At 45.6% G+C, this 71,812-nt stretch overlaps 2 long non-coding RNA genes across 3 annotated transcripts in view; both read right to left on the bottom strand.

Moving 5' to 3' along the window:
* The window catches only part of LOC311599225, a 17,070-nt gene extending 2,400 nt beyond the window's left edge, over positions 1-14,670 (bottom strand). Inside the window, exons 1-3 of one of the 2 annotated variants that reach the window (XR_014779822.1) lie at positions 11,810-14,670; positions 11,271-11,371; positions 622-1,371 (exon numbers count right to left, since the gene is read on the bottom strand). This is a non-coding gene — a long non-coding RNA (uncharacterized lncRNA). Of the gene's footprint in view, positions 1-621; positions 1,372-11,270; positions 11,440-11,809 lie in introns of those variants that run through there. The other variant, XR_014779821.1, reaches the window with a different exon arrangement.
* A 31,902-nt stretch (positions 14,671-46,572) lies between these two features.
* On the bottom strand, positions 46,573-55,765 carry LOC311600779. Its single transcript, XR_014780358.1, has 3 exons — positions 55,428-55,765; positions 50,890-50,990; positions 46,573-47,639 (listed from the first exon to the last, which is right to left on the bottom strand). It is a non-coding gene; the product is annotated as an uncharacterized lncRNA (long non-coding RNA).
* Positions 55,766-71,812: the final 16,047 nt, after the last annotated feature.

Raw genomic sequence — 71,812 nt, 5'->3', positions numbered from 1 at the left:
AAGTTCAACTTGGAGATGTTACTGCATGTGTTTTAAGTTTGGCTTAAAGGTGTCTCTGAATGCAGCGAAATGTGCCCTAACTTGAGGTATATATACACAGATCATATCCTAACCTGAAACTATACCCTCACAGCTGCCTACTGGAACAGCAGAATCCCCTGCCAATCAGAGCAAGGCAAATTCCAACACCAGCCAACTGGATCGGGTTCTTTTGCACATCACCGACACACCTATGGGTGCCAAGTAGCCTGCCACGAGCTTGGGTGGAGCACTCCAGCTACACCCTCAGTACCCAGTGCTGTCAGATTCATGAATTGTTTCCTTTTCTCAAATGAACCTGCTAAATAAAAATTTAAAAGCAATGGCTGGGGCTGGGGAGATTGCTCAGCAGCTAAGAGCACTGACTGCTCTTCTAAAGGACCCAGTTTCTATTCCCAGCCCCTACAAAGCTCACTTCCAACTATCTGTAACTCCAGTCCCAGGAAATCTGATGGTCTCTTCTGGCTTCTTCAGGTACTGCATGTACACGGTGCATAAAGATGGGTGCAAGGGAAGCACACATATACATAAGAGTTAATTTTAAAATTACATTTATTTATTTATCTACTTATGCATGTCTGTGTATGTCATAGCTTATATGTGAAGGTTCAAAGATGCTTCTGGAAGCTGGTTCTCGCTTTCTACCATGTGGGTTTTGGGTATCTGAACTCAGGTTATCAGACTTGGCATTAAGCATTTTTATTCAGCGAACCATCTGGGTGGTCCTCTGCTAAATGTAGTTTTTCCAAAGAGTTTCTTTTAATGTAACTATGACATTGAACAATTGTAGGAAACCCAGGGAAATGACTGTATATAAGGGCAGTTAAAGGGCCAGGAAGAAGTCCTGAGCTGACCCTTGTGAGATTCCTGTAGATGGACAGATAAGGGGAAACAAGACATTATTATTACTGGGCAGCCCTTCTGCAGTGTGATCTCATCTCAAGGGAACAGAGAATGCTGATTTAGTTTAATTTGTAAATCCTGCATAAAATGTTTGGACCAATTCAGATGTAAGGGAATGTTATAAGTGAATTCTGGGAAATGTAGTTCTAGCTTGTTGACTCTGATACATAGAGCCACACTAAGGCTACTGAAAACAGCATGGAGCTTCGGCAGATCTGGGGTCACGCAGGGGTGGAGGGACAAAAGAAGACACAAGGCACATGCGCAATACTGCAGTGGCCACTGCTGAGGTAGGAGACACAGCAGTGCCTTCCTGGTCCTTTTTCTAGTCGTGACACGAGGCAGCCAATGGGCAGCCTTCCTACGCCCCTCTCTCCTCCAGAATGGGCCATCTCGAGAATTGTTTGGGAAGGAGAAAACCACGATTTTCTGGAAATAAAGAAACTTTAGACTTATTAAGTAAAATATCTGTCCCTAGACAGCCTTTGCCTAGAAGACACAGGACAGAAAAAAAAAAAAAAACAAAAACCCAACAACAACAACAACAAAAACAAGATGCATTTCATATGCATATGAATAGATACACGCTTTCACAAAGGCTCCTGCAAGCGTTGCCACTTGTGCTGTGTGGTAAGCAACCCTATGGTTTGTTTCTTCTCCTTGGCTCAGCTCCAGCCTGTGCCTCCTTGGTTCTTCTTATCAGACACCCTGCTCTACATCCTCAAGGTGGCCAGGGTTTTAGTTCAACACTGTATGTGGGGATAGCAAGACTGCTTAATGGGAAAGGCATTGGCCATCAAGATCAAGCCCCTTTACCCGAACCCACATGGAAGGGGGAAAGAACTCACTCTGCAACTTGGCCTTTGACCTACACACACACACACACACACACACACACACACACACACACACACACACACACACCCCATGACATACTTGCTCCCCCCCATATACATAAATAAATGATTTTTAAAAAAATCAACAGCCTGTGCACCCAATGCAACAGAAGCTCATGTTGCTAGGATTGGCAGCTGACTGAATGCATTGACTTTTGTCCAGATGATGAGCAAACAAGATGACGGTCAGGAGGGAACACTGCTCCCAGTCATGTAGTATAAGTCACTCACATAGGGGCGGGTTCTTGGCAAATAGCATCTGATTGTGTTGATAACGCTTTTTCGCCTGCTAGCCTCCCAGAGCTGCATGAACAGGGTCCTTCGGTTCTCTGAGAGTTCACTAGTGTACCGGCTCCATCCATGTCCATCAGTAGTATCTTCTCTGACTTTCCCCAAAACTTTCCCCTTGTGTGTCTTGCAGAGAAACGTCTCTTGTTGGAGCTCTTTGCTATTATCTTGTTTTCCAGAGGTTACTATAACAAAGTACCACAAGCCTTAAGTGTCTTAAGACTGCATAGCTGTAGCCTCTGCCGTATCTAGAAGTGAGATGCTGCAAGCTGAGTGCCAGCAGGGCTGTGTTCCTTAGGAAGCGTTGGGAAGAATGCTCCTCTGCTCCCTCTAGCTTCTGGTCCACCCAGCAAGCCGAAGCATTGCTCTAACCTTGGCCTCCATGGTCACATAGCATCCTCATGGCTCATTGTCTCCTCTTACGCAGCCTCTTCCCCATGCTAGCAAGCACTCTAGCACAGTGTCATGGCTTCTTGCAGCACTCAGTTGGGTATAGGTAATGCGTTTTCATTATCCACTCAGCATCTGAGGGGCAGATAGGCTGTTCCCATGTCCTGGCTATTGTGAATAGAGCTGTGATTGACATGAACGAGCTTGTCTTTGCAGCAGGATGTAGTCCTTTGCGTACACGCCCAGGAGTGGCATAGCTGGGTCGTAGGGGAGATGCATTTCCAGCGTTCTGAGGAACTGCCTCACTCATTTTCATAGTGGTCCTTCTCCCAGTCTGCACTACCACCAACAGCGGGTGAGGGTTTCTCCTTTCTTACACAACCACCGGTATTTGCGAGGCTTTGTTTTCTTAGTCTTAGCCATTCTGATTGGAGTAAGATGAAATCTCAAAGCAATTTTAATTTGATTTCCCTGATGGCTAGTGTCCTAGTTTGCTCTTCGTTTCGGTGATAAACACCATGACCAAAAGCAACTTGAGGGGGGAAGATTAATTTTAGCTTAGGGGTCACCGCCCATCGTTGAGTGAGGTCAAGACATTCAAGGCAGGAGCTGGAAGCAGAAAGCAAGGGAGAAATGATGCTAACTAAGTAGGCTTGCTTGCTCTACCTTTTGCATTCCCCTGAGGATGGCACCACTCCGTGGACTGGGCCCTCCCATGCCAATGAGCAATTAAGGACATGACACAGGCCAATCTGATGAAGAAAATTCTTCAGATTGAGAGTTCCCTTTCCCAGGTGTGCCAAGTTGATCCCCAAGATCATTTATTACGGATAAAGAGAAAGAACACTTGGAATATTCTCAGCCATTTGCATCTCTTCTTCCGAGAACTTTCTGTTTAGTTCCATAGCCCATTTTAATTGGGTTGTCGTGTTTGTGTTTAGTTTTTTTTGAGTTCTTTGTGTATTCTATACATGAGTTCTCTGTCAGTTGTGTAGCTAGCAAAGGGCAGAGTGGTTTGTGATTTATAATGTGTGGTCCCTTGTCAGCTGTAGCAGTGACTGTGGGCTTCTGGACTGCAAGGCCTCTGTGACAATGCCACCATGTCTCCACTCGGCTCTGACATTGCTGGACACAGTGTCTTATAATGGAGAGGAAGCTCTTCCATTTTCATTCTATTAATCTGAGCATCAGTCACTCAGTAGGTATGGCGTTAGGCTCTAAAGGTGTGCTGGTGGGTGGGCAGCTCCTGACCTTGGCCTGAGGCTCATGGCACATAATGGACACACAGACTCAACAAGAAAGAAGCCCTGGTATTTCCGGAAGCCCCTGGTTTGGCTGGGCTTCTTAAAGATTGGGCTCTGTCCTTCCTTCGTTCCTTTCTTCTTTCTTTCTTTTACAACTAAGCTCACTCACCATTGAATTTAAATATATCCTATGGATAAACTTGGCTTCTGCCTTTTATGCAAGAGCCACTCCACTTTTATTAGCCTGGTCCATGTGGGAAGCAGATAGGAAGGCTGCGGGGCTCCTGTCTGGAAGGCACATGCTAAAGGTTAAAGTGGCAGGAGAGGAGAGGACTCAGCCTGATTAGGCATGGGGACATGGATAGAGATGCCCAGAACTCTTGGTATATGTGTGGGCATGTGTGTGTATGTGTGCATGCATGTGCATGCGTGTGCATGCATGTGTATGTGTGTGTACTCGAGCATGGGTGTGCATGTGTGCACACGTGCATGTGTATGTGTGTCGCATGCATGCATGTGTGTATGTGTGTGTGCATGTGTGTATTTGTGTGTGAGCGCATGCATGCATGCATGTACATGTGTGTGTGTGTCGGGGGAGGGGGGGCAGAAGACCCAGAAGCAGAATAGCCAGCAGAACAAGCTGTTGCTAGGGGGTCCAAAGTCCAGACCTCACCTTTCCTAGATATTTTTTTTTTGATTGAGGCTTATTTGTGTTGTTTTTAAGGTCTTACTTCTCCAGTGAGGTTCATCTTCCACAAAATATTTGCCCACAACAAAAGACAGGACACTTACTATGATCTGGAATGACATTTTCTATTGCTAGAACATTCTTTCTTCTCCCCCCTTCCTATATCCATTCTCCAAGATACAGTCCCTGTCCTGAACTAGAACAGAAAACGAGAGCAAGTTCCCTTCTTAAGGAGCACATTGGTTCTGGGCATCTCACGTAAAGGAATGGATGTTGGCAGTGCAATAGGTACATGGTGGTGCCCTGTGCTCACCTGCCAGACCACAGCTCACTCAGCAGCCCCTTAGACGTGGTCCTGAGCTGAGTCTTGAAGAATTCATAGTTGTCTGGACAGGGAAATGACAGAGCATCTGAAGATGCACGGGGCAGAAAACACTAAGATGTGTCCCACCTACCCTCAGCCTGGGTGAAACCATGGGCTCAGCAGGGAAGTCTCCCAGCTCCTCATCCCCGATCCCCGACTTCTCCCAGCTGTTCATCAACTGATCAGACACAACATGGGCTTTAGTGAGCTGAAATGGGAGGTCACTGTGTATTGAAAGTCTATCCTCAGGAGTGGGGTTCTTCCTCAGCGCTCTGCAGGCAGGAGCAGCAGGGAGGCCAGGGCCAGCTATAGTGAGAAGTCCCATGCTCCCTCTCTTTCCTCTCAAGTCCTAGTACCCTCATCCCTGGTCTCTTGTCTCACGTGGCTGCTTGGCTGGTACTGTGAGCCTAATATTTGAATTTTGGAGTAGAGTTTTCAAGAAAAATCCTGCTTGTAGATTTGGGGGTCCACATGCACTTAATATAATCTTTGATTTTTTTCCTGGGTAAGCAATATTGGATCCCTTAGTCTAATAAACCCCACTTACTCTGTGACTTCTTGGTGCCGCCATATTGCCGAGGGCCTGGGTGTCCAGCCACCGCCAGACAGCCTTTCTTCCCCACCTCCCTCTTGCCCAGCTGGATCGTTAGGCTGTTCCCCTCCCTCAAGCCAACCTCCCGTAGCCTTCATTTCTTCCTCTCCATGTTTCACACCTCCTCGTGTGCAGACTACCCTAAAGCCTACAGAAACACACATGCCATTTTATTCCGTGTGTGAGCGTGTGTGCGTGCGTATGTGTATATGTGTGTGTGTGTGTGTGTGTGTGTGTGTGTGTATATATATATATATATATATATATATATATATATATATATATATATATATATATGTTATCTACATATCTAATAGACTTGAATGTTTGCATGTTTAAGGCGTTCCATCCATGTGGTGCTACTACCCTGGCAACACAGTGTTTTCTTTTGTATATTCCCAAGAGCAGAGCAGGAGAGGAACTTTAGAAACATTTATCACATGCAACTTTTCTTAGCAGTGAAGACCGTGATTGGTGTTGTTTGCTGTGGGCTTTGGGATAATGGTTTGGTCACTGACAGCAATCTCTTGGGCTGGGGGCTAGGGAAGCAGCCTGTCCTCGCCAACCTCACAGCCTCATTGAATTCTCAATGGGATCCTTGGGGTTTGGTCTCCCTAACTGGGACCTAACCGAAGAGGAAACAGAGCCTTTGGATTCAGTGCCATTGTGACTGCCAGTGAGAGTGTCAGGACATGACATGGGTGTTTGTTTGTGTGTGTGTGTGTGTGTGTGTGTGTGTGTGTGTGATTGTGTGTCCTGTCCTTGTGAGTACTTCCCTAGGTTAGCTTTCTTAGCTATGTTGCACCAGAGACAACATGTGTCACCTGCTTGTCATTGGTCCATTCCTCCACACTCTATGGGTCCTGCATGTGTAAGACCTGGTGAGAGGTAGTTGTAGGCAGAAGTCTGGAAAGTTACAAGTGTTTTGCCTCCTCTCTTAAATGACCCATCTTGAAGGGTGTGGTGGTCTTTCCATGGTCATAACTGGAGGGTCCCTCCCTTTTTAAATAATCCACACCAAGAGACTTGTGATTACTGATATACCAGCCATTTCCCCATTACCCTAGCCTTGTCTTCTGAGTAGGATTTGGACAAAATGCTACACACTGTTTCTAGAGCCTTCTCCATGGAAGCATCCCTCATCATCAGGCATCTAGGGGCAGAAGGGTGCCACTCCGGCCCTTGCCTTGCCACCAGATCATTTGAGTAGTTACTTCATCCTACATAGTTTCCTAATGCCAGATGTGTCCTGGATGTCATGGGAATGAAGAGGCTCTGCCCTCCAAGAAGTATTCTGGATTGCGAGTCTAATGGGACAGGCAAACCTTCCTACTGAGGAACACGTAGGGTTTTACCAAACGAGGGAGGAAAGGCTGTTCAGGGAGGGGCCGTAGCAAGGACAAGGGTTTGGAGGGTTGGAAGAGCAGCAGAGAGTTCTGGGAAGGGATGGGTGAGGTCTGGGTGGAGGGATATTTGCTCAGAGGGACTGAGGGCTGCAAGGTAGTGAGGAGCCTCTTAGGGAGGGACTGGATGAGGACAGATTTGTCTCATCCTTTAGGCTCTGCAGGAGACACCGAAAGGTCACAGACTCATGTCAGTTACCTCATCAGGGCTCAGAGGGAAGGGACTGGATCCTCAGAGGCGGTTAGGGCAAGAGCAGCCGCTTTGTTCTCAGCCCCGCTTTCTCACACCCCCTCCCCGCTGTAAAGCATTGTTTATTATTGTTGTTGTTGCTGCTGTTGCCTGAGATATGTCTCTACTGAGCACACGCCCAGGTACTTGGGATGAAGAAGATGTAACCATTAAGAAACAGGAGCTCACGCTGCAACCCCCAACTTTGCTTCCTCAAAGAGAAGCATCTCTTGAAACATTTGCAAAGTCCTGCTGCTAATCTGCTCCGCTTTCCGGATAGACGCCAATATCAGGAAGAACTGCACAGAAGCTAGAGCAGCTGCTCCCCGGACTGTTAGCAGTCAGCTTTACGGTGCTGCAATAAAATACCCCGGACAGTCAACTTAAAAAGAGGAGAGGCTTATTTTGGCTCAACGTTTTGGGGATTCTAGTCTGTGGTGGGTTGCCCCACTGAGTCCAGGCCTATGGAAATGTGGTGTGTGATGGTGGGAGTATGTGGCAGAGAAAGAGGCCCACACCGTGGCAGGTAGGGCATGAAAGAAAGATGTGGGAGGAAGAAAGAGGGTCCCAATATCCCCTTCCAGAACATTCTCTCAACCACCTAGCTTCCCCTCATGAGACCCTACTTCCTGAAGGTGCCAGAACCTCCCCAAAGCAGCCTGGGTTGATGGTCAAGGCTTTAATATAGAGATATTCTAGATCTGAACAGTAGCACTGAGTAATCATTATATCTGAAATCCCGTGATAAAAGCTGTAAGGGGTCTTATAGCCTCCTGGTAGCAGATGTGTTCTTATACAGATGGGAAGACTACAGCAGCAGCCTAGGACACCCCAGGCTGGGGAGCCACGGAGTCTGTGTTTAACCTCAATCCATCCCACCCTTGTCCTAACTCCCAGCATGCCAGTCTCTGCAGATGGCTAAAATGGGTTCTGTGAAAGCAAGGAGAAAAAAATATTCACAAGTTTCAAAATACAAATACATATCTTTTAAGTATGATTATCATGAACAAAAGTTAGATTTCTAGTGAAAGAAGTGTTAATGAGTTAATCCAGCTTTGTTTTTCATAACTACACATCTCTATACGAGTTGTTTTACTTACAAGATGCCCAAGCCATAGATTCCTTATACTTTATAGCACTGAAAAATAAAGCCTAGCCGGGCGTGGTGGCAAATGCTTGTAATTCCAGCACTTGGGGAGGCAGAGGCAGGCAGATCTCTGTGAGTTCAAGGCCAGCCTGGTCTACAAAGGGAATTCTAGTATAGCAAGGGCTACACAGAGAAACCCTGTTTCAAAAAAAAAAAACCCAAAAAAGCAAAACAAAACAAACAAACAAACAAGCCCCCCAATACAAAATAAAAATTGAAGGTAAAGTCAAGACTTGGGCATGTTGCTCATTCCTAGAGCACTTTGCTTAGGATGCTCAAAGCCTAAGAGCCACGACACTGCCAAAATTAAAAAAAAAAATCATTTAACAGTTGGCTGGACATGGTGGCACATACCTATGAGGCCATCATTTGGGAGGTAGAGACAGAAGGATCAGGACTTCAGGGCAGTCCCTATTAAGGCCAGGAGGTCTAGATTCAGAACAGACAAACAACAGATAAAGCAAAGACAGTCTGGAAAGGAAGTAATAATTTAGCAGCCGATCTAAAAAACACAGTGCAGTATACTTGTGGATTGCAGAGTTCTAATCTGTTCACTTGATTCCTGAGACAGAAAGCGCCTCCATGTCTAGGAGGTCCTGATGGCTCACTGTCACTCAGGAAAGTGTCCAGATTGGCATTTTCTACCATATCCAGTTACTTCCAGGAGTGGTCACCTGGCAGCGACCAACAACTTCTTCTTAAAAGCAGGTTGCAAAGTGCAGCAGTAGCTTTTTTGGTATAGCCAGGCGGGGATGCTGACGGGCAGGAGGGGTGTGGCGGCATGCCCTGTTCCCTCTCAGGATGCCGTTCCTGGACATCAGGAGGGTGGAAAACGGCCCGTCTGGGAATCCACGTGGCCTGGGTATACTCTGAATTTTTCACTTTAGAAGAACTCAAAATAAGTGAGCCCTTTAGAGACACTTCTCAGCTGCCCTGGGAGGAAGGAGAGACCTCTCCTTCATGGTTTCCTGGTCTAGTCTCCCTCGGCAGCAAGGCTCATAACTCCCTCACCTTCCATATTGTCTACCCCTCCCACCCCTCCTCAAACCCAACACTCATTCCCTATCCTGAACAATCCCACGGGGCCAAGTGAGCCTCTGTACTTTAGTCTCTCTGGAAAAAAACTGTCATTCAGCAATTTGACAAGGAAGAAGCTAGAGTTGAGCGAAACACTCAGTTCTATGTGAGGTCACAGCGCAGTGCATTCAGGAGCATGCTCAGTTCTACGTGAGGTCACAGCGCAGTGCGTTCAGGAGCATGCTCAGTTCTACGTGAGGTCACAGTGCAGTGCGTTCAGGAGCATGCTCAGTTCTACGTGAGGTCACAGCGCAGTGCATTCAGGAGCATGCTCAGTTCTACGTGAGGTCACAGTGCAGTGCGTTCAGGAGCATGCTCGGTTCTACGTGAGGTCACAGTGCAGTGCGTTCAGGAGCATGCTCAGTTCTATGTGAGGTCACAGTGCAGTGCGTTCAGGAGCATGCTCAGTTCTACGTGAGGTCACAGTGCAGTGCGTTCAGGAGCATGCTCGGTTCTACGTGAGGTCACAGTGCAGTGCGTTCAGGAGCATGCTCGGTTCTATGTGAGGTCACAGCACAGTGTGTTCAGGAGCATGCTCAGTTCTACGTGAGGTCACAGTGCAGTGCGTTCAGGAGCATGCTCAGTTCTACGTGAGGTCACAGTGCAGTGCGTTCAGGAGCATGCTCAGTTCTACGTGAGGTCACAGTGCAGTGCGTTCAGGAGCATGCTCAGTTCTACGTGAGGTCACAGCGCAGTGCGTTCAGGAGCATGCTCAGTTCTACGTGAGGTCACAGTGCAGTGCGTTCAGGAGCATGCTCGGTTCTACGTGAGGTCACAGTGCAGTGCGTTCAGGAGCATGCTCAGTTCTATGTGAGGTCACAGTGCAGTGCGTTCAGGAGCATGCTCAGTTCTACGTGAGGTCACAGTGCAGTGCGTTCAGGAGCATGCTCAGTTCTACGTGAGGTCACAGTGCAGTGCGTTCAGGAGCATGCTCGGTTCTATGTGAGGTCACAGCACAGTGTGTTCAGGAGCATGCTCAGTTCTACGTGAGGTCACAGTGCAGTGCGTTCAGGAGCATGCTCAGTTCTACGTGAGGTCACAGTGCAGTGCGTTCAGGAGCATGCTCAGTTCTACGTGAGGTCACAGTGCAGTGCGTTCAGGAGCATGCTCAGTTCTACGTGAGGTCCCAGGGCAGTACATTCAGGAGCATGCTCAGTTCTATGTGAGGTCACAGTGCAGTGCGTTCAGGAGCATGCTCAGTTCTACGTGAGGTCACAGTGCAGTGCGTTCAGGAGCATGCTCAGTTCTACGTGAGGTCCCAGGGCAGTGCATTCAGGAGCATGCTCAAAGGCTTCCTCAAGAGGCCAGAGGGCTCCCATCCTGCCTGGCCTCTTCCTCTCCGGGGAATTTCTTATTTCACTTTGCCTTCATGTCACCCATGCAAAGAAGACTTCTCTCTTATTAACCTTTCCACGAAAGCAAGAGGCAGAGATTTAAAATGAGAAGCATTCATTTCTTCTCGAGAAGGATATGTCCGTGTGGATTCAAGTTCTGAGGGTGGGAAGCTGGGCAGAGAGGGCTTTGGCTGGGTGGGTCTGGCCAGGATCTCTCAAGAGACTACAGCCCTCTGTGATTGGCCTGATCACCTCCAAGCTAGAATTCCACCAGAAGGCTGAAGTTGGGGTGACCTTGCGTGGGCCTCATCACGGGGCTGCTCATGGCTTAGGTGACTGGGTGAATGTGACACAGGGTACATGGTCGGAGAATGCCTTACATAACAGCATGGAAGCCAGGACATAGCCTTCCAGTGGCTGGCTTAGAGGTTGGTTACCATAATTATGTGGATAGTAAACCACAGCCATGGCATTTTGTATGTGTGTAAAGCATGCCAACCACAGAGATGCAAACATGAACACATGCCCTGGCTGGCCATGTGCTCACTAGGCAGTGGATGAATCGAGACAAGACTAATTTACCTAAAATATTCTGATTATATTCATTGCTATTTAAACCGTTAGAAACTCTCATGAATTAAATACAAATCTATGGCCTAGACATTCACACTCTTACCCAGTGTGGCGCTTGCCTCCAGTTTCCAGACTCAGGCCTTTGCTTGTGTCAGAGTTTCTGCTGAGACCACTGCAGGTTGTGGCCCCTCAGCGTCCCTTGACCTTTCAGAGAAGCACACAACCGTCATCTGTGCCCATCTCCTCTCTCTCTCAGCAGGTTACAGCTGCTCCTGCAGACATCCCAGAGGCCCTTGCTGAGCACATGGTTGGTGCCACACCAACCCAAGGGTTTCTCAGGAGCCCCAGTGAACGGGCAAAGGGAATGCATGTTCTCTGTCCTTGCTCAGTCAGGGGCCTACTTGGCAGGGTCTGGTCTGGGCTTGGGTCGGGGTCTCAAAGGAAATAAGGTTTTGGTTCCTGGGTATCTGGCCTTTTGCCCTCTGAAGGACCGTGGATGTCAGTCCTAAGGCCGTTGTGGTTTGAGGGATCCTGCGTTCTCTTTGGCAACATTATCTGATTTACATTCCTACTGATTTTTGCCTCCCCCCCCCCCACCCCTGCAAACAGTATATAAGATGCTGTGCTTCTTAATAAACTTACTTGGCCTTATTCATGAGCTTTCTGCGAGGTCCTCCTGGTCCCAGCTGTTGCCTTTGCAGTCTTTCTTTCTCTCATTCCTGCTCCGCCCCACTCAACACTTCCCTGTTTGGGACCCTTATTCCTGCGGGTTTGGGTCAAGCAACTGGGGCTGAACAGAAATGTCTCTGCAAGACTGGCAAATGTGTTGCTGACTCTGTCCTACGCGCTTTGGGTCCAATATGACCTTTTGTGTCTTTCAAGAGGACAAAGGCCATTTTAATATTTTCAACACTTTCAATTAAGCACTTGGCACAGAGCGATGATTGTCCACTCCCCGGGAGGAAGATAAACACAAACTCCTCTCCCATGGCTTCATGGGTGGCATGCCAGGTAGCCTGTTCAGAAGCAGGCTCCATACACTGGTAGAATCATGCTCGTGACCCTACAGGTGGATTATAAACTTCATAGCTGAAGGCTTTTTACATTCCATATAGAACCTGAGAATCCAGCCTGTACGACAACCAGTAAGATGCTCTATTCAGAGGCTTTTAGGAGGCATGCATTCTATGACACAACAGTAGGAGCAGGCGGATCCTCGTTACAGAAAACTGCGAAACGTTTCCCAACTCGGAAAGTTCTAGACTTGGATTTGGAATGTCTCGCCTTTGAGCTTGCCTCTCTGGTTAAACAACTCATTATTAGTTTGCCCAAGTAAACAGTGGGAAATGCCAGTTCAGAAACTGCATGTCATAGGAACTCGACTTTAATGTATGCTAAATGCAGGAGTCATGTTGACTGCTAAGCCTCAGTTTGCCCGTTGGTACGGTGGAGATTGCACCCTCTCCTCATCTGCTCTTCGGGGCCCTGAGACTGAGCAAGCGCTGCTGATTTCTGAGACACTGTTCTTGGTGAAAATGGCCACCACTGATGAGTTAGCTAATCACGGCCAGCAAGTGGGGGAACAACACAGGCTGGAAGTCATAGATTTGCATGCAGGTTCTGCCAGTGACTGATCATCGGAGAAATTAGCTATGTCCAGAATATCTTTGGCCTGAGTTTTCCTCCTGTAATGGGGCTCTCTCCACTGCAGGCTACTGTGAGGATGGAATGGGACCCTGTCTGGATGTGAAGCTGGCACGTGACAGCATCGTTCCCTCACCACCTGCCTTTAGCTGTTTGAGGCTATAGGAGTGGATTTTTCCCTGGAGGTAGGCACAGCAGTTGTTTTTATTCATGTGACCAGTTTTCAGGGGTCTACCTGAACAATGTGCCAGACACTTGAAGGGAGTGGGCGGGGAGAGGGGTCTGGACACTTAGATACTTATCTCTCTGATAGGACGAGGTTGTTAAGAACCACCCTTGTTCTTGATTCTCTTGGAGTTCAAGAGCCTAAAACTTTCTTCCTGGCTGCCACTCTCAATCCAGATTGCAACAGTGAGGTCTTTTTCTGGTTTTCCTCTTACTGGAGTTGTGCCCAGGGACCCACTTCACAGTTCACTGCTTTTTCGCATCTTCACACCTTGGCTTTGGCTGCAGTGAGCCAGCGGCATCTCTCTCATACAGCTAAGACCACCATTCTAAAGCAACTCTGTTCCAAGGAAGGACTCGGTCACCAGCCGCCAGGCACTGATGATCACCTGCTACCTACCAAGTGCTGCTTGGGCAGTTTGAAAAGAAGCCATCATGGTTTTGGCATGTGGTAGTAGGAGGAGGCTTGGTTCTAGTGCTTAGGCATTGGGGTTCATCTTCTCGCCTTTGACCTCGGTTTGTGTAAGGCCTCTGAATCTGGCAAGTGATGAGCTTCTGCCTGTTAGGATTGTTTGAACCATGGGTTGTGTTGGCTCAAAATCCTAATGTAGACCTGGAACAGAATCCCATTGTGTCATGCGGCCATGGCTAAGTCGTTTTCTTTCTTTGGGCCTCATTTCCCTCAACTGAACAATGGAAGTAATAAGGCACACCTTGGAAGGCTGTGGAGATGGTTTAGAGCTATCTGTGGCAAATAGAAACAAGGCAGGGAAAGAGTTATTCTAGGCCAGCCTGGAACCCATCATGAATTTCCAAGGTCTTCTGGAGACTGATCCTTCCACTCATTTCCTGCTTGGACCTCTCTGAAGCAGGCTGCGAGAAGACTAAGGCCTTGGCATTGTTTCTTTCCATCACACTGGGTAACAGGACACTAACGGCTGAAACTCACATGGAAACAAATCACAGTGACGTCTGCAGCCTGATGGTGCTTGTCTCAGGTCCACTTTCTGCCTGGTGGTGACCCCGATATGTTGGTGTGGTAGATCTCCAGACCTCACAGCCTCTCATCCCTCAGATACCGTTATCAGGTCCTTGTGGTGGAAGTCTGCCTGTCATGGGCGTTCCCTGCATATGGGGCCAGAGTCTCCATTCTTTGCTCATCCTGCATTTGCAGCCGAATCCTGGCATCCTAAACTGTGGGCAGCTGGGGTCCAGCAGCCTCCCTGGGCAGGGCACCATGAGTCAAGTGGAAATTTAGAGTAGCTAGTATCCAGGATCTAAGTGTCCCCATCCTTCCACCCTTAGGGACGAGGCCCCTCTAAGGCTCTGCAAAGAGTTTTCCGTAAGGCAGGATACAGCGAGGCACTCCAACAGAGTCCAGACTTGCCCTGGAGCCCTCTGGAGGCAGAGCCAGCGGCATGTGAAAAGGAGTTCATAGGCCCTTTCCAAAGAGTAAAACAAGGAAGAAGGAGTCAGCAAATGGCCGAGGAATGCACAGAGTCCACAGACCCTGGGGAGGGTGAAGAGAGGGCCTAGCCACCATATTCCCTGCCATGTCTGGGGTGCTTAGACATGACAGGTAGACATTAGGTATTTGTAAAATACCTAATGGGACTTGACTAGCTGATGCAATAGACAGGGTCCTCGTTAGAGTTTGAGCATGGAACACCCCTACGGGGCTCTAGTGCTGAATGCTTAGTCCCAGCTGGCAGCGTGATTTTTAGGAGGTTCTGGAAACTTCAGGGGATGGAGCCTAACTGGAGAGGGAAGGTCACTCAGGGCCTCAGTTGGAAGGTTGTCCCTGGTCTTCGGTCCTTCTTTGGATTTTGCTTCTTGTCTACCATGGTAAAGAGGATTTCCTCTCCCAGGCTCCTGCTCCCCTGATAATCTGCCCAAGTACATGGGGCCAAGAAACGATGGCGCGATCCGTCTAGAACCGTGAGTCAAAATAACACTTCCTCTCTTTAAGCCGGTCTCCTAGGTATTTTGTTGAGTTCATAGAATCATAGAGTTTTGGATCTTGGAAGTGGTTTTGGGGTCGGGTGGACTTTGGATTTCTCGATTCTTAAATCTTTGTCGTTTAAAGGACCTTCTGGGACTGCGGCCTCTCTCCATCTTCCATGCCTGGGTTCCTCCCACTAGGGCTTGGATCAAAAGAAGGCAAGAAAGGTGATGGGTTTTTAAGGCCTCCAGAGGGAGGGCTTCCTTTTACACCCAGGTCCTTTGCTTACTTCATTCTCATACCAGCTTCTGGTTGCTTCTCAAATAGGCTGTGCCCTCTCTCCCACCTCACAGCCTCGACCCTTGCAGTCCCTTTCAGCTGGAATGTTCTGGCCCCAAGAGTTGTGAGGCTTCCTTCCACACTGCCACATGTCGGGGTGCTAAGGTCACTGCTAAGGATTTCCTTGAGGTAGGCGACTGTGCTCTACGTTTATATGTCCTCACCCAGCTTTATCTTTCACCACCGCACTCAGGAATTCCCAGAATGTTTGTTTACTTTGGGGCTCAGTCCTCCATGCAGGGGTGAAAAGACAGACCTGCTAGGCGGAGGCATGTCGACTCTCCACAAACATTTGCTGAATGATGACTGAAGCGATGAGTGAGAGACCCCTTTCCCTGTGCCTACTCCAGGGTCTTCGCTTCTAGTCCATGTGGCCATCTGACCATAGCGTTGACGTCACTGTCTCCGTGGTAACCTCCCCAGCTTGATGCACCTTGGCTTATCAAGTTCATTTTGCACACCTAGATAAAGCCATCCATTGCACCTGACCTTTTGCGTCAGAAACATTCCGGCCGTGTGCGGCCACGGAAGCGGTTGCTCTTCCTGGTTTACACACCTGCCAAAACAGCAGTGAAATGGTTCTAAGTGGTGGCCAACCTTCTGCTAGAGGAAGTGGACCTTTTTGTCCCCTCTCCTCACCCTTAGGGAGGTGGCACAATAGGCAGCTCCTTCTCATCCTCCTCCATCATAGGTGCTGTGGCCTGCGGACCAAGCTCTGACTCCTTAGCCGGCATCTGCAGCCCAGCCGTGTCTGGCCCCACCTGCTTTCCAGGCCGTTCTTCCTCTCTCTAAGAAACCTTACCAGCTGCCAGACTTGACTCCTCATTACCCTTCCATTCTCACTGTCTGTAGCTCTCCCACTCAGGAAACTCACTGTTCCCACAGCCCTCACGCCATGGAATCTTTGTTTCTCCTCAGCTTCCGTTCTCACTTCAAGTGCCCATTGGCGTCCTTTTCAGAGAGCCCTGCAGACGACTCCATTCAGCGCAGTGAAAGCGAGTAGGGCTCCCCCTTACCTTCCTCGCCCTACCCCCTTTGCTATCATCGCCGGCAAACCCCCAGGCTGAAATCTCGTGGGGTCTGATGAGCTCCCTTTTATGCGCAGCCACCGCTAGCGAGTCAGTGCTTTCTATCAGCTTGCCCTCTTGACGACGTCGGCATCCGTCCATCCATCACAGATCCACTGAGTGTCAAATGGCTCTCATCACACTACCTACAACCTCCAAAACAAGGCTGAGCGAATGTCACTTAGGCCACAGATAAAGCTGGTGCCACCAAGAGACTCAGGGTGTTCCATGGCTCCAATAAGCCAGATATTTTTCCTCCTCTTACTCAGTAGCCCAAGAGTGAGTGGTCCAGAGTGGGCAGGACTTCCGCGTTCTAACGGAACATCCCGGACCACAGACTGGCAGGCCAGACTCATCTGCGCGCAAGGCAGCTCAACAACTCCAGCTGTTTCCATTTTGTAACCTGAAGTGGGGCAGGGGGGGGGCGTGGGGTGGGGAGGGGCGCAGGGAAGGAGCTATGGGCATGGTAAATATTGTGCCTGCCTTTAAGTTGTGGCCTGAAAGTTGACACATCCCTCACGTCCTGAACCAAACTTAGTCATGCAGCCATATTTAGCTGCAAATAAAGCAGAGACTCCTGTGGCAGCCCTGTCATAAAAAGGAGAGAAAGAAAATGAATACTGGGGAGTTGGGCTAGCTTCAATTAAAAGCTGAAGAAACCGGGGAGCCGAAAGCTGACAGGACTTGTCCCTGGTTCAAGGCCCTTGTGGATTAGTGCATAGATCTGCTTCTCTGGAAAATTCCCGGTTACCCTGTGGGGCCGCTTGATAAACAGTGCAGTTGTGACTAGAAATAAGTTGTGTCCGAATGAAGACACAGATTACTGTGGAAGGCCAGGTATAGGGAAAGAGAGAGTTGCAAGACATGAGCAGAGTCCAGCTAGAGACAACTCAGTGTTTGTGTGTGACGGGCAAGCTCAGCTCAGCTCCCTCCCTCCGCTCAGCTGCAGGTCCCTGTCACCCGGCGCCACCTCAGCCACAGCTGCCTTTCATCGGACCCACCTCCTCGGTCACTGAACTGGCCATGGCTAGCTAGGGTCACTCAGGCCTGGACAGGATTAGAACAGTCTGTCCCACCAATGCCCAGGGAACAGCTGCTTGTAGTTCACAGCAAGTTGGGTGGTCTCTCCTGCAGCAGGACTCCTGACCCCATCCCTCCCCTCAATGGTCCACTGCTCTTTGGTACCCTTGGGCACAGCATCTTCCTACCATAGAACTTGGTAAATTATGACACAGGAGATACTCATAAGCCTGGCTCCTTTGCTGGGATACGCATGCCGCAGAGGTCCACAGCTCTCTCATCGTGGTGTTTCTAGCACGTAAAACACAAGACGTGGTGGTGGGGGAAGTCTCAATTTTCCTTGAAACCAGAAACTCTCTGAGTGTGGTGATGGTTTTATGTGCCAGTTCTTTCATTAATGGATGCAAAAACTTCTTTCATACAGAGATCAATGTCTGCTCATATCAGTCAACATGTCAGCAGGGTTGGTTACAGCTGAGGTAGTGTGTGAGTTCAAAACAGACATTCCCCTGACCCAGGTCTGGAGACCAGAAATCCAGGATGGAGGGGTGAGTTGGCTGCCTCTCTTGCTGGCTTGCGGATGCCCTCCTCCTCCTCCTCCTCATGCCCTCTCAGTCTTCCCTTTATGTGCGACCCTCTCAATCTTCTCTTCGGAAGATAGTTGATGTTGGGTTGAATCCAAACCTCTTGACCCCTTGGACCTTAATTAGCTCTTTCAAAGCTGTCTTTGAATGTGGTTACACTCTGCAGTGTTTGGGGCCAGGAGCTGGACTAATGAATTATGAACAACCAAAGAGTCAGTATAAGATGAGTGTTTTCTTAAAAATCTTCCTTGCCTGCTGAGGAGTCGTTTCTTAGGCAACATGGAAGAGCCTCCCTGTGGCTGTGTTAGCAACCATATTTCCTTCTACTTCAATATCTTCCTCCTCCTCCTCCTCCTCCTCCTCCTCCTCTTCCTCCTCCTCTGCCTATATAGTGATCCCAGAAAGCAACACTTCCAGAATCCTGAGACTGATTCTCCATGTTGGACTTTGAGAGAGATGCTGTGTGGACAAAGCTAAGAACTAGCACCGATCGGTAGCTACCAGAAGCAGGTCTTCATCTCCAAGGGAACAGGAACACGCTCTGAAAATGACAGCAAGCCTGTGTAGCCACTGGAAAGAAAACAGCAAGGAAGCAAGTGAACACAGCTTCTCCCACACGTTAAAGAAACAGGAACCTGGAAATTTGCTACTGCGATGCAAAGGGGGGCTGTGTGGCGAGGAGTCTATTTTTACTTCATATCTCTCTGCTTTTCAATACATGGAAAGAGAATCTGGAGGGGACACAATTCAATGATAACACTGGGATAAATCACTGTAGTGAAGAGAAGAGAGAGCGGTGGGCTCTGTCTGGCAATGGCAAGATGCTTTGACGAGGAGCATTTGTGCTGTTAGGAACAGACGCTCCTTTGTTCAAGGAAAGTTTGGAGTAGCTCCCCTCTGTACCCCTCAATTCTAAAGCAGAGTACAGTTTGCAGACAACACTCACATGACACCCATGGACCAAAGCAGCGATCAATGTACGGAGCAGCACTTGGTTCAAAATTAAGTGCTGCTTCCTGGCTGGCACAGCAGCAGCGCAGCACCAATTTGTTTTCAGGCTCTCTTCCTCCCTCCGGGGTCAGAGAGCAAGGCGCGATGTTCCTCATTTGCTTCCAATAACGACCATCAGAATCAAAACTTTCCCACCCAATTAAACATTTGGGTGGTTGGGACTTGCCCAAGGAAAATAAGTGTGTGCTCACTCAAATCTTTTATTTGGAAAATGTTTTCAGCAGAGAGACCCAGCCTCCTTGTCAGTGCCTGGCTCTGGGATCCTGCTGTTAAAAACCAGAGCAGAGATTTGGGAAAATAGAACAACTTGGATTTCAACATGACAATCTCTCAAGTCTGTTAAGTTCTTTACAGCTTTAGCAGAACGCCTTCACCCCATGTGCTTTGATTTGCCTCTCACAGAATCTCTGTGAAGCTGGTTAATAGAGAAAATAGACCTTTACATCCACAGCTGGCATCTGATGTTGGTACTTCCACTCTTGGCTAAACTGCCTTCTTTATAGCCAGATTGGCTCTTTTATGCAACATGACTCTCCCAGGCTTGTATCAGAGTGCCTTGATATGAGGTATCTTTAAAAAAAACATTTCATTTGGTTTACTTTGAGGCAGAGTTTCTCCGTGTAGTCCTGGGTGTGGTGCAACTGGCTCTGTAGAGCAAGTGGCTTCAAACTCAGAGATCTGCCTGCCTCTTCCTCCTAAGTACTGGCACTGAAGGTGTGTGCCACCACTGCCTGGCTGAAGCATATGACAACATTTAAACCAGGGTCAGCGAGAACTCTCAGTGGGCAAAGGTGCTTAGCTGTCTGACCCCTGGAACTCACATGGTGAACTGACTCCTCTAAGTTCACTTAAACCAAAATTTGATTACTTGTCTTTATTTGGGTGTCCCTTTACTTTCATAACCTGATGGAATGAAAGCCCCCCTCCTGCCCCCACACTCTCCCCCTCGCCCCCCGGGCCCCGTGTCCTAAATATAAAATGAATTCTCAGTTAAGGTTTGCTAGAGTAATTTTTAGATTCTGATGCTTTTTTAAAAAGCAAGACACGTATTAGCTTCCTTGTGAATGTTTTAAACTTTCAATTACCTTTGACTTTCAAAATCCTCTGCTGACTTCCAAGCGCAGGAGAAAGCAAGAGCTACGTGGGAACACTACATCAGACTGTTGGGAAGCGCCAGGCCGAGGCTGTTTTGGACATTGGCTTGTCAAGTAGGGCCCGCTCCTTCTCCTGGCCCAGGCCCTCATCTGCAGTGAGCACGCTGGACCAGTCTAATGCTCCTTGGGGGCCTCTAGGCATCTATATGGGCTCTCCACAAATCTTTTCCCGGACTCCAGTAAAATGCCTCGACGCTTAAAAGGGGAAATTTAATCAGATTTTTTCTGATCCACATGCACTTAGCTAAACAAAACCCACTTTCTAAGAGCTCTTTGATGTTCATGCTGCCTTAAGGAGCCCTCTTTTTAAGGAGCATTTAAAAGGCCTTTTTCTTAGAAACAGGAAATCAGGTTTTGGCAAGAAGGAAAGAAACCCCAACACACCAAGCCTTGGGGGGCAGTTGGTTTGTTTTCAGTCAGCAGGGTACCTGAGGGTCCCAAGATTGGCAAGGGGTAACCCAGGCCACCCTGACTGAGCCTGCTCGCTCTGGAGGTGCTGATGGCTGGGAGAGGGGAGGGAGGTGGGCCTGAAACATTTCCCTGGCCTTGTAGGACCTTCCAAGTTTTCTTTTCGCCCTCAGTCTCACGTCTTTTCTTCTTTTGCAGTATTTGGCAATCCACATTGCCAAATGCCTTAAGTGATCTCTAAGGAAAATATTTTTCACTAGATGATCAGTTTTCCTTCCAGAAAAAAAAAACACAGATGAATACACAAATGAGTGCATGTGGCAGAGAGAGTTCCAGTTCTCTCCCTGGAAAATTCCCGAATGTTCTGCAAAGCCAAGTGTCTTAAGCAGGGTTCTCTAGAGGAATAGAATTGATAAAAAATGTGTGTGTGTGTGTGTGTGTGTGTGTGTGTTTGTGTATGTGTGTAGAATATAAACATATTTAATATGTTATAAAAGAGTATTACAACCGATAGTGACTGGGTTGTCCACAATGTTCATCTACACCTTGCAAAGGCTGAGAACCTGGTGGCTGCTCCATCTGGGGAGCAGTCCCAATCCATCACAGTGCTTACAGCTTGGAAACTCTCTGGAGAGTCACTGTGTTCAGTACCTGCTGGAAGCCACAGAAGTTGGAGGCTGGGAGGAAACAAGGTGGGCACGTGACATGGCTGTTTCCTTGGAGATCTCTCTTTCTTTAAGAGGTTTAAAAAATACATTTAAATTTATCTTGTGTGCATATATCTATTGAGAGGTCAGAGGACATTTTGGGGTGGGTGTCACTTCTTTTCTTCTCCCATGTGTCCCCAGGGTTCTTAGACATAAGAACACTTACCCACGGAGCCTTCTCTCTACTCTTTATATATGTAGCACCCATTGGAAGTTGCCAGCTACTTTAAGGATGAGTCTCTGGAAATGTCCTTCTAGCCATGCCCAGTGGGGAATCTCTCAGGTGATCAGAAGTCCTGTCAAGTTCACAGTCAAGAACAATCATCACCCAAATTGACTTTATAAAGTTAAGAGGTCGTCAGACAGACAATCACAGTATGGAGGGAGGTCTCAACTTTGGTTCCCAGCAGCTGAAGGACTTGGCACTAGTCCTTCCACCCTCTGAGCTCTGGTGTCTGATGCTTCAGAGAGAGAGAAATGAGGGCTGGCTCCAGCGTTGCTGGTAGAAGCATGAAATAATATAGACTTGGATGCCCAACAAGTGCCCACCTATTGGCTGGGTTGACTTCCCCAGATGGGCTGAGCCATTACTAATGGACCACTTCATCCTTTGTCCATTTGCAAGACTCAAATGAATGCTGCAGGCATCTAGAAGGGCTATACTGTGGAAACTAGAGTGTGGGTCAAAGTCAAGTGGCTTAGCTACTGGTATCCCTCCTCTTCTTCTTCCACCTTTCTCTTCCTCTTCCCCGTTTCCTTAGTCTCTGCTGTGGTTTTTAAGCCACATCATGAAGTTTTCAGGTGTGCAGTTAAGCTGTGCTGGATCTACTCCCATTGTTACTGAACAGTTCTCTGTTGTGTTGTCCTTTTTCAAAACCAGAACTTTGTACCTGTTGAACAACAACTTTTCATTTGCACTTTTTTATCTCAAGCACCACAGCCTACCTTATGTTCCCATGATTTTGACTGCTATAGACACCTCAGATGTGTACCACCTTACAATATTTGCCCATTTGCTACTGGCTTATTTCACTCAGCCATGATGTCCTCAAGATTCATGTGTGTTGTAGCATGGGCCAGGATTTCCATCATTTCTAAGGTTAAATAATTTTCCATTGGATATATATTTCACATTTCCTGAGATGTTTGTCTGTATGTAGAGGATTGCTTGAACTTTTGGCCTTTGTAAATAATGCTTTAAAGATATGAGCTAGGCACAACCCAGTACTTAGGCTGATACAGAAAGATTCTGAGTTCTCACAAACAAGACCGACCAATCAGTCAACTAACCAACCAAACCAAACCAAAATAAAATCTCTGGCCATACAAACATTTCTTTGATATGCTGCTGCTTTCAGTTCTGCTACTTATATACTTGGAAAGGGAATTGATGGATCATATGGTAATACTCTATATATTTTAAAGGAAATTTCATATTGTTTTCCAAAGTAGCTATAGCAATCTCTTCCCATCATTATTATTCTTACTTTTGTTGTTTTATTTACTTTTCTTTGTTTTGTTTTTGATATTGGCCATCCTAATGGATTTTAGGTCACTGTGGTTTTGACTTGCAGGTGACCTGGCTTCTGATGTGCTGCTGCAATGTATTTTTCTTGATGTTCCTGTGACATCGATGTCATGTGTAATCCACGTATATTAGGGTTATCTAGAGAAACAAAATGTACAGAATGAGTCTATCTATCTATCTATCTATCTATCTATCTATCTATCTATCTAATCTATCTGTCTATCTATCTATCTTCTATTGATCTATCTATCTATCCAATTGATCTAAAGGGGTTACATTAGAAGGATTAACAGACTATGGCCCAACAGAAGGTCCAAGAATCCAGTAGTTGTTTAGTCCATGCAGCTGGATGTCTTTTGTTTGTTTCTTTTTGTGGTTTTTAGAGACAGTGTCTCTCTGTGTAGCCTTGGCTGTCCTGGACTCACTTTGTAGATCAGGCTGGCCTCGAACTCACAGCAATCTGCCTGCCTCTGCCTCTGGAATGCTGGGATTAAAGGCAGGCGCCATCATGGACAGCTGCAGCTAGATGTCTTTACTGGTCTTCAGTACATACTGGGATCCTAAAGAAGTAGGCTTTAATGTCAGTTAAGGAATGGACTTGCCAGAGAGATGGAGAGCAACCAGCAAAGAAAGCAAGCTTCCTTCTTCCGTCTTCCTTTTTTATTATGTGGGCTGCTAGCAGAGGTGTGGTCCAGTTAAAGGTGGGTCTTCCACCTCAAAAGACATGGATAGAAGATGTATCTTCCCACATCAAAAGATCTGGATTTAAAGTTAATCTTTCCAGTTCAAATGCTTTAATTAAGAAAAAAAAGTCTTTTGCAAGTGTACCCAGCTTCTTGGGTATTAGATAATTCCAAATGTGGTTAAGTTGACAACCAAGATAAGCCAGTACCCCACATGTTTTAAGGAAGCCAGTAGCAGACTCATCTAGGGTGGTGACTAGGATTTAAGCCATAAACGGGCAGGTGCCCATTTACATAGGTTCTTGGCCTTCTGTAGTAAAGTATCAGTGCTGGTGACTTGAGGCTGTAAGAATTTGTTGTCTTATGGTTCTGGCGGTTAGACATTGAAGATCCAGGTGTTGTCAGAGTTAGTTCCTGTCAGGGAGAATCTTACTTATGATACTCAGTTATCATCCAGTGGTCTCCTAGAAATAGTTAGCAGTCATTGGCTTCTAGACATGTCAGCTCAATCCTTACTCTTGTGTTTGTATGGTGTAGTGTGTGTGTGTGTCCACCTACCCAAATCTCCCTTCTTCATAAGCCTGCTAGTCATACCAGACCAAGCCTAGTCAGATGATTAGCTACTAACTTGACTGTTTCTGGAAAGATCTTACTTTCAAATAAAGTCACACTGTGAGATATTGGGGACTAGACATTTAACATATCATGAGGGGTGGGGTGTTATAATTCAATGGGCCACTTTTGGGGATACAATTTAACCCACAGATTCTCTTTCAATTGTTAGCTCTTAGCTTATACATCCAGAGGTCATCCTAGCATCCAAGATCTAAAGAGTTAGAATGGGAATGAGCTGGAAGTACAGAGGGTAAGGACCCCAATCAAGGATTCAAGGCTTTTAACTCTTTCCGGGAGCCATCAGGACAATACATATTCAAGCCTAGGCATGCTCCCCTTTGGAAGTGAGAGTAAGTTCCTGGCCAGAGTACCTAGCATCCTCCACCATGGTGGCTGTGATTAAGTTGGTCTTATTAGAGAGTCTGGTGGCTTACAGCATCAAATTCTGTGTTTACTGTTATTCTGTAGGGATGGAATTTAGACTTCAGATAAGATAAATCTATTACTATCTTCATTTATAGGCCATCACAACCTGAAAACCAGGTTGTGTTGCAGAGACCAAGGCAGGCTTAAGAAATGTCCAGAGTTTGGCTGACAGCCTTTTAGTCTTGAGTGTGTAGCTGTTTGGTATCGGGAGACTGCTTAGCTATTTGGTTTTGTTTGCTCACACAGTGTTTGCTGGCTGATCTCAGTATAGTGTCTTTTTGGTCCAGGGGCTTATCTCTATGACATCATGCCACCTGTGAATACCATGTGACACCCAGATTTTCCTTCATAAATGAGAGGCTTTCCTCCAGTGAGAGGTAATGCTTCTGTCCTTCGAAGTCGCCAGAAGCTGGAGAGTGCCGTTCCACTCAAGACTGGGCTGTCTCTAGGAAAGCCTACGTCTGGTCACCGTACCATAAGGAAATTCCACCACTGTTGCTGCGAAGGGGGCAAAGGTAAAGCTCCTTCAGCTTCTGAGATCCTTTTCGGGTGTGGTGGGACCCTTGCTACAGCCTTGTTTTCCCTCTGCTCCATCCTTTTTCCCCCCTTCCCTCTCCAGGTACAAATCTCATAAGACTGGCCTAATAGATGTCCTTTGTGTGACTCCATCCCAGAGCTCACTTCCCAAGGGAACCCAGCTGGAACATAATATATTATCACACTTGAAGATTCCACCTTCACAGGGGGAAAGTCCTGGAGAGAGAAATGAGTGTAACTTGCACATGGTTGTAGTCAGAACACATTTATCCCATAAATCATACAGAGAATGGACAGATTCAAGCCCAAGCTTTCAAAGACACTCATGGCTAGAGAACATCTTTTTGGCTTTGAGTCAAGATTTGAGCATGTGACAGGATTGGCATACATAGTGGAAGATACCTAACTGTGTGTTTGTTTAGAGACTGTTTTCTCAATCTGGAGAGTCCGTTTCATTGAAAGGACATGCGCACAGTGTTGTTACATCTGACAGGTGTGAAAAGCAGGAGGACTTTGGATGATGCCGTCTGTCCAGCTGAGGCCACACCCAGCGAGGAGTGTCCTTCGGTTTTGGGTCAGCACAAATGCATCCCATCTGGTGTGAACTGCTCACAGCTTGCCAGAATAGCTTTCTAAGAAAGGAAGAATTTAAAAGGGGGGCATTTTGCAAAGTCAGCAAGTAGGCCTTCCAGCTGTTTGGAAGATGTTTTGGCAGTGCTGGGTGCATGGAGCAGTCATGACCGACTAGGGGCAGGGATGTGATTAGAAACCTCCCACCCACAGAGCTGGACAGACAGACAGCTGATCTTCGCCTTAGTCAAGTGAATGAGATCTCAAGTGTCACTAGCCTCCATGCAATGCAATGCAGGGGTCTGTGTGCTCCAAGGGACAGACACCATTAAGATGTTCAGATGTTCACAGGCTGAAATCAGCCCTCATGGAAATCACAGGGCCTGTGGTGCTTGTGACTATCACTCAGGGATTAGGAGCTTGCCATGGCTGTCTACTGGCTGATGACACCCTCCTCAGTGGAGGCTGAGCAGCTTCCGTGCCTCTTTTGCCTAGGAGTGTGGAGTGGCTGACCTTCCCTCTCCTAGGCATAGCCATGTGACTTTAGCATGGATAGGACCATATGACTAGAAATGTATAAGTTTTTTTCTGGTTGAAAATTTTTCAGAACTAAGAAGCCAGTTCCATAGCATTTCTTGATGTCATAGACTGTAGTTGAAAAGAAACAGAACGAATGCTTTAGTTGGAGTTTTGTTTCTGCTACTTATTAGTAATACCCTTTTAAGGTTCAGAGAGGCTATTAACTTACAGACTTAAAGATTGTCCCCCCCTTTTTTTTAGAGAGGACACAAAATAATATTTGCCACCCATAATGGTGTCGTTTTTAAACAAAATCCCAGTCGTTCAATTTTACCAATGAAGGCAGATGCTGGGACTAAAGCTTGCTAGGTCAGAGAGGCAGAGAAAGCACCCAGCTGAATTTCCCCTCAGCTGATGTACCAAAGGGGGGAAAAAAAAAAGAAATTCTCCTTCCCCACGCTGTCTCAAAAACCCTCAAACCGAAATGTCTTTCCCTTCTACTTCCTGTGTGTCTCTCTATCTGCCTTCGTGCCTTCCTCTTAGTCTCTATGGTTTTTCCCTTTTAGCTGGTTGCTTGCTCTGCCTCTTGACCTAGGGTTAACTTTATTTAATCATATTTACAATACTCAAGCAGAAAGTTACTGGATTAAAGATGTGAGCTAGCACTGAGCCACGCTGCAACTAGAAATAGGCTTTTCCAGGGAACAACACAATCTTGGGGTTCACAGTGTGATCAAATATCCTGCAGCGCAATGATTTCCGCTTGACCCAGAGTGGGCCTGTCTAAAAGATTATTTCATATATTTCCTTCACCCTAAGACTTCCATCACATCAGAAGCATTAATTTTGCCTCCCAATGCCCTGGTATCTTACGAATGTTTTAATTTCTAATCTTTAATACATTTAAAAAATTCTTGAGATACGATTGAGACCAAGCCATATAAACAGCCCGAGTTTATGTGTGTCAAAGGAGCTAAACCCAGCTTGAAAATACAGAAGTCAGAATGATTAACACAAGGCTTTAAGGGCAAGATTACAGAAAGGTGCTCTGAGAGCATGCAGTGTTCAGTGAAATTAGCACCTCAGGGCTTTCCACTTTCAACCGCAACAGTGTCCTTTCTGTAGTTATCCATTTATACCCTCTCTCCATTTAGTCATCACAAAACACATACAAAGTTTCTGCACTCAGTCGATGGCCATGCTTAATTCAAGGAAATGGAAGGCCAGCCATCCCATGCTCCTGGGAGGAAGAAAGCAGGAATACTAAGGATCAGCCAAGTCGTTGTCATGGAAGCCTTCATCAATGTCCACTAAGGATAGCCAGTGGGCTAAGATTCTGCCCTGAGTCGAGGCTGGTAGCAGGCACGGGAAACAAAGTCTAAAAAGTACTGGGATTACAGGTGTGCACCACATTGCCCTGCTCGTCAGCACATGTGCACAGCCGTGAAACCATTTCAGCATACTCACTGCCTGGGGCTGGCTTATGATGTCATCTCCTGAACTGTCTCCCCTTGGCTCCCCACCTCTCCCAGGCTGAAGCTGATCTACCTTCTATCACTACACATTTGTTTGCTTTTAAATGGCTTTACATAAAATAAGCAGAGCCACCTCTGAATATGGTGCTGCTAGGACTCTGTATGTATACCCCAGGGGACAAATCACATGTCCTTCATATACGATGTTAGAGCATTGGCATGTCACCACGTTGTCACCTCACACTTATTTACCCTTTAAATAATTTAGGTTATTTATGATATTTAATACAATGTAAAGAATATGCAAATAATTAAACTACTGCACTGTTTGGAGGATAATGATAAAGTAAAAATCCTATACATGTTCAACAGAGAGACAATTTCCCCCCCTGGATAATTTTGAATCTTGGGTTGATAGAATCCACAAATATGGAAACTGAGCTACAAAAGACCAACTATATTTGAAATCTGGCTTCTTTCATCCATGATGCACCTTTCTTTTTATACCCAACTAATATTTCATTGTGTGGCTACTTTATCTATTTACCATATCGATAGACACTTAGTAGTGCTTTTTTCCACTTTGCGCTATTACAAATTAAATTGTTAGGAATATTTGTACACACGTTTCTTGTATGTGTTTGTTAAGACCTCAGACTAGAATGGCTGGGTCAGGTGCTAGCTCCCTGTTTAACATCTTAAGAAACCACTGAACCATTTTCCAAACTGGTTGCGTTTTACACTCCCACCATTAACAAATCTGAATGCCAGGTCCTCTCATCCTTGCTAATGTTTGGTGTTGCCAGTCTTTTTAATTTCATCAGTTCAAACAGGTGTGAAGTGATTTCATGTTGAGGATTTAAAATTAATTTTTAACACTTTTTTCATTTTTATTAGTCTTTCAGGAATTTCCTACAGTATATTTTGGTCATATGTGTCCGACTCCTCCCAGATCCACCCTGCCTTCCCAATCCACTGCACTGTGTTCTCTTTTTCAGTCCGTCTGGTCCAATTTGTGCTGCTCGTACTTTCTTGGGTGTGTGGGCTTCACTGGAGCATGAGAAACGATGCCTTAAAGAAAGCTGTCTCTCTCCTGGCCGGCAGCTGGCTGCCGCCAATGACTGCTTAGCTGGGGTGAGACTTCATGCCCACGTCCGTCCCCCACCCCTCATGATGGGATGCTGGTTAGTTTCAGCTTGTGTAGTTCTTACACATGGTGTCTCAATTGCTATGAATTCATATGTGCAATTGTCCTGCCGTGTGCAGGAGACACTGTTTTCTTGATGTCCCTACTGTGTGACATAAGGACACTTAGTATGTGCTGCATGCTGAGCATGCTCTTGCCGGCATCTCTGTGCCATCGCCTTTCTGCTTTCCTAGCCTAGACAGTTCTGCTTCAACTTTCATGTCATATATGCTTACATGCTTTTATGTATCTACAAAATAATCTAGGAGCCACAAATAAGAGGAAACATAATAGCACTTGTCTCTCTGAGACTGGCTTAATTTGCTCAAGATGATTATCTCCAGTTACATCTATTTTCCTCTACATAATTCAATTTTAATCTTTATGACTGAAAATTCTCTCTCTCTCTCTGTCTGCCTCTCTGCCTCTCTGTCTTTCTGTCTCTGTCTCTCTGTGTCTCTGTCTCTGTCTCTGTCCCTGTCTCTGTCTCCCTCTGTCTCTCTCTCTATACACACACACACACACACACTATTTTCCCATTCCTCTATTCTCTTACATCTATGTTAGTGAGTAATGCTGCAATACATATTGATGTGCAGTTATCTCTGCAGTTGGCTGCCTTGTTCTCTGGTCAATTTCTAGGAATGGTATAGCTGGGTCATGTAGCAGACGTAGCTGTAGTCTATTCAGGAAGCTCTGTGCAGCTCTCCAGTGGTTGCTCTCATTTCCTTTCGAACTAGCCCTGAATTAGAAAGGTTCCTTCCTTTATTGCATGCCCTTGTCAGCATGTGTTGTTGGTTTCCTTAATGACTGACATTCTAACTGGGGGCAGATGGGATCTCAGTAGTTTTATTTAATTGTTTTGTTTTTCGAGATGGGGTTTCTCTGTGTAGCCTTGGCTGTCCTGGACTCACTCTGTAGACCAGGCTGGCCTCGAACTCAGAGATCCACTTCCCTCTGCTTCCTCAGTGCTGGGATTAAAGGTGTTGGGCCACCACACCCAGCTCTCAGTGTAGTTTTAATTTGCATCTCTTGGGTGGCTAGTGAGGCTGAACATGTTTCCAATTTGTTTATTGGCCCCTCATATTTCATCTTTTCAGAACTGTCCATTTTATTAGCCCATTTATCAACTAGATTGTTTTTTATTTCTTTCAACTTGTTACTCTAAAATTTTTTAAAAATATTCATTTATTTAGCAATTGTGTCTGAGTGTTTGGCACTGCAGAAGTCTGTTTTCTCCTTTTGCCATGTGGCTCCTTGGGATTGACCACAGCCATTAGGGTTGAAGAAGGCCAGTTATAATGTTTGTACAGTTGGAAACTGGGAAGTATTGTCCTGCAGGATTCAAGAGTTTGAAGGACAAGGGGAGAGTGGCTAGGGGGATTGACACCTTCTCCTGTGTCACTTGCACCGTGCACTATGTCTGCTGCACTGTGACAAAACGCCAGAGGTGAAGCAGCTTAAAGGAGAAGAAGTTTATCATTATTCAGAGGTATCAGAGGTTTCAATCTCTGGTTGCTAGGCACTTACTGATCACAAGCTGAAGCTGATTACTGTGGTGGGGAACAGGCTGTTCGTTACAGTAGATAGGAAGCTAAGAATGAGGAAAGGGCTGGCTTCCACATATCCATTCAGCAAAGGACCTCACTTACTTCCTCAAGGCCTCAGCTTCTAAGTGTTGCACCATCTTTGGGGGGACATTTAAGATCCAAATCCAAACAATCCAACTGCTGGTAATTTCCACCTCAGTTGTATGTCTAAGGCATCCAGTTGTCAGTTGTGAATTCAATTGCCTCTTGCCGAGTTACTTTTCGTTCCATATAATTTCAGTACAATATTCCTATAGGAACTGCACCTAAATGACAGTCAGATAAATGCTCAGAAAATGAGCGCCCCTTTGGTTGGCTCTCAGGTCAGGAAACAAACAAAACATGAGCACAGTTTAGTGGCCTGGACTCCTTCCTAACGTTTACCATTTCCACCCTGACAAGGTAACCATTAGCACTGCTTCTGATAACACGTACTGATTTATTTTCTTTTTATTCTTTAAAGAAACAGGTGTATGTCTTGTGTGGTTGGGTATACCTGCGTGAATCTCTCTGTGTTTTGTGCTTGAGGAAGCTTGTTTGTGTGGCCCTTTTGTTTTGTTTTGACAGGGTTAAGCTATGTAGCCTCGGCTAGACTATAATTTACAGTTCTCCCGCCACAGCCTCCCACGTGGCAGATTACAGGTGTGCCCCACTGTGACAAGCCTGAAATCTCTATCATGTAGCTCAGGAATTCCTGAGTTCGAATGTTCCTTAGACGCCAATAAATGCACACATCAAATGATAAAGAAAACATTTAACAAGGATGATAGAGGAAGAAAAAACTTAGATGGGAAAAGTGTCAGCGGTGCTAATTCTAAGTGAATTAGCATCAATGAGAAAACATCATAAAAAAACAAAAACCAAGACAACAACAACAAAACCAAAAACCCAAACAAAACAAAACAAGACAAGACAAAACAAAAGAATGGCCAAGAGCCCAGCAAGTACAAAAGGCTGGAATGAAATGTCATTCGGAGATAGCTGCTCACCAGGCGTGGCAGCAAACACCTTTGCCACCGACCATCCCACCAGCCCCAAAATACACTTTTTAAAAGAAAACAAAACAAACCCCAAAAACAACACCGAGAGAGAATGTGGAGAAAGAGGTTAAAACCGCAAGCATAGTCTTAAACACTGGGGGAACCGGGCATTCTCCTGTCCCCTTACTGAAGTGGCACAAACTCTAGACAGATGTCCAGATGGTGGCCTTGGCTCTTCATCTTCCACTGGCCTAGAGGGCTCATTTTCATCAGCCAGGCAGATAGAAGCCTCAGGCAGAAGTTTAAGCGTCACATCCTGTCGTAATTTCTGCAGACACAGGTCACCCAGTGAGCAGGCGGCAAATTAGGGCTTTAGTTCTTCCCCACCATATTTTGAAGGCACATTGTTGGTATTTGCTAAATTCACAAGGAATATATGAGTGACCAAAGAAATCACTGCACAGAGTCCACATCAAAATTTACTTCTTAGGAAAGGTGTATGCCTGCGTGTACACACGTGTGCGCATGTGCACACGCATATGTATGTAAGCCGCATATGTGTGAATGCTTGCAGAGGCCAGAAGAGGGCATCTGAATGTGGTTGTTGGTAACTGAACCTGGATCCTCTGGAAAAATAGGAAGGGCTCTTAACTGTTGAGCCCTCTTTCCAGCCTTGAAACCATTATTTTTTTTTAATTATAAAAATGCAGATCTGCATTTGTCCCCAAATGTGCTTAGCATCAGAGTAGATGCTGTCCCAAAGATCTTCTCGAGAACCCTGTGAGGGCTAAGAGTCCACGATTCCACTGTCTGGGTGTTCGCATCTCAGCACGGTCCAGGAGATGTCTTTCATTGTTGTAACAGTCATTGCGCTTTCTCCTGCCTTCCTAAAATAACAGTGACTCTTACACTCCGTGGTGTGTTTGCTGCTGTGCACCATGGTGTATGTGGACAGCTGTGCTGCCATATTAGAACATGGAGACTTCCAGAAGCCAAAGAAACTGGGCAGCCATCCTGCACAGGTGGTCATGCAGCCTGTGATCCGCAGACCCCTACGTGTGTTCTTCCCTTTCTGACTCTCTCAGCTTCTGGAATTTGTGTGACTGGCGCTGGAGGCTGAAGCCCCAAATGTGAGAGCTTGAAAAACTCTCTGGAGATGAGCTTAAGCTGTAACAGACAGAAGGGTCATCAACCCAACTCTGGCTCTCTATGCTCCTTGCCCAACTGCAACATGGTGCTTCTGCCCCAAGCCCTTGTTTCTGCTTTTACCATATGTCTGAAGCACCTTGGTCGTATTCTTTCCTCTTCTCTGCTTAGGTGTTGGTTTCAGTCATGAACAAGGAGACAAATGAGAGATATCAGGATTCCACATTGCTTTTCTGTCCTGGTTCTCTGGCTACCTCTGTAGGGGTGTGGTAGCCTCTGAGTCTGGTAGATGGGAGACCACCAGAAGCATGTGTCTACTGCCTTGCTAGGCAAGGACAAACAGTATGATCTCCTGGTGGAAACAGTTTGTTCCTGGTGCGCTGTAATTTAAGCTTAGAGGAGAGCTGCCCAGTTATGGGGGTAATGGTCCTGGATACTGTGTTTTAGTGGCCTGAAGATCCGTAGGGCTAAGTGGTAATGGCTCACAGCTGGAGAGGCCTGATGGGCTGTCTTAGCTTTCTGGTTTCAATCAAAGCGTCTTATCATTCTGTCATAGGTGTTTGCAAATACAGCGATGAACTTGCAGGGAGGAAATGGATGTGAAGAGTGCAAAGGGATCTTTTGGTCCAAGCTTCCTTCCAGGAAAGGAAGACTGAGACAGGCAAACTTGCTTGCCAAATGCACGTAGGAAATTATGGCGTGGGCTGGAATCCAGATCCTCAATTCAAAGCCATTCATGGGCTTTCCTTGAAAAGCATTGTGGGAAATGTGCAGTGATGTTAGGTGTAATTCTTTCACGTAAGCAGGTGGTTGGTCTGTCCTGCTCATTAGCTCTCTAATTCCGTGCCTCCGGCTCTATCCTCACCAGAACATGTGCATACACTGTCAGATTTCTGACCTTGCATGAGCTTGAAATCACGATCTCGCCCTGTAAACAGCCATTGGTAGCTCCCAAAGAATAAAATCTAGTCTGTTTAGCAATGAAGCTACACAGGATCTAGGTTCTGCCTCTCCTCTGGTCTTCACCTATTTTCTTGAGCATCATCATGGATCCTGACTGACTTGCCCTCGCTTTTCAGGCTTCAAGGGGTTTTCTCATGCTGGTCCAGCTTCTGAGGAAGGCTTCCCAATAATCCCAGTTGCTCTTTAAAGGGCCTGTTTGGTATCAGGGGAGTTCACTGTAGACAGATCCCAGGAGAAAAGGCTATTGTCAGACTTCTATACCTGTAGGGCGTTCAGTGGACCGTATGGGGAATCAGTTTTGTTTGGGGACAGCCTGGTAGCAGATGGTAGGTAAGCAATGACTATCCAGAAAATGTGGTTAGACAGCCGGCATCGGAACTCTGGGCAGTATAGGGTTCTGCAGTGACAGGAACCCCAGAAGCAAATGCTATAGAAGTGCTCTCACCTGGAGGAAGGGTTGACTTTTGGTGAAGAAGCTGTGTTAAGTGTAGATGATTTGATTGCATTCTCACCAAACTCCCATGGCGATTATTTTTTTCCAAGTAAGAAAACTGAGTCTTACTTAGAAAGGCTCCAAATTCCTCAGAGCTACCCAGATAGTGAACTTTACAGATGGCTCTGAAGGTCACGATCATGAAGGCACTTTCATGTCTAGAGGAACCAGGAGGCAGGGCTGAAGTCAGACAATGGCCAATAATGGAGAGATCACTAGTATTGATAAAAATGTGAGGGAGCCATCCACGGGAGAGCAAGAGTTTCCCCAGCTCACGGCTCTCTTGCGCTGCACATTAGGCAGGATTCTGCGTGCTGCATGTGCTGTCACTGACGGCTCGTGACTCTAATGGATTTGCCCCACAGGAAGCTATGCAGCTGTTGGCCTGTCTTCATGTATTGCTCAGGACTCCTCTTTCCTGGGTTGGTTGTGCTGGTGGGTTTTATAAGAACATGAGTCGAGGACAAAGATGCCTTCTCCCATCTTCACTTGAAATGAAAGAATATGCCAAACGGAAGAGGCTCAATATGGCCCAGATCCATGCTTCATTGTTCTTTATACTCACGAATTCCTCTTATCATAGGATGAGGTATCTTGTATAAAGCTACACCAAGTCATGCATTTACTCAAACTGGCCAAAGAGGATTCTGTTCCATTGCCATTTCAACATTGACCTGAGATGCATCCAGCCTTCTCAGCTTTTTTTTCTTTTTTCTTTTCTTTTCTTTTTTTTTAACTAACCTGTCAAACCTCCTACATCAATGAGAATTTTCTATTGAGTTGCAAAGCAAATGGGTTGGAGATGCTCAGGGCTAGGTTTGTGCACCCTAAGGTAAAGATCAGTGGCTTAGGGGTGTTGTAGCTTTGATGTGAAATGGCCGCTGGCTTACGTGCTTCAATAGCCAGTGGCGCTGTTTTGGGGAAGCTGTGGAACCTTCTGGAGGTGGGCTCTAAATGAGGAACTGCGTTGCTGGAGGGGGCAGTCTGCACATGTTGTATTTTTTCTATTATAATTATTCTTGCATCTGATTGCTTATGGCAGGTTTCCTCTTCCAATTCAGGTCTCAAATTCAGCCCCGCAAAGAGACGCTTGATTATACTATATAAAATGGAACACTACTCCACATTGATTTCTATGTTCTAGTTTTCTCGAAGTTACTTTCATCCTCTATAATTATTTTTGTTGTCATCCCTATTTTATTTTATTTTTTGCTTGTTTGTTGCAACCCATTTCCCTACCCATACCAAATGTAAACGTGTGACATCAAGGATTATTATTATTTTTTTTGCGTATTCTTGCTTATTTACAGCACGTGCACATAAAAATAATTTGAATGAATTCTTAAAAACATTTTAACTCCATGCCCTGGGGTGTGGTTCTCACCTCAGAGAATCCTTGCTATCACTTCTCTCTGGGGAGAGGATGTTAAGAAGGTGTGAGGAGCCAGGTACATTGGATAGGATCCCAGAGTCCAGATCTCTGTGAAAAGACTTGGGCCTGCATCCACTAGGACCCAATGAAGAGTTTTCTTGTCTCTTACCATCTAAGGAACTTCTTGGATAAATCCTACGCCATTAAAGGACTGGGATAGATGGTCTGCTATTCTCTTGACATCTACATTAAGAATATTGATGCCATCTAAGTATAGAGTAATGACACTGAAACTTTAGGGCTTTTCTTTTGGACAGTGCCTCCCAGGGCTCTGAGAAGACTTCTAGAGATGTCCTTACATGGTCATATAAATATCTCCTGGGTTAAAAAAAAGTCAGATTTTCACTCAAATTAATTCATGCCACTCCTCCTGTATCACTTCCGGCACGGCACACTTTCCTCTGTGCTGGCTGATGCAGAGAGGGTTGGAGACATTACTAGGTTTCCACTAGAGAAATGGGGACACACGGGCACACATGTGGCACGAGGCTAGTGAGATTTATTGATATGATGTTCTCTCCGTGTAGTGGTAAGCTGTGACAGCATAGGGGCGTGGGACCACCTGAGACACTTCTACTGCTCACTACGCTCTAGCAGAGACTGGATGTGGGAGCCCAGCCCGGAGATGCCTGCTGTCCTGTGGCATCAGAAAAACCATAGACGGGGGAGAAGAGACATGCTTCTTGGCTCCTGGCAGTCTTGTTAGAGCTGCTGCTCCCATCACTTGGACATAACCTCAGTGACTCCCGTGCAAACTCTTCCTTCTCCTCAGTCCTTCCTCCTGCCCCCCGAGTTCATTTGCACAGGATCTAAACACACCCTTCCTTGCTAATGTGCTATGTTATTCCTAAGACTTGCATTTTTATGAAGGACATCATAAAATTCAATCCTACAGCCCAGATGGTTTAGAGAATGTTTCAAGTGTTCTACTTATTTGGAGTTGGGGTGGGGAGGGGGGAAGGAGGCGGATTTAAAAAAAAAAAACAAGATGGCTTTCCATCTTGGCCAAGTCCCTGAGGTACAGTTGGATAGCATCATAAAAGACTCAAATGATTATGGCCAGTGTCCTTGGATTGAATCATCTCCTTACCAGGTGATGAGGCTGGTGGATTGGGGCCATTCCCAACCCCAGAGAACTACAAAGCAGGCACTCAGGGGATTAGCCGCAGCCACCTGCCTCTTGGAAACTAAAGAGAAGAACACATCTATCAATTGTATTTCCTTGGTACTAGGCCCCACTGACTCTAAATACAACATTGAGCTGGAAATGTGTTCCCAAGTGATGTCAGAGTTGGAAGAAAATGCATCCTGAGTGTTAACTCATGGTAAGTTGTCAGTTCTTGATTCTTAAAGGAAAAACTCCCATGTCTTTCTCAGAGTCACCTCCTCTTTGAGGCATGGCTCACAGTCTGCACAGTGCTCATGAACTTGCTGCCCTACTCACTAAGCGAGCTTTTCAGTGTAGCTCTGCTTCCTGAAGGCTATATGGGCCTCAGTGTACCGGTCTCGGGCAGCTTTTCTTTCCCCAGCTATTTGGCAGCCCCCAAACAGTGGCAGTAGGCATGCAGCAAGTGCAACCCTCTGGTGCTGTAGTCCTTGCGAGGGCCCCACGGTTTCAGGATTTTTATCCTTCCAAGAGTTACAGTTTGTATGTGGTGCTCAGGTAGTGGGACCCTTAGCCCTTGGCAACAGACAGTTTGACAGCTCTTAAACCAAGGTCTGACACATGATACTACATTGGAGACCAGAGGTGGCACTGTAGGGTGTCTCCTAGCCGACCCACCGAGTGAACCTGAGCAGGCAGCTGTATGGCCAGCTATAGAACCAAAGGAAGGGTGTTTGAACCCATCACAGCTGTTTGCTTGGTTGAGTCCCAGCCTTGACTCTCAGCACTGCATCAATGCAGTCATTGAGGCTTGGGGACTAATCAGAGCCTTGCCTCAGCACCAGTCGCTGTGGTCCCTCCACTCAAACCTAAGGGGAAGCGTTTCCCCTCTGGCCAAAGTGGAAATGGCTACCGGGTCCATCTAGAATTCATGGAGGCTTGTGACAGCAAAAAGTTTGGTATAAATGGCTCGAAACAGCCTTAGTTGAAGCCGGGCTTTCAGGGACCAGGACAACCAGCTGCAATCTTTGCAGGCCAGGAGTGTTGTTTCAAGGCATCTATGGACTGCTCCTGACAGCTGGTACTGGCGCAAGGGCAGTCCTACTGGCAGTCTCACTTGGAGTCTGATTGCTGCAGGCTGCTAGGGTAGCATGGTGGTGAGGGGATAGAGTGCCCCTCTACTCAGCATCTTCACTTATTATAGGAAAATGAGCATCAGCAGTGCTTGGAAATACAAACGTAAAGAGCTTGTTATTAGTGCTAATGGTGATTTTTAACAGTGTTTAACAGCTGCCATCTCCCCAGGGAGAGGTAGGTCACCCTCACCCAACTCAGTACCATTTCTTATTCTAAATTCCACTGGCAATTTCAATAAAGAAACAGGATGCCAAAAGGACTGTTTTGTCGTTTCTCTGTCAGCTTGACTAAGGGATACGCATATAGCTGGTAGACCATTGTTTCTGGATGTGTCGGTAGAAAAACCTTTCAGGAGAGAGTTGACTTAGTGGAGCAGTGACAAAGGCCTACTCCACTAATCTGATCTGGCATCATCCAATGGTTAAGCTATACTCCCCACTTTCTTGAGCTGAGAGACATCTTTTTGCCTTTGAGATGTACAGCGTGTCAACGGGCTTTGTGGTCACTTCATCTGCACTCCAGCTTTCAGGTCTTTGGACGTAGGTTGAATTGTGCCACTGTTTTTCTTTGTTCCCCATTTTGCACAGAGTTCCCAAACCACATGAACCAGTTTTCATATAACTTCCTAGCGTGTATATTTGCCTGTAAACTACTGTTTCTCCTTCTCTGATGCACCTTGGCTGATGCACTAGTAACTAAAGGGCCTCTGAGGGATGACTGCACTGAACATGTCTGGCCAGCAGTCACAGCATAATTTATATATAAATGGTGCCCCAGACTTAGGCAACCTGGCAGGCACTAGTGGCATAGTTGGCATTAAGTTGTGGCATCTCCCAGTTCTTTGATGACCATAACAATCTCAGTGACTCACTGACTCAGTGGCAATCGAGAGACATGCCAGCTCTTGATGTGCAGTTTTGCCAGATCAGGCGCTTCCCTTTGGCAATTCTCAATTAGTCTTTTTTCCATGAGTTAGGAAGCCAGGGCATGGATTCTGCAAGTTCTTGAGAATATGTTCCCAGAACTATAGGCAGAAATTACAGGATGGATGTGAAGTTTTTTTTACTATGTTTTACAATGAAACAAAGGTGAGTTAAAATTCCTTTTATCAACTTGATCCTTTAATCTCTCACTCTGTTTGTCAAATTGCAAGAGGTTTTGGGGCCTAGGATTTAGTCTTTAATTAAGACCAGTGCCTATTAATTCCTCAGGGATATATTTACCAAGTTAAGAAAGGACAGGTACCTTTGGAGAAGGTAGTAAAAACATTCACAGTGCATGCCTGTGATGTTTTTATATGAGTTATGGCTCCATCTTTAAGGAGATTTGGCTAGCTCTCCACTCAAAGGATTTATTCAGAGATGGAAATTGCCTCATGGACATGACTGCACTAGTGGCACATTGTCCTGGATAAGACCTAAAGCTATGCAAACCCTTGTTATGGCTTGACTCGGAAGTGTTCCCCTAAGGCTCCTGTGTTAAAGGCTCAGGTGCCAGATGATCAGCTTTTATGAAGTGATTGGATCCTGAGGGCTCTGGCCTAATAAGCATTAATTCCTCACTGGACTCAGAATATAATGGCATTATTGGGAGGTAGGGAAAGCTGGAGGTGGGACCTACTTGGAGGGAGTAGATCCCAAGCCAATATATCTCACCTCTGGCCTCACTGATGGCAATTCTTGGCTTCTATGATGTGATCAAGTTTGTTTGGGCATGCCCTTTTCCATGATGTTCTGTCTTACCATAGGCCTGGAAACTTGGAACCAAGAGATCATGGACTACATCAACTTGAGCCACTGTAGATCCTTCTCTGAAGGTGTTTCTCTTAGGTACTCTGTCACCGAAACAAAAATCTGACTAACACAGTCCTTGAGGAGATGTCATTCATTTAGAGTCTAAGGTACTCCAAAGTCAATTGTATTTTCCAAAGGACTCTGCAAGACAGATGTTATAATATTGCCCCCTATATGAAGTCTACATTTAGTTTGAGGCTTCAGGTAAAATCTCAGTGGAATGAGTGGCCCTGAAACTTCTCCCACTAAAGAAATGCCACAGCAACCCTTTTAGTGGTGCTGTCAGTCTTTCCATCAGCATAACTCTTAAGGTAAGGGAGAATCGTGCCCATCATTGTAATTATCAGGAAGGGCTTTCTAGTCTACCTGGGATAAATCCATTCCAGAGCTCTGATCCCCTCAAGACTGTAGTTTCTTTCCTCTTGGTTACCAAAGGATTCCTGGAATTTTAACTTCCTCTGTTTACGTTGTTGCTATGTTTGTGTTTCCATCAATGACTCCCATGTGCTTAAGCTGGACAGTGAGTCCAGGGTCACTGGAAGGACCCTCTACTGATAACTTCACACAGATGTGCTACGCTCTCTTTGGCTGCAGCGTTGTCACGTTCCAGTCTTACACTCTCGTCCTGCTTCTTAAGGCTTCATCCCTTGAGTATAACTTTGCAATTATCTCCTTCTTGTCCTCTGAAGAGCCCAGGGGTTTGAGTCTATGTTTGAAGATAATAGTGGGGGGTCTGGGGGAGTCACTGGCTTCTTTTTGCCAGGTGTCCTCTTCAGGTAAGGGAATGTGGATCCTTCCAACTATGAAGAATACCTCTTCAGCTGAGGAAAGGGCTTCTACCTCTGTGAGAGAAGGACGAGCCTGGGCTGGCCTGTCATGGCTCCTTGGCCACCTGCCTTGTGCTTCCTTGTAATTTGGGGCAGGGGAGCTGTTCTTTCCAAATCAATACTTCTGGTGCTCAACTTTTATACCAGAGTCACCTGGTATGGTGAAGCTGGTAATTCACTTTAGATGTTGTTTTGTCAACTGAAATGCCTGGTTGAATTGCTTTCTTCCTACTTCAGTTTTGTAGATAGGAAGTATGAGAGGTTTTTCTGCCTATGATGGAAGGTTCCCAGGGTTTAGTCTGTACCTGAATAAGAACAAGGGGATTGGAGTCTGCGTGTGAGCTGTTGATGGCTCTCCACCACTTGATCCTCGAATCTTACACACATTTCATGACACTGGTGCTGTGTCCTCCATACTCTGTTTTCAGTGTGTTCTCAGGCAGTTATTTAATGGTTCTTACATTATTAAAGGCTTTATTTAAACTTTTGCTTATGTGTCTGTCTGTCTGTATGCACTCACGTATAGGTGTCTGGGAGGCTAGAAGAGAGCATTAGATCACCCATAGCTAGAATTACAGGCAGTGGTGAGCCAATGTAGGTACTGGAAACCAAACTCTGGTTCTCATCCAGAGCATCCAGTGCACCAAGCCATCTCTCCAGCTGAGCCATCTCTCCAGCTGAGCCATCATCTCTCCAGGCCAGGGTCGTGATTATTCTTGTTGTTACCACATTGTCACAAGTTTCTAATTTCTATTTCTGAGCTCGCTCATATTCAATAGGCAACCCCAAGTTCCCACCGTCTTAGCCAGACCACCCCCCCTCCCCCATCCCCTGAGACCCTTGAGCTGTAACTCACTCCTGAACACGGAACACACTTGCTGTTAACCGATGAAGGAGAATAGCAAATAACTTCTAGAATCAAACGATATCCTGAAGATCTATGTTCAGAGCAGGCTGCCTAAGGCACCTCAGTGGGCCAGATTTGGTAGTTCATAGTGGCTATTGCAAGCCCTTGGAAGGCGGAGGGAGAAGGCTTTTAAAGCTGCTGTGTAGCTAGACTGGGTTACATAACAAGATCCTGAGCTGAGAAGGAGGAGAGAGAGAGAGAGAGAGAGAGAGAGAGAGAGAGAGAGAGAGAGAGAGAGAGAGTCTCTCCTTAAGGTGTGATAATTATGTCTATGATGCTTGCTACTCCATTGATCACCAGGACTGAGTTTCCTGAACTGATTCGGAGGCAGGTATCAATTTCAACTCACAAATCTTTCCATACATCTATACAGCCTTGCCCAGTAGAGGAGGGCTACGTTTTCAGTCAAGAATATAAAGGTAGCTGTGCTCCTTTGCTGGAACCTCAAAACAAACACTGAAGACATCACAGGAATCGCCCGTTTTTGCCTCTTACCATGTAAGTCCCTTGCCACTGCCATTGCCGCTGAAGGTCACCTACAGCATCATCAGTCCCTGTGAAATTCTAGGTACGGGACCGTTGGAATGACTGAGAATGTCTTTCTTGTTCTTGGTCAGAAATGCCAGGGGTGAGAGGAGGAGGGACCTAAGTTCTTTAGCTCCCGAGGAGGGCCAGATCCTGAGTTTTACTAGGGACCTGCACTATGGGAAATTAACCATGCATAGGAAGATGGTTAATTGCTTGGCAGGAGAAAAATACCAGGATAGGAATGACCACTCTGATCATCTTCATTCATCTAATAATCTTTTACTGAGTGCTCACGTCTAGTTGTTACAGCAGTTTAACCCGGATTAATTCATGGAACACGCTGCTATCTGTGAAATGAAATAGCATTTATTTATTTACCTGTCTGCTTGCTACAGTCAGTCACATGTGAAGAGCCCGGTCCAGCAGTGGAGTGCTTCTGTCAGCTGGAGGTGGGCTGGGGTCAAATCAGGAAAAGGAGGTAAATTTGGCTGAATCTGGAGGAATGAAGGAAAATTTACCTTAGGGAAGGAAAGGGGGAAAGGGTATTCCAAGCGGAAGTCAGAGCATGAATAAAAACGTGGAAGCACGAATGCGCATGCTGTGTTATCTATTCCCGTAATCAGAAAGAAATGAAAGAAAATGTCATCATACTAAACTACTCTGTCTGGTTGTTTGATTTCATATTCATAAGCATAAGAAATACAATGTAGCAGAAAAAGCAGTGTGTGTGTGTGTGCACGCGTGCGCACGTGCGCGCTCATCTGTTTGTGTTAGAAAGGAAAAGAAAAAAAAACCAACGTTCCTATTGTTTCCAAAGATTTCAAAGATAACATCCATAAAGACATTAAGCACTTTTTTTTATTCTGGTCAAAATGACTGAGCTGTAAACCTGCAAATAATTGAGATGCTTACTCAAAAATTACATGCCCAGAGATGCAAACTTCCAATCAGTATGGTTAAGAGCGTCCACTTAAAAACAGACATAAGGAAAACTCACCTTTCAGTAATCACCAGCCATTGCTAGTAGGTTCTAGAGACTGTGCACCGTCTGTGTAAGTGCCATTTTTCATTTTTCATATCCTCCTTGTTTGATGCTGCTGCTCAGTGCTACTTAACTATGTGCCTAGTACAGACTGACACATAGTGGTAATTGGGGTAGTCTTTGTCCCTGTCTTACATATGGAGAAACTGAGGCACCGATGTTAAGTGTATGTTCAAGATTGTGCAGCCCATTCCAAAGTTATATGGTTGGCCCCAGCGCTTACTGTATTAGCACTGCCGTTCTTTGTTGGCTTCCTCTAATGCTTCCTTTTGGTTTCCGAGTATGCAGCTGTAAACCTTTGTTCGGGTTTTGAGATTGTGATTTTGTTCTGATTATGTGTTTAATCATCATGTTTTCAAGATACCCATCAAGAACAAGAATCCTGTTTCATTTCCGCCCTCTGGGGCCACTGTGTTAATAAAACAGCTTATCTCCAGCATTTCACAATATGGGATGATTTCCTTCCCAGAATTACCTTACTGGGTCACAGGACATCTCGATTACACAAGATTTCAAGGCCTCTGCGTATCAGGATAACTCACCCTTAACTCTGAGTAAAGCAAGTCTGATCAGTCCTAATTCACTTCTACTTTTTAGCTTGAGTAGTTAAGCTTTGATATTCATTGGCAGGAAATTACTGGGCTTCTTGGAGGGAAATGCCTCAATAATTTCTTTTATCATCACCACAAGCCTATGAGACATGTGTTATTTTTATTCCAGGTTTTGCAGATTGGAAACCCTTGATTCAGACTTGCCAAGGTCACCCAGTTAGAACTCTGGAATTTCAACCAAAGCTGGTCAGCTTTCACCATCCAATGTCTTTTAATGACATGATACTTGAGTAATTGAAGTGAACTGATCCCATTTAAGCCAATTTCCTTCATTGAGAGTCGAAACTCTGTGGTCATGAGACCTAGCTTATGGAGCTTATGGATCACTCTTGGCACCGAAAACAACGGACTTAAAACATTAGAATGCATCCCACAGAGGAGGGACAAGTGTTATTTTGAATGATTTTTATTTCAATTCTACAGACATGAGTACACTCACTTGTGCCTGAGATAGTGTCACCTGGCTTGCCTGGTAAAATGCATGTGCTCCCAGAGGCAGTTACGAATCATGAAAAGGAAGTGAGTTGGCTAAGCAGGAAAAGGTACAGGCTGCCAAGTCTGACCACTGTGTTTAATCCCTGAGCCCACAAGGTAGAGAGAATCCACTCCCCCAAGTTACCTTCTGTCCTTCACTTTAGCACAGAAGCAAAGGTCATGCGTCTTCACCCCTCGGGGCTCTGGTCCAGACACAGATATAGTGTCGTGTCCTCCCCATTTCTACGGGATCAAATTTGATCATCCTTGTGCGCTGTGACCCTTGCTTCTCTTCTTGTCCTGCCTCTCAGTAGAGAGAGGTGCCGGCCTCTGCCAGGACTCCAAACACCCTCATCAACAGTGTCTCTCTTAACTACCTGGTCTGTCTCTGCAGCTCTATTGAATTATTTGTGAGGCAATCTCGAAACTTCCCTGCTCTATTCTTCCTTGTTGCTGTAGGCAGGGATGTGGGTAATCTGAACCCATCTTCCCAGGCGTCAGAACATCTCTACTTTTTTCTCCTTGACCTCTTTTGCTTTGATCTGCCTTTGGCAGTACAGCCATGTTTAGCCCTTCGATATTCACCCTGCGGGGGAATTGCCCCAGCCTTGTTGTCCTGAGGTGACAGGAATATGAGCATCCTAACCCTGGTTAAGACCCTGCCGTTGATCTGTGTTAGCGGGCACGAGCTCTGCAGGGGATGTCTAAAGAAATTCTTTGGGCTGTAGGATGAGGAAATGTTCTCAACTCTTTAGTCGGTTGGTAGAGAAATATTTGTATGTAATTTGTGCAAGTTTACTCATGCCAGGGATGTAGGCATTCCTGTTTTGTTTATAAGGGAAAGGTGTGCAGTGAAAATGTTTGGCCAGGGGTCTTCCTGTGCCTCAGCATTTCGTGACGCCTTTGTAGTCCATCCAGCTCCAGTTTTATTTTCCAGAGTTTTGTCTGGTTGTTTCCACTTCTTTCCTCTCTGCTGTATTTTCTGCTCCAGCTGTCTAAGACCAGCGCGTTTACCGCATTTGAAGATTTTTTTCTCATCCTCTAAATATTTCTGTGGCACATTCTGAACTTGCTAAGAAGCATTTGTGGAGAAGACAGAGGTGTTAGCTGTGAGTTGTCCTGGGGTGCATGTGTGTGACTGTAGCCTCAAACCGAATTCTAGCAGCTTTTCCTGGCTTTGAGAATGCTGCTATCTAGAGTGAGAGATTTGACCATCACACAAGTGAAAAATTCCTGCTAAAACTTTACCCAACCTTATAACCATGGTTCAGAGAAATTTTAAGTCACTGGTACATACAGTAAATTAAAAGTGCTATCTCAGACTAGTAGATTAGCAGTGATTTCCAGGTCTAGCCTTGCATGCTTCCAATACTAGCCCTCAAGTCAAGGGGGGTTGTATGTGAAAAGCTTGCCTCAACTATACAAAGAAACCCTGCTTCAAGACAAATCCAGTGGTTTTCATTAAAGGATATTTTCTTTATGACCGCTTGCATTCTGATTTTGTGCTAACATTTTATTCATATGTATGAACATATTATATAAATACCAGGTACACAGAACTGTTATGTTCAACCCCTAAACTGTGAAATGAGTTATGAATGCCTTTGAAACCCTCTCCCGACTACAGTTCTTTAGTGGTAATCTTTTCTTTTCTGCTAAGGATTTCTGAGTGGTATCTACATAGATACAGGAAGCAGTCTGCCTACTGGATGGCTTCATATTCTATCCTTTTGTCTCTTCCTTCCTTCCTTCCTTTCTCTCTTTCTTTCCTTCCTTCTTTCTCTTTTTTACATTTATTGACTCTTTGATTTTTGCATATCTTTCTGACTATTTTAGAATTTTCTCCCTATACATCATACATAAAAATGTGTAATATATGTAATATATATTGGATGATTAGGTAAGTGGTATCTTTAAAAAAATGTTACTTATTGCCAGTAAATGCTTCTTCAATTTTAACCTCCAATAGACTTTTGAATATTAATTATATTACTCTTTTTTTATTAATAATAATAATAATAATATTTTTTCAGTTTCTGAACAATTGTATTATTTAAAAGAATTTACTATTCTCATCATTATTATTTCTTTTACTTGTCTTATTGTGTACAAAAACCCCAGTACTGAGTGGAGAACCATTAGGAGAACTTTTCTCCTAATAAAAGTGTTCAACATTGTCTCTACACAAGTGCATCCACGTAGGTGCTTACAGATGTTCTATGTATGCTTCGAAGTTTCTCTGTATTCCTAGTTTTATTAAAACTTCCAATTACATCCTTCTTTTTACTTTACTGCACATTAAAAGTCTATCCAGAATAATAGATTTTAGTTTATTACTAAAAAGGTCAATTATCTAGTAGCTTTTAAAATATCAACCCAAGCTCGGTGGTGGCGCACACCTTTAATCCCAGCACTCAGGAGGCTGAGGCAGGTGGATTGCTGTGAGTTTGAGGCCAGCCTGGTCTACAAAGTTAGTACAGGACAGCCAAGGCTACACAGAGAAACCCTATCTCGGAAAACCAAATAAATAAATAAATAAATATAATGAAATAAAATATCAACGCAAACTTATAGTTCTTGGATAAAACAGAATTCCTCAAACTGTATTTCAGGTTTTAGCATTTCAGGAACAGTGTGAAAATATTGTTTACAGTGTGTGAGCTTGACAGTAGTGTTTGTGGCATGGTGGTTAGCATAGCTGCCTTCTGAACACTTGAACACTTGTTTGATGACAGTGACCCATAATTTTTATTTCCATATTTTACACCTGCATTTGACACTAGCCAGGTCACAAACAAGCTGGGGAACAGGGCACATCCCTCTTTATCCTGTTCTGTTTAGTCCACGGAGTAGCAGAACTCTCTCTCTCTGCTTCTGAAGGGTTTGTTAGAACCTCTCAGTGCCATTCACTTGATCTTGATGTTTTCTTGGAAAAATTTAAAAATAATGGTTCCATTTTTGTGATGATCAAGACTAAGTTGGCATTTCTTTTTTTTTTTAAAGATTTATTATTTATTATGTATACAGAGCTCTGCCTGCATGTATGCCTGCAGGCCAGAGGAGTGCATCAGATCACATTAGAGATGGTTGTGAGCCACCATGTGGTTGCTGGGAATTGAACTCAGGACCTCTGGAAGAACACTCAGTGCTCTTAACCGCTGAGCCATCTCTCCAGCCCCGGCATTTCGTTTATTTATTTGCTTGCTTGTTTGTTCACTTATTTATTTACTTGGAGAAAATGGGTGAATACTCAGAAAATAGAACAAAACCAAGAGAAAGTTCATTTTTTAGGATTGAATAATCCAGTCACAAGAGGGATGCCATAAGAAGTTTCAAAGGCAACGGGAACTTTGGTATTAGAAGATACTTCTAGAACATACATTGTCAACCCCAAAGGTCCAAATGAGGTGAAGATGCTGAGGCTGTGTTGCAGAGCCACGGCTTACTCTTAGGCTCCGTAGCATACCTGACATCCAGAGATGATGTCGAAGACCTGCTGTCCAGATGACACAAGGGCATTCGGATAATGGTGTAGAAAAGACATGGGGAAACAAATGCTGCTTAATTTGCTTAATAGAACACATCTTTCCTTCTTATTCTCCCCTGAGAATGCATAATTCAATTCCTGACAATCAGTGAAATCGTAGAAGTCAGCGTGATCCTTGTTTTCCCTTAAAAACTCTTTTCTTCTCTCGTGTTGGCTCCATAGCCTTTTTCTTCTTCATTGCCTAATTTCCACTTACCTTTGAGACTTGGCTTAAACCACTGTCTTCTGGGACAACGTTTGAACGCTCCTCACGTACCCCTAAAACCAACCCAATTGGTGAGAGTGAAAAACCTTCACACAGCAGCCGTTACTCTGGGTTTTTGAGTCATTCTCCCTACTTGGCCGTGAACTCCTTGAGAAAGGGTCACATCTAATCACTCTCGTGTATCCTGTAGCCAGTGCAGTGTTTACACATAGAAATTGGGTCACAGTGATGTTTAATAAAAATTCATATTGTGTTTTATGGTCGTTGTCTATTTCCATGGTTCTTTTGCAGCTCATCCTGTTGGTAATCAGAGACCCTTGTCAGAGATGAAATGGAGTGTAAAAGTCTTTGCAGATGATTTGTTTTCTGCTCTCTAAAGTTCTCATCAAATTCTAATGTGCAGGTAATGGGTGAGGAAGGGTGAGGCCTGGAGAGGTGGGGTTTTTTTTTTTCACCTCTCCTGTTTTTATTCTGAGCAGGGTCTTGCTTGTTCTTGTCTGGTCTAATGCTGTGGGTTTGATCCCTGCTGGCCCCCTGTAACCAGGCCTGTGGTGTAATCTTACACCTAATTAGACAATCATGCAGCAAGCCCTGGCCCCTGCCATGTGAGAGATGATTTATTTTTCTTTGCTGTACTCAGGAAAGTAGAGACTGCAAAGTCACTTCAGAGGTCAAGCTGCTTCTCCCCTTACCCCCAGTTAAGTCCCTACCCTCCTGCCGTCTGTGGTCCCTGGGTGGGGACGTGCTCCTGCAGGTCTGAGTGAATTCAGGGTGGTCTTTAGTGTGGCACTCAGCGTCAGACAAGGTTACCCCTTCGCCTTCTGTTTTGCCTGCTCAGCGTAGGTTTGAAGGCATTGCTCCCTCCCTTGGCGTCTTCAGCTCCGGAAGTGACCACTTCAGCATCCGGTGCCTGCCTGTTTTTCTAATATCGCTTCTCAGTGCGTGCATTTGTGGCAGCGAATGAAAAAGCATGCAGCTCTTCAAACACACACCTCCAGTTTCCAGTTCCACCCTTTAAACGTAAGGTTCTTCTGTCTAGAACGTTGGTTCTGTGTACCCCTTTCTCCCTACTCTCCTTTATCAGGGACTTGGCTCTCTGGTAAAATTTCATTTGTGTCTCTTCCTGGAAGCTTTCCCTGAATCTGGCAGCCTGGAACAACACATGTACCCCGTCTTGTTGCTGATTGTTGACTGACAGACAGGTCATATCTTCCTACCAGATTCTCGGAAATTAAAGCAAAACTGCTGTCAAAGTGCCTAGCAGGTTCTTGGCCCACAGGTCCCAGGCAAATATGCCTGTTAAAGAAATTTGTCAAAGAGGAGTTGTAGGAGAGCCCAGATGTTGTGTAATAAACAAGAAAGGATCTGGGCAGAGGTCGAGATGACCGTGAAGTATTGAGAAGAAAGAGAGGCACGTAGCTCTGAGGTTAACTGGGGTGACATTTGCAAGATCAAGTGGGCCTTATAGCGAAGGTGGCTAGGGCAGTTTGAGCCAGTGGCATTTAAGTGCCTGAGACTATGGAGGACCATCTGTCGCTCAAACCATCAAGGTCCCTTCACTTCCACTCAACTTTTGTTTTGTATTGTTTTATTTGGCCCCAGGATGACCTAGTGCCCTTTCAGTAGAAGAGCCTGAGATGGAGTGGAAGGCTGTCAGTCAGTGGAATGCTGTGAGTGGAAGGCTGTCAGTCAGTGGAAGGCTGTCAGTCAAGGGAAGGCTATCAGTCAGAGGAAGGCTGCCAGTCAGTGGAAGGCTGTCAGTAGAAGGCTGTCAGAGAGTGGAAGGCTGCCAGTGAGTGGAAGGCTGTCTGTCAACGGAAGGCTGTTAGTCAGGAGAAGGCTGTCAGTCAGTGGAAGGCTCTCAGTCAGAGGAAGGCTGTCAGTCAACGTAAGCCTGTCAGTCAGGGGAAGGCTGTCAGTCAGTAGAATGCTGTCAGTGGAAGGCTGTCAGTCAGGGGAAGGCTGCCAGTCAGTGGAAGGCTGTCAGTGGAAGACTGTCAGAGAGTGGAAGGCTGCCAGTGAGTGGAAAGCTGTCTGTCAACGGAAGGCTGTTAGTCAGGGGAAGGCTGTCAGTCAGTGGAAGGCTCTCAGTGGGAGGCTGTCAGTCAATGGAAGGCTCTCAGTCAGAGGAAGGCTGTCAGTCAACAGAAGGCTGTCAATCAGGGGAAGGTTGTCAGTCAGGGGAAGGCTGCCAGTCAGTGGAATGCTGTCAGTGGAAGACTGTCAGTCAGTGGAAGGCTACCAATCAGTGGAAGGCTACCAGTCAGTGGAAGGCTACCAGTCAGTGGAAGGCTGTTAGAATGGGCAAGTTCTGGAGTGCTAGAAATACAATTTGAGGTACGCAAGTGTGCTTCTGTAAAACAGAGGGTCAGGGGGTAGAAATAGGTCAATAGGCGGGTGGCTGTGATTCTTTAAAAATGAGTGCCACCATTAGAGTACCCTGGTCAGAAAGGAAGGGCTGCTATAGGCTAGCCACGTTAGGGCTTAGTTCATCTCTGGGGTCTTTCCTCCTCAGGCTAGCATGCATTATTTAATGCACCAGGTCATGGGGATAAAAGTTTTATATGTCTCAATTCTTTTGAATATTTTTTCTTCCTTCAGGGTGTGTCTTACTTTCTATTTTACAGATGAGAAAAGCAAAAATTATCAAAAAGTTTATTTGTCTTTTGCTTTTTTTTTTCTTTCTTTTTTTCTTTGAGACAGGATTTCTCTATATAGCCTTGGCTGTCCTGGACTCACTTTGTAGACCAGGCTGGCCTCGAACTCACAGAGACCTGCCTGCCTCTGCCTCCTGGAGTGCTGGGATTACAGGCATGTACCATCTCGGCCGCCTGAGAAAACTGAAATTTAGGGAAGACTATCTACCTGTTCTGAATCTCACGGCCACTGTGGTAAAGCTAGCATCTTTAGGTAGGCACCTGACTCTGTGTGTGTGTTTGTGTGTGTGTGTGTGTGTGTGTGTATGTGTGTGTGGTGTGTGTGTGTATGTGTGTGTGGTGTGCGTGTGTATGTGTGTGCATGTGTGTGTGTGTGTGTATGTGTGTGTGGTGTGTGTGTATGTGTGTGTGGTGTGCGTGTGTATGTGTGTGCATGTGTGTGTGTGTGTGTGTGTGTGTGTGTGTGTGTGAGAGAGAGAGGGGGGGGGAGGGAGAGAGAGAGAACCAAACTCAGGCTGGAATAGAACCCCTCCCTCGTTTACACAGGGACCACAGCATACTTTATCCTAAGCCTGTTTGATGACTCTCTTGCTTTCAAGTGACTGCTTAAAAAAAAAAGTCCCATAGTTTCCCATGTCCCTCTCACCTTCCAGCAGCAGGCAGGTCACGCTGGATGCTTGAGGTGCGTGTTGACTGCTCTCAACAAGCCCAGCCAAGAAGTATCATTAAACGTGTGACGACTTCCTTCTGGAAGAAGAAACATGAGTAACGAGACCTAAATTCCATGAGCAACAAGACTTGCCCCCGCCACCACCACCCCATTAATAAATGTTAAACTTGAAAGGACAAGGCTCTTAAACAGCTTAAGATTTAGAACTTCAGACTTCAAAAAGAGGAGACCAGCATTTACACAGGAGGCTTCATAAAGCTCCTATCTCCATGGGAAGATGGGGTGATGGAAGCTGCAGTTCGAGGGGAATCAGGATGTGTGGTCCTTGCTCCAGCGACATTTTCTCCAGCCATCAGCCTTGCGGCTTAGCTTCTGTTCAGTGAAATATCAAAAGCTATGGCTGCCCTGAGGTAGCACGGGTCTTGTAGAGCTGCTTTCTTGTGACAGAAATTTGACCGAGATTCTTCATGTCTGTGGACTTCAGGCTATACCTATCTCACCTGTGTCACCAGTGATGCAGGGCTGCTTAAGAGGGGGAAAAGGAGATGCAAGGGCTACTTCCAAGAAAGCTTTTTAGTGTGGAGCATTATCATACATTCTGCTAGGCTCCGTTTCCTACTAAGGATGTAGTGTTGGCATGTAGAGATGACAGCAGGGACACAGTTCATTCAGACATACCCACTGTCATCTACTCTATGCCCTGCAGCATTGTCTGAGGAGCTTAAACTTGTGACCAAGACCAATGCAGTGGCTCGCCTTTCTGGTGGAAGTCTGCCTGGAGAAGCACTTCCTGGTTCTGAAGAATACACAACAATGACACGTCCTGACAATAATTAGATGTATGTGGGACTCCTGTATTGAACTGTCTTGGTATCCAGAGGTGGGCAGCAGGAAATGCTTTGGGTTCAGCCCAGTAAGTGAACTTCATCTTGTCCCTATGAAAACCACCCTCTAAGGTCCTTTAGAGTGTGAGTAAGTTTGGGGGTTGCTAGAAGGAAGCCAAATCCAATATGACTGGTGACCTTGTATGCCCACAGGGAAGAGTGGATGAGCTCAGAAAAAAGGATGGCCATCTGCCAGCAGAGAGAGGCCTCAGAAGAATCAACCTAGGGACACCTTCATCTCGGGCTGCTAAATCCAGAGCTGATAGAGTAAATCTCTGGTATTTATAAGCACGCCTCTCCTACCGTAGTATGTTGTTATGGCAGCCCACCTTGGTATATTTTTCCTTAAATTAATGAACGAACAGATGAGTGAAATGGTTCTTATCTCAGCCCTTGATTCATGGCAGCAGTTAGTCAGGCAAAGTGAACGGGAAGACTAGAGTATTTAAGCAAAGGAAACAGCACTGGGAAGATGCAGAGATTTGGAAGAACAGAATATGCCCAGAACAATCAGTTCTGAGGAAATGATTGGGAAGCACGAGGTGACGTCAGGCGATGCCAAGAGGAGGGTTCACCTGGGCCATGAGAGCCCAGAGAACCAGTGACAAGGAGCCTCCAGCACTTCCAAGTCACCCTCAGATGCCTCCACCCAGTTATGCATACACTGTGATGTAACATGCAAATCAATTCATAGAAGATTCTCGTTCTAACTACCAGACATGGCGCAGGAATTATTTAATTCTAACTTCACAGCATACTCATGAGGTTCTGTTATGGCCCCCGTCTTACATGAAGAAATGGAGACCCAAAGAGAGGGAACCACTTCCCTAAGGACAAGTGGCCAAGTGCTATCACGGCAGGATTGAACCTGTGTCCTTTGCCTAGGGTACCAAGTATAGAGTGCTGAGTTCACAGCATCGCAGCTAGGCCTCTTCAGGCGGCATCCAGCCCTGGCCTGAGTGCTTCTTGCTGGGAAAGTCTGGGTGAACAGAGTTTGGACTGGAGAGTGTGAAGCCCAAACCACTCTGTTGGCTCTACTGGATACGTGTTTGGATTGCCTCAGACTCCTGAGTGCTAGCACTGCAGGCCTGCGCCATCATGCTTGGCCCCAATTTACCTTTTATCAGTCCCCAAACTGTTCGCTATTAACCAAAATCTGCCTGGCACCCATGTAAATGTTGTTTCACTCTGAATTTCTAACAATAAGAAGAAAGTACATTGTTTGCCAGAACTTCAACACTCCAACACATTGAGCTAACCATGAAGTGTTACCTAATGCTAGAGCTGGGTGCTGGAGCGAGGGGTAGCTATCAGAGGCTGTGGGCTAGCCAATGTTTCCGTTTGTACATATCCCACACTTGAAGATATGATGTATGCAGGTGTTGGGGAGACTATAGCCACCTACCGACTGTTTTAGGAAACAGGGAAAATTTTCCCTGTTAATTATTTTTTGTTTTTTTGTTTTGTTTTTGTTTTTATCAAGAACATTGGTAAAAATTGCATGTCATATTGGCCATTTTGGCAAGCATGGAATCATACTAGTGGTAACGTGGATCTATCCACTATCTGTCGGCATAATAAAGATATGTTACAAACCACCACAGGGCTTTAGTGCACACAGCAGGGAAACATATACTGTCTGGAGTTGTCTTGGGGGGTCATCTGGGAGGCTATGCTGAGCTTGTCTGGTTTAATTCATATGTTTAAGTGTTGGCTGGCTGTTGGCTGGCACACCATGGCTTCAGATTAGGTTCCTGGGTGACTCTGCCTCACTCTATGGGTCTGTCATTCTTTGGAAATCTCACTGGAGCATGGTCTTGGGGGGGGCGATGTATAGTTGAGCAAGAGGGACCATGTGGAACCTCTCATGGTCCAGGCTCAGACCTGGCTCATCATCATGTCACTGTCCTGCCAGGAACAGAGATGCTCTTAAGAGATATTTGAGCCTTTACCTTTCACTGTAAGGCTGAGATAAGGGATCCCAAGACATCGGAATGCCTCCATCCTTGAAGAAGGAGACGGCTGGGGCCCTGGTGACAGCCCCAGGGGGAATTTGCCTAGGGAGAGAGACTTGGCACAGCTCTGACAGCTTGTCAGACCACCTTATGAGGGAGATTGAAACTGAAGCGGGGATAATGGGCAGGACCACACCTTGACCGGGCCAGCTAAGTTATTTATTTAGATCTTCTGACCTCTGTTTAAACCCAACTCTCATTCAGGGCCCTGAAGAAGGATTTTCAGGGGCTGGGGATGGGTCATTAGGTCTCTTTCTTCCCTTTACCAGTATGACCTGTTTGAGTACATTTCCTTTTTCTGCTTTTCCCTGTCACTTACTTGTCTAATTGGCCCCTCGGGGACAGGTGGCTGAGGCTGACCTGTTAGGGCTTCCAGCCTCCGACCTTAATGACTTGGTTTATTCTCCCCTGGGGCTTCTAGGGAAGAAACTCCAAAGCCCCACCCCCTCCAAAAATGTGTGGAAACCTGGGCCTTTCTCAGAGCACTCTTCCACTTAGACAGGCACCTGAATGGAAGGTGTCTATACACAGCCCCCATCCCCCACCCCTGCCCAGGCTGCTGTCAATCAGTCATGGTGCACAGTTGGGCCCCCGCTGTTGTGTTTGACTGGTGTTTACTTTGATGGGTCAGTGCCTGGGCTGTGCTACTTGTCAAATTTTATGAATGTCATCCCTGTCCGTATCCATTCCACTAGCTGAACTCTACAGGTTTTTAATTCGTGAAGAGTCCTAGTAACCTCTCTTTCCCTATCTAGAGGCTCAGGGCACACATTCTCTCTCTCTCTCTTGCTCTCTCGTTCTGCGCCCACCCCATGTTGCCTTTTGTCATCTAGATTTCTATACTTCATCACCTGCCCACATCTTCAGCCTCGTCTCCACCTATTAAGCTAATTGTTGGTGAGCATCAGACTCCTACTGTACAGGACTCCCAAGTTCCCTTTCTGCTTCCGGCTCATCTACTTCCTTCAACAGGTGGCATTGACATTCTTTCCTCCCTGCACCCCACCTTTCCTCATCCCCAGCTGGGCGGGGGACCGCTGGTCCTTTATGCTTAGTGACCCTGCACTTGCCGGTTGCTTCCTTGAACCTCCACATCCTACTCTAGGCCGGAGCTTTCCCAGGCCAGGGGGCTGCTTCTTGTCCAGATCTGTACTCACAGCGGCCCGGACAGGCACTCTCTAAACACTTTTGTTTTAATGACAACAGGTATTTGCACAAGTCGTAGTTGATTTACAGCAAAACATGAAGTGTTCCTGCACTGTCCTGGTCCCCATCCTTCCTATTTTCCCTCAGATGGCCCAGAGAAACACACCCAGACCCAAAGGGCTCACCAAGGGGGTCGAGTAAAGCCATCGAAAGCTGTTGCTTTGATGTTTTTATTTCAGGAAGCTACTTGAACAGAGTGTAATTATTGTGTTAATAGCAATGATTTCCCCATAATCTGGTTACATGTCCTATTTCATTTTAACATCAGAGCAGCTGCCTTTAAACAAGTCTGGGCCTGGTGCTGGGGGCAGGGCTTCCTGACACACAGGCTGGTCTAATTACTCCGCTGCCTGGGCCTGTCTCAAAAGGAAGCCGAGGACGATGGACAGGATGGGGTCGCTTCTCCTACCTCGGGTCTTTAGAACACAGAACTTTCTGGTCCTTTTCAATAGCAACTCCCACGTGCTGGTGCCAGTGCTGGTGCTGGGTTTCAGATCTTACCATCTCTGCTGTAATACCCCACATGCCAGCCAAAGCTCTCCAGATTCAAGACCCCAGCTCTTTCCTCTTTCTCCTGGCAACTGACAGCCATATCAGGGCTTTGCAGCCTCTCAGATCTCTTTCCCTACCTAAGCTTGTTTTACAGAAGGAAATGAGGTCTCTTCAGATAGTTTTGCTTTAAAGCAAAACATAAGGTTCAATGCCCTGGGCATTTGCTAAACATTTACTGAGTCTGTAGTCTCTGGCGGGTTGGCTAGCCCATGTTTGCGCATGCTTTGGAGGATTTTCTTGGTCTGGGATTTTCTTTTAGAGTATGCAGTAGGTAATTACATTTGCTCTGGAGCTAGTCAGATCCAGGCTCTGTCCCCTTTCAGCCGCCCACCAGGCTCCACGGCCTCCGAAGGAAGATTCTGTATCTTTTCATATCTCTGAGTTTTAATTCCTTCTTTGTAAGATTTGGAGAAAAATATCTACCTTGCATAGTTGACCCGAGGACCTGGTAAGGCAACCGAGGACACATAGGTGGCAACTGGCTGCTGCTGACCTTTTCCTGGCAGACTCAGCGGGGTGGGAGAATTTCAGCGTCTCATTAAATACACCTGGGTTGAAAATTCAATTTTAACAATCCAGTGGGGTGGGAATAATGACCTTGTACAAATAATATATTTCAACTAAAGCGCATCTCTCTTGAAACACAAAGGCTCCAGGGTCACCTGCTGGGCACTGGTCCTGCTCAGGCAGAGGAAAAAAGATAGCTCTGGCACTTTCCCTGCAGCGTCTAACCTACCTAACAGCTGGTTCCAATATACTGGTGATTTAGGAAAACAGTCAAAAATAATACCTTGGGAACCTAAGTCCCACAGCCCTGAAAAGCCATGCAGGAGGGGAGAGGTTGTCTTTAATCGGGTCATTTCATTTGATCCATGGTGGGTTTTATTTTATTTTATTTTGAAAATGAAATAAACCTTAAGAGAAATGATTCTTCAGCACACATTTTTTTATATACACTTTCTGGCTTAGAAAGGGCTTGATTCCATAGTCCTAGCAAATATAAAATATATAAGACAGCAAATAGAAACACATGCTGTGTGCACTGCACACGCTCCTTTGCAACCAGAAGTGATTTCGGGGATTATTAGAGCCTTTGCAAGCCACGTGTGCTGGTTAGGGCAGGATGGGAGAACACCTTTCCCCATACAACCTTGTCAAAAGCCAACTTACTTGTATATTTGCTTCCTTCTTTCCTTCCTTCCTTCCTTCCTTCCTTCCTTCCTTCCTTTTTTCCATTATTCCTTTCTTTCTTATCTACAAGTCTTTTTCCTCACTGTGAGATTATAGAACAATGATTGTAAAGGATGCTTTGGAAACAAAGCTGACACCGCCATAGATTCCCAGGGGATGGAGATGACAATTAGGAGGGGAAAGGTCTGTGCCTTGAGTGGGCCCCAGGTCAAGTGGTCTGCCTGTTACTTTCTAGGATTTTTAGACACTCCTTTGGGGAGGGGGTGATAGGAATCTGAAGAATGGGCAAATGCATACGCAGTGAACTGCAGGGAATGTCATTGTCCCCCAGTCATGTGGTTCAAAGACAAAGGTCAATGGTCAGAGTTCTCAACTCTACTTAGCTTGGAAACATGGACTGATGAAAGCCAGACTCTCATTGCTCAGCCATGAAATGAATTATTCTTTCTCCGGCATGAGGTATTGAATAGCGTGTGGAGAAGGTGGGCTGTGAGTTGACTTGAAGGCAGGTAGTCTCCTTAGAAAATCCATGGAGAGCATACGGAGACACAACGCTGGATGCTGCTTTGGTTTAATGTGGAAAAGTTCAGGTTTAGATACAGTTTGAGCGTGGATACCAATGGCTCATAGGTTGGAAGTTTGGTCTGTAGTGTGGCAGTATGTGAGGTGGCAGGCTCTTTAAGAGATGGGGACTTGGGGCTGGAGAGATGGCTCAGAGGTTAAGAGCACTGACTGCTCTTCCAAAGGTCGTGAGTTCAATTCCCAGCAACCACATGTTGGCTCACAATCATCTATAACAAGATCTGTATCCATAATAAATAAATAAATAAATCTTTAAAAAAAAGAGAGAGAGATGGGACTAGTGGGGAATAACCAGGTTAGTGAATTCCTCAGTAAGGATTGCACGGTCATCTTAGGACCCTAGTTAATTATTATACCAAGATAGTGGGTTGTTATGAAGATGGTGAATCTGAAGCCTGAATCTTTCTGTCTTCTTGTCTCACCGTTGACTTTCCCCTTTTGAACATTCTATCACCCCCATGCCATCCTCCATGTCGCCAAGGGGACTTCACCAGGGACCTAACAGATAATTCCAACTTTCCTTGGACTTGTGTCTCCAAAACTGTGGGCCAATAAATCTTTTCCTTATACATTGTACAGCCTCAGGTGTTTTGTTATATTTGTAGTATTTAGAGGTGGGTCTTGGTGTAGTGTAATAAGAACTTCTCTTCATAGATGCATTCATTTATTTATAGATGAGTGAATGACTTTATTTAAAAAGTGACCTCTCTATCATGTTTACACTATCTCGGCACATGATGTTTTCTTTTATTATGCAGCAAGAAGCCCCTTAGCAGATGCTAAGCAAATAGATAATAAAAGCATGGGCTCCAGAGCAGAGCTAAACAAACCTTTATTTGTGTAAAAACAGCCAAGTCTAAGATATAATACTATAGTGGCAGAGAACGGACTAAGACAAACAGTTGTTCTCTTTAAACTCTGTTTTTTCTTGTTTTATTGATAAGATACATGTGTCTTTGTGGTAGGAGTTCTCCAACATCTTATAATTTGACCTCAGCCTGACAGTAACCATCCACAGTTAGTGGGAGACTTCACAAATTGAAGGGCTCAACCTCAGGACACTGGCTTCATGTGAGATATTTGTTGTGAGATATTAAATTTGTTGTGAGTCCATGATCGTAGTGTAATGCGTCTCTGTTTCTATCCTTAGGTCCTCACAGAACTTAGAAAGGCATCACGCTGAATCATGCCATTTTGTTCTAAGGGCTACAACTCAAGAACATCAATCCAAAGAAGGGAGAGGGACAAAGCCCATGAAGGTGGCCTCTCTGGGTATGTCACCATCCTGGCACATGTGTATGTGTCTATTTAGCCTCTATTATGTAGGCATGATTGATTATGTCGTTGGTCAGTGGTGAGTGGAATCAGTCTCTGGCTCCAAAGGTGAGAGAGAATGGGGCTAAAAGTTGAATTATAAGCCTCATATTTACCTATATTATTTTTCTCTATTCACATCTACATATCAATTATCTATGTATCTGTGTATTTATAATCTATAAGATCCATAGTATCATATTGAAGTACTTAGCAAGGACTACAGTCCTTTGAATATTAGCTGGGTTAGGTATGGGATAAACATTTATGAACATTAATTATCATCTCCCCGTTGACTTGTCAAATGTGGGTGCTCTACACATTCAGGGTCTAGTTTTTCATCCATAAGGATTTCATTTAATGAAATCCAGTAGAGTTTATGTTTTGAAAGATTTTGCTTCTCACTCTGGCAAATTGAAAATGAGAAAACCCCACCACATGAAGTATAATAAATGTAAACATACATGGAGTAGATAATCTTATGTCTATCAACATGAGCACATTAAATGGAAGGACTTACAACTAAAATTGAAGAGGCTTCCTATCTTTGTGCCTTCCTTTCTAGAAAATGAATATTATGTTAGGAACCAACAGAGCACAGCAGAGTTGTCCAGATATATTAACATTAGAGATCTCTGCGTCTTGAATGAAGAGCTCTGGGTAAACATAGAAAATAAGTACTTCTTAAATAAAAATAGAAAGAGTCAATGAATGCCATTTAGAAAACTTAGTAATCAGAAAATTAACATAAATATGCAAAAATATGTAAATTAAGATGGTGAATGTTTTGATAGACATCCAAGGACTTGGTTAAGAATCTTGCTAACATTTAATATTTACTTACTTATTTAACAAATATCCAATGAGTACTTCCTTTAAGCACAGTGTGTGTGTGTGTGTGTGTGTGTGTGTGAGAGAGAGAGAGAGAGAGAGAGAGAGAGAGAGAGAGAGAGAGAGAGAGAGAGAGAGAGAAAGGAGAGACAGAGAGCAGAGACAGAGAAAGAGGGGGGGGGAGGGAGAGGTAAAAATCCAGGTGATGTCTCATTCTTATAGAGTGTTGGTCCTGACATTCAAATGGTGATTAGCACATTGATACAAATCTTGACAAATGTCCACTAAATTTAGCTGTGCTGGAGACTGTACCACATGTTTTATTTTGCAGGATAACTTTAGTTATTCTTGAGAGTGCCTCATGATGTTTGTTCAGGGCAGTTCCATTATATGACCAAAGTCATGTTGTGATGAGGTGACAGAAATTAGGGTCATTGATCTATGTTTTTAGTTCCTACTTCTTCTAGGATAGGACTTGGTGGTTTCATTTCTTCCATGCCCTTTTGTAAGGGGAGGGCTTTAAAGCATAGGATTCTCCCTGTCTGTCTGTAAAGGTTAATTTCAAAATTAGCAAATGATGACGGCCAGATTTGGCCCAACGCACTGGAAAGTGCCAGGTGTTTCTGGTATTCCTGTTGGCAAGGCATCCGCACTCTGGAGTGACGTGAGGCTGTCCCTGAGACACTGAAGCTGGCCACCCAAAGGCAGCTGCAGAAGAAACTCTCAAATACCAACTGTTGACAGGAAGGATGAAAGAGGAACCAGGAATACCCAGCGTTTGGAGAAACAACTCCTGGAGTATCGTTTGAAGGAAAGAAAAACCCTTCTTTTGAGGCTGAGCCAGGAGTTTTGTTTTCTGCCTTTTAAAAAAGATGAAATTTTTGTAAATAGCTGGACAGGACATGGAATTAACCCACCTGCATGGGTTTTCAAAAGAGACCTCTACACAAACTCTAGAGTGGGGGCGGGGGGCACTTGAGTGTCCTTGTGCGGTGGCCTTGGAGTCTGGGGCAGCCGTTGCCGTTGGCTGCACTTAGCTTAAAAAATACCAGGCAAGGTTTCTTCTTTCATGTAGACTCATGTTTGGTTTGCTGTAAGACAAGATGAGAAACGGTTGGGGTGGGGGTGGGAGGCAGGCGGGGAGGTGGGTGGGCATGTTTTTCACTCTGCCATTCTCTTTGAACTGCATGCCACCAGTTTCATGCATTCCTCCCCTCGGGGTGATGGAAATAAAATTACCTGCCTGGAGAATTTCAGAGTGAAAACTCAACTCACAGCCTGAATGCCAAGACACAAGCGTTCAGTGGGAAACAGAGTGAGGGGACTCCAGGCAAGAGAGCGATGATGGCGTTAGGGAAATCTGCATCTCAGTTCTGAGAAGGCCATACCCCATCTCAGAGGCTCTACATTCAAGACAAGAATAGGAAAGATTCGAGAAGGCTTTAAATTTTGCCCTTGGGGAGCAGAGGATCCCAGACCCTGGCAGAGCTGGGAAGGGCTCGCCTCTAGGTGGAGGGAACCCGAGATGAGAGACAAGCCTGGCAGAGGAACACACGCAGAGCCTGATTTCCTTTTAACCTTGGTGAAGGGCTATTCTGGGTAGGGACTACAGAGTAGAGGATATTACGTCACACGCAGGCAGGTGCCAGCCCTGCTGGGCACATGGAGAAGTTGGGTCCTGCCTTTGATTCCTGGAGTTCTCCAAAGGAGAGCTGCTAAGTCATCAAGCCTTCAGAGTGTGACTATTTCAAATCCGAAAAAGTCATCTCCTTGGTCTGTCTTTTCCAGTCTCCTCCACGACATCGTTAAAAACAGCAAGAAGGGAGCCACAAGTGTAACCTTGCCTGTATGTCCTATCCACTCCCTTCCTCTCTCCTTCCCTTCTCCTCAGCATCACTCCTCCTCCCAACCACAAGAGACACTGATTTTGTTTTTCAGCCTGCAGCCTTTGCTGATGGTCTACCAGGGTAAGTCACAGCTTCTAAACACTAATTTTTTGATTTTGAGGACTGGCTCTGGCTTGTGCATCAGGCTAAGCATAATATGTACGTATGGTTCCTTCTTCCTCCCAACCAAACACCCCGGAGAGGCAGCTCAGTGGAGCAGGTGGCACATGTGAAGTCGACAGGCCTGGGCTCACACGCTGCCTGTGCCCCATGGTGCTGGTACAGGAGCCTGCGCCCAATGCAGGGCTTCATATGTCTGATGGGCATATCCTTCCATTCTGAAGAGAGGAGAACCCTAGTTACTCAAATTTGCGTGGAGGAGTAAATGTGACAGCATATGGTAAAACATAGCTTAAGGCTAATGAGCTGGCTCAGTGGGGAAGAATGGTTGCCACCAAGCCTGATGACCTAAGTTTGGTCCTTGGGACCCACACGATAGGAGAGCACTGACTCCTCTAGGTTTTCCTCTGAAGTCCACACATGTGCTGTGGTGAACGCATACACGTATACACGGTCACACACAAAAAATAATTAAATACACTCAATAAAAACAGTATTAATAAAATAACTGAATAAAATAAATAAAAAATGAGTGATCATCACCTGGGCACATGGATTCAAGTTGCTTTGAATAGCATTTTCCATTATGGAAGTGTTTACTTACAGAAGCCTCATATATTTAAAGAACAAAAAGTTATAAATTATTACATTTACCAAAAATAACTCTAGAATGCATCATGTCCTCCTCAATCTAATTTTCCCTTTTGGCCTTTCACCCTGTTGGCCAGGTAATTCTCATTACTTTCTTTTTAATTCATCATCGCTGTAAGCTATAGAGCTTTATTATCAACATGACTTATTCCTCTCACTTTCATGAGGGCAGGAACAAGTCTGTCTATTCAATGCTACTTGCAATTTCCTAATAAGGCACAGAGCAGTGGCAGGCTATCAAAATATTTGCATACACATATTTTTCCCTGTTCAAAATTTGAGTTTCTCATTGCATGGAAGAAGCACTATCTACCCACAGACTGACCAAGTGCAGATCTCAGAAGATGGGCAGCATGCTCTATCATCAAGATTCAATGGGCAGAGAAAAGAGCTGCGGCCCCCTTCTGTGCAAATGGGACATGAATTGCCTGCCTTTCACTGAATATTCAGGTTCCCGTGGAGGGCAGTTGGGTAGGATTGGCCAGAGAAAGTCTCTAAAGCACACACAGGGTTCTGGGGGGTGGAGATACATGTACACAGGAAAGGGGAGGGTCAGAGCACAGGCTAGCATGTTGTGGGGGCACAGGTAGGATGGAGGAACACCATTTCAGATCATGAACCACAGAATGTCAACGTCATAAGTGTCCTTACAAGTCTTATAATTTAGGACTGTGGGAGATGTCCTAATGTCATATTTCAGCATCTGTCTCCTGGGGCCAGGTAGCTTGGACTCATATCCTTTTCCAGTTATTCACAGTTGTGCAGTTGCTGGGCTTATTTCTTTGCTCTCCTTGAACTGCAATCTTTTTGTTAATTGGCATGATTGCAGATATTATGTAAGGGCTACATTGTAAGGGCTCTAAGGATGGACGCACAAAGTCCATGTGAGGGGCTGAGATTAGTGTCTGGTGCACTGATGCTACTTGTTAAACAGTTACTCTTCATTGACCTTGGGAAAAACCGAGGTCTTGACTAAGGATGTAGGGGTGCAGAGCACAGTGGTAGGAGAACCTCCAGGAGAAGCACATAGTTTCACCTGTCACTGGGTCCCTCTCTTTTCTTAAACACAGTGTCAGGACGGAAAGACTCATGTATCTATTCTATTTCATGCTTTTGTTTGACATAAAGCATCTCCCTTAATCCCTGCCACCCCTGGGAATATTTCCCAAGACCTGCAGTGGGTGCCCAAAGCTACAGATGGTTCGAGCCCTAACCCTCTACCAGGTGGCTTCTTACATGTTCATATCAGTGATAAAGTTTAGTTTATTCATTAAGCACAGGAAAAGAATAGTGGCTAGTAATAAGATAGAGAAATTGGAACAATATACTGTCATGAAAGTTATTTTTTTTTAATTTGTGAATTATTTATTTTGGAAAATTTCATTTAGTATCTGCAGACTGCAGTTGGACATGGGAGGAATGGGAAAGTACAGAAAAATCTCAGTATAGAGACTGGGGAGAGCCTCTGAACAGCCTGGCCAGAGGGTGCAGGGGCCAGGGAAACACATGCTCTCCCAGACTCTGCTCTCCTCGGGACCTTGTGGAGAAGCTGCTTAGCCTGTAAAAGAGAGCGGGTTGAGAAGAAATGCTATGCATCACATCCAGATCTCTACTGGAAGTTCTCATCAGTCTAAGAACATCAGGACCCAGGGAAACAGGACTCCTAGGGAAACAGAAGCTAATTAAAAACAACAGACAAACAAAAACAGTAACTTGGTTTTGGCAGAGCTTTTGGAAGTTATTATACTTGCATAGGGGCATTTTCACCAAGACTATACTAAGGTGATAGGAGTCCAGGAGTGACTAGCCAGGAGGCCAAGGTCTGGAGTTAGCTGGTCACTCTTATCCATGAGTGTAGTGAAAGTTTTGGTTTCTTAAAAAAAAAAAACAGTTTTTTTTTAACCCCAAATGGGGGATATGGGGTTATCTTCGTTTAATCCACAGATGTTAACTATAAATGGCTTTTGCAGGGGTGTAGCCTTTGCCAGCTGCAGATAGTTTAATTTTGAGGACCCAGAGAGGGTATAAATATCAGAGCCCAGAGAGAGAAAAGATTGCTTTGAGGGAACCTTCAAGGAGATGGTCAGAGGAGAAAGAACATTGCTCCAGTTAGCTGGACTGCTAGGTATCCTGATGACTGAGATTGGCATTGCCCCAAAGAGCCCTAACAAGCTGGAAGTAGTAAAGAGACCTATCCTCTGTCTCCTTACTAATGCTCTTTTTTTTCCTACGTGGTGTTGGGGAGTTGGTGGACAGAAGGTAGAGGTATAAGAACTAAATTAAAATAAATTTAAAAAATAGTACTAGCACATGATCTTCCTGGGAACTTAAGGGTCTCCTTCTCTTTTCCTTTCTGCCTGTGCACTCACTGCAGGAGCTACACAAGCAGAGCTCTGCACACCAAGGCATGAGGAGGGTATGGGGCGAAGGCATTAGAGGGCCTGGGAGGGCAGAGTGAGAGCACCAGAAACCCAGCCCCCCTCCCCTCTGTTTTTGAAAATAAAATGATAGAGGAACGTAGACACCTAACTTGTTCTAACACTGCTTATAACTGCTTTGCTACAGTAGTGGAGTGAAAGAGCCTCGCCATTCTTACTCAGCACTTTGTATGAAATATTTGAAGACTATCCTCCTAAATGAATGATTTTTGAATGCACCAAAGGTTGTTGGCTCGGGCTCATAGAATCTTTGAGCATGAGCATATGTTTTAGAGGGTGTTAGCTGCGGAGAGGTGAGCATTGATCACAGGACCTACCTCGTAGGCATGACTGGGGAGAAGAAATATCTCATGTGACACGCTCAGGGTGGGTGGTGGGATCTCTGGGCAGCACTATGGACTCCACCTCCCACCCTTGTTTTCATGGCCCTGCAAGGTGGCCCCCAAAACTCTTCAATACAGTGCTTCTTTTGAAGAGGGCAGCTAGGGAGAAGGCCCGAGGAGGGCTTTGGGGAGGCCTGGAACTGAGAGGTTCCTTTGATGGACTAGACGACACACGTGGGTTTCTTTCTGGCCCACTCTGTATAATCTTCTTCTTTTTAGAAAATGTCTTTAAGGCTCTGTGAGGTGGAAATTTCCACTTACCTTGCAAGGAACACTGTGCTATTCACAAATACGAAAGGAGAGTGGGCTGGGAGCCCAAGCCTTGAGTTCTAAGCCTGGTTTTCTAATTAGTCACATGACTTGGGCAAATGGCCTATGCTTATAATATTTCCAGTTCATCCTGAGGTTGTCTGGTGGGCCCATACTCTACTCTTTTGTGTGGGTGGGACGATCGTTTCATCTTCATGATCCTTTCAGTTTTTAAAGGGCATCTTCAATGACGCCACCTGCTTATTCAAAAGTCATCACTGGATTGTCATTTAGCATGTCTCAGCCTCTCTAAGATATGGCTTCTAAGCAGGTTAATAACTGCAGGCTGGGACCAGACTCTGGCCACAGATGAGGTATGTATCATGTTGTCGAAGTCCGAGGGATCAACTCTACCACCATCGCAGCAGAATATGCCCCAGGGACCTTTCACTCTTGAAACTGTGCCCAGAAATCTGACTCTTTTGGAGACTCACATTCTGGAAGCATTTAACCTTCTTTTCCCTCCATCCAAATGTCTGTATAGTGGCCTGGCACGATGCAGGCAGCCGGGGCTCCCACTTGTGCCAGGGGCTGCTTGCCCAAGGTTGATTGGCAATTCTTAATCTGCTGAGTAACCACCTCCCACACATCTACCCTTTCAATGTTCAGTCTTTTAAAGAGCACTTACAAGTAGATTGGTGTTTCATCTTCGAACAGTCCTTACAATGAAGCGTGACATAGGCTCCTGTGTGAAGGATAAAGGAACGGAAGCCCAGAGAGGCAAGCAAAGCATCCAAGGTCTCTTAGCAACTCTGTGGCTCAGGGGGCAGTGAGACACTTATCTCCTAACTCCTGATTCTGGGCACTTTTTTTACTATCCAAATATTTTTCAAATGGTGTTTTGTCTTAACGTTCCCACACCTGGCCTTAACGCCACATGAAATGGCCATGTGTAAAATCAGCAGTGTCGAGTTGGACGGGAAGCTGGTGGGAATGAAATCTCATGTTCATGGGCTTTGATGCTAGACTGGGATAATTTCCCCCCCCTCTTTGAACCAGGGGGAAACATCTACAGACTAAATCTCTGCAGAGAAAAAGAAAATAATGTTTTACTTATTTTCTTTTAAGGGAAACCGGGCTGTGCTAGCAGGGCATTCGCTTCTAACGTATTAATTTCAAGGGACACACAGACTGTTGACATGGGAACGTCTACATGGGTATGAGAAATACAACACACTATTGAAATGTTCCAAAGGCTTGGGACACTTTCTTTTCTTACTCAAAGTCCTGGTTTCTTTTCCCAAGCGAGGAGATAGGTGGGGCACTTAGTTCAGACTAAGTTTGGCTGCAGAAACAACCAGTCCTCAAATAATAGTGTCTTGAAACAACTAAGATTTATTTCTTCCGGTCTTGGGTGGGCCATGGACCTTCTCCGGTGTCTTTTCCATGGATCAGAGTGGAAAGAGCAGTGCCTCTCGAGGAAGTGCCATCTCATGGCAGAAAAGGAAAAACACGGCAGAGTTTTGCTTTGTCTAGTATAATTTCTGCAAAGAGAAGATACACACTTTCTTTCATATTTTGATTTTAGAAGTCATCATGTGGAAAAGCCCGATGATAATGGAGTAAAAATTGTTTTCTTCCATAGGTCAGAGAGGGAAGGGGGTTTTAGGAAGGAAGAACCTCAACCTTTGCAATAATGCTATTAACAAAATGTGATCTAACTACTTCCTAGAGTTTTATGTTTGGGTGTTTTATTTGTAGGTCAACGTATCTGTTATGGTGCCAAGGTGTCTATCCTAGTTCCTAGATCAAATGTGTGGAAAGTTGGCACCTAAAATGGGGTGGTTAAGAGGGGTCATTATTACGTAGGGTTGGCTTGCTATAAATCTGAGGGTGTCCTGTAACCTCTGTTCTCTTGCCCCCTGCCTTCTACCATGCGATGGTGCACTATGGTGGCCCTCACCAGATAATAATGTCACCGGCTGGTCTCCAGAACTGTGAGAAAAGGAGAACTTGCCTGTTTATATTAGCTAGTCTGTTACATTTTGTTTTAGTAATACAAAATGGAATGAGATAATGTCCTAAACTGAATTCATCTCTTTTGCTCCTTGAATGCACCCCTCTGCCTATATCTCTTTGCTGTGGAAATGGAACTATTATGGCTACCAGATCTGTGGAATGAGACTTGGTCTTCCCCACTGGGTGAAGCTGCTAGCTAAGTCCTTGCATTCTGCTTCTTAATCACCTCTTCCCTTCATCCCTTCTCTCTATTCTTTGTCGTCATCATCATCATCATCATCACCACCACCACCACCACCATCATCATCATCACCATCATCCAGATCAAAGCCTGTGAAGCTCAGGCCCACCACAGTAGTTCTCATGAGCTCCACCACCAGTTTTGGGTATGGAATTGATGGGTATGACATGGTGCAGACTTCAAGCTATTATAACTCCAACAAATTATTCCTGTGTGGAAGAGGTAAGTCATATCAATTTAAGGAGCATTGACATCTTCCTTCACCCGCATCAGAGACTTCGGTGATGCATTTTTAAAGATCATGAACAAAGATGGTGGGAAAGGAGAGTCTCTCATATAATAGCCACACATTTGCAGGATCTGCTATCTTGCAGCTTTACCTACTTGATGGGAGGAATGTGTGGTGGTTTCTCTCATTGCTGCTTTTCCCCAAACATCTGCCTCCCTTGGCCTCCCAGGCTCTGACATCTCTAAGGGGAAAGATGGGAAAGGAAGGACAGGAAGTGATTGGCCTCTCATAGATATGCTGAACCTCGCAGAAGCCCAGATATCTCCACAGGTCTCCAGATCATGGAGGAATCTGAGAGAGACAAATAACAGACAAGAACTTCAGCTGTGAGTCTAGACAACCCCCCTGTACTTAAAGGTGAACATTCCAAATGTCTAAGTCATGCAGTAAGACCATGGCCAGCACCCAGTCAGCACCCAGGATACCTGCCTTGGAGAGCCATGCTCTCACAGGGATGGCCTCTGGTGTGGTGCAGAGCATGCCCAAGGGAGCCTTTATGTTTCTGGTTTGTTTTAGGCATTTCTTTCATTTTTTTTAACCATCATAGACTTCAGCACTACTTAGAATATTTGAAAGATACTACAAGTACTTCTAGAATTCTCTATGGTGTATGGAACCTGACTTCAAAGTCAGAAGAGTTGCACTATTGAGAGTGGGCTGTCCCACATGTCTTAGAAGACTTGGGGCCAAACTCTGCTCTTAAACTTACTTCAGTATGACTTCGGACCATTGTTTCTTCATTCTGAGCCTCAGTCTCCCCACCTCAATAATGGGTTTCTTATAAGACTTAAGATGCGTGTGAAACTACCTAGCACTTACATGATCTGTCAGGATTTTACAGTTCTATGGAAGTGCCTGTTCAATGCGAGGTACCAGAGACTCCCAACAAGCACGGGCCAGAAAATTCACTTGTGTGTGTCTTTTCTGCTCACCAGGGAATATATGCAAAAAGGCAAACTGCCAGCAAAAGAAAGTCGTACAAAGGAAAGCCGTTAGACGGGAGGCAAGTGATAGGTTCTTTCCAGGTAGTCACAGGAGACGCTCTAGAGGGGAAATTGTTGGAGAACAAGTTTTGAAAGACGAAACAGAACTTTCTAGGTGAGAAATTAGGGTAATTCTTAAGGAAATATAATATGCATGAAGGCGTGAACAGGTACAATTGTGTGAAAATTAAAGCAAGGAATTTAATACACACAATAGAAGCAGGGATGGGGGTGGTCAGAATGAGGAGTGAACAAATGAGGCTTGGGCCAGGCCAGATCACTGTAGAAGTGAGATGGTTAGCAGAAGGCATTCACACTGAGCCAGAACTCCGAGGCTGGTGGCTTGGAGTTACAGAGATGGCCTTGGCCCATCTGACGTGGGGCTTTAATGTGGTGCCTTGCACTGACCAGCTCTCCCTTCTGGTGTCCTCAAAGCCTTGCCTCTGCCCTGCCACTCCCCTTACCTGTGTTCTCCTAGAGTAGGAAGGCTTTTGGGTTTCAGAAATTTGGTGCAGAACTAGAAGGTGGGGATGAGTTTCAGAATGAGAGGGTGGCTGTGTCCCCCCAGGTTAGGGCAAGGACGTTGGCAGAGGAGAATCCTATAAGGAGACAGTTGTGGTAGTTCATTTGAGAGGTGCCAAGATCCTCGTCTGAGGCTCGCTAGAGGGCATGGAGACAGAGATGGATCTGAGAATTCCTCCCAGTGCGGAATCTAAAGGACTCAGGAGAAAATTGGGCAAGGAGGGTAAGAGAAAAGAGACACAGACTCAAGAGTTTGAGAAGACAAACTGTCTCATGACTGGTGTCCCCTGAGTCCTTTCTGAGGCCCGACAAAACAAGGAAGCCTGGTAAATAACTCCTGAAGGAGTAAATGAATGCAGGAGGACGTCCAGGTGGTTTCCAGGACTCTAACCTTAAAGAGAACACAGCCGGGACCTTCCGCAGCTCTGCCTTAAGTCTGAGCAGCAGCCCCACCAACAGCGATAATGAAGTTTTGACTTCTGCTTTCAAGTCACACCCAGGCTCTGCGATCCAAATAGTCCATGGAAGCCTAGAGCAGGAACTTGGCTGGCTCCTGAGATGCATAAATTAGAGGTGCCTGCTAAAGGGGACTGAGGGCGGGGGCAGGGGAGAGGGGAAATGATACCTGGCATTTCCCTTCAGAGACCCAGGCCAAAGAAGTGCAAACAGTGAGTTCCTTAACTCTGGGAGATAAAAGTTAGAGGCTATCCAAATCTCAAGCTTCTAGAAGGCTGGGTGTCTCCAGGCTCGGCCCTCTCATCATTGAAGCAACAACAAAGATATTGCCGACAAAATAAATAAGTGCTCCGTGGATTGAAGAGATAATAATTTCACTGGCCAAATATGAAAATATCAAAGGTCCAGGAAAGGATACAGTTATGAGCCTTTGATGTACACTCATAAAGGCCCATTTTATGCTCCAGCCAGGAGTATTTCATGGCAAAGATGGAATGATATTTTTTGCTACCTCTGAGGCATAAAGGACACTTTATGAGTGAAAGGAAGCCAACTTCTCAGATGGCTGCAGACTGGCAGGTCCCTAGTTTGAAATCTAAATACCAGCTCAGGTTCCAAAACGGAATTCTTCCCTATGCCCATTGCCCGGGAGAGATCGGTTTGGATTGTCAGAGTTGATAGAGTGGGAGGTCTGTCCCAGGGTGAGGCAGATAAATCCCACTGGTTCCAATCACAGCAGGGCCTGGGGCCAGTGTCTCCATAGATCCTGAAGAAGGACCCATACTTGCCAAGACCTGAAGGTCAGGAAAGGTACTGGCTTGCAAAACAGGGGAGAAAACAGTGGAGGTATGCAGTTCTCCAACAGTGCTTACTGGGTGGACAGAGATTTGCAGAAATGTTGGTCCTTTTCAGGTTCCTGCCTAGAAGTTTCTTTCTGGGGGGAGATCATCATGTTGTGGCCCTTCACTCTTTCAGTTTGTCTTCCTTGCTATGATTCCAGGGAAGAACGCAAGCATGCTGCCTGTGCCACTAGCTACCATCTCATGTTTACATGCACAGTTCTATGTGGATACAGCCACGGAGTTTTCTTTGCAGTAGAACATTGCCAGACATACAGAGGGGGCGGTATAAACATCTGTCAACTCACTTAACGAAGTCTCTTGGCTTGTTGTTGTTGTTGTTGTTGTTGTTGTTGGTCTTCTTCTTCTTCTTCTTCTTCTTCTTCTTCTTCTCCTTCTTCTTCTTCTTCTTCTTCTTCTTCTTCTTCTTCTGTACTAGAACTTGAACCCAAGGCCTTGTACATGTCAGACAAACACTGTGCCACTGAGCCACTTCTCCAATTCTATTCAGGACTCTAAATTGTGCTAAGACCTTTGGCAGATGATTCAGAGTTGCCCGTCTGCTGCCAGGGCCATGCTGTAGTGGGCAAGATGATTAAAGCCAACATAAAGCAATATGCAGGAATATGATAGGGCTGCCAAGCAAGCACCCAGGCAAGCCTGCTGTAGGAAGACAGGAGATGTGCCAATCAAAATAATGCTATAGTTCACTTCAGAAGCATGTGTAGAGACTAGCTGGGCAATGACATGGGGATAGGAACCATCAGTTGACACAACACTCGCACCAAGTCACAGCATGACCATGACATGAAGGAATCAGGACATGCCAAGTAAAACAACTCTTTACATTACACAATAATTTTTTTCTGGTCATCTGTTCACGAAGCCAGTTAGAAAGCTCCTTCTAGACTGGCCAGGTGGCTCAGTGGGTAAAGGCACTCGCGACCAAAGCTTGACAACCAGAGTTTGATCCACAGATCTCACATGAGAGTGGACGCAGAGAACCAATTGCAAAAAGTTGTTCTCCGAACTCCACACGTGTATCCCGACATGTGTGCCCCTCTCATGATACACATATGCACACAATAATAATAATTTTGAAAATCCTTTCCCATGCGTGAGTTGCACACGGGCCTGTTTTGTTTCTTTGTAAGAAAATAGAAACATCCTTGTGGATATGAGCAGGTTGACATAGGGACTTGGAGCAAATGAAACAACACACACACAAAGCCCCATATAGTTGCTTCC

Source organism: Acomys minous (assembly GCF_964271855.1).
Source record: "Acomys minous genome assembly, chromosome: 6".
Lineage (NCBI taxonomy): Eukaryota > Metazoa > Chordata > Mammalia > Rodentia > Muridae > Acomys > Acomys minous.
This window is presented reverse-complemented; position numbering and strand designations above follow the sequence as displayed.